The sequence below is a fragment of the Equus caballus genome, chromosome 13, assembly GCF_041296265.1.
Source record: "Equus caballus isolate H_3958 breed thoroughbred chromosome 13, TB-T2T, whole genome shotgun sequence".
NCBI lineage: Eukaryota > Metazoa > Chordata > Mammalia > Perissodactyla > Equidae > Equus > Equus caballus.
Window position 1 is genome coordinate 4,746,265 of NC_091696.1, and position 54,671 is coordinate 4,800,935.

General features: G+C 56.6%; 2 protein-coding genes and 2 long non-coding RNA genes across 6 annotated transcripts; 2 read left to right on the forward strand and 2 right to left on the reverse strand.

Moving 5' to 3' along the window:
- Positions 1-5,368: 5,368 nt before the first annotated feature.
- On the reverse strand, positions 5,369-24,258 carry ZNF316 (zinc finger protein 316). Of its 2 annotated transcripts, none has more exons than XM_023655228.2 (6): positions 24,120-24,258; positions 19,846-20,168; positions 19,506-19,624; positions 18,525-18,651; positions 17,859-17,972; positions 5,369-10,719 (listed from the first exon to the last, which is right to left on the reverse strand). In XM_023655228.2, exons 2-6 carry the CDS (start codon positions 20,138-20,140, stop codon positions 8,399-8,401), a joined length of 2,976 nt encoding a protein of 991 aa, XP_023510996.2. In that variant the 5' UTR covers positions 20,141-20,168; positions 24,120-24,258; the 3' UTR covers positions 5,369-8,398. The 2 variants fall into 2 exon arrangements, with proteins under 2 accessions (XP_023510996.2, XP_070086802.1); XM_070230701.1 differs by lacking the exon at positions 24,120-24,258 and adding an exon at positions 22,697-22,881.
- A 41-nt stretch (positions 24,259-24,299) lies between these two features.
- Positions 24,300-26,847, forward strand: LOC138916970 (uncharacterized). The gene is made up of 2 exons (XR_011424247.1): positions 24,300-26,187; positions 26,372-26,847. It is a non-coding gene; the product is annotated as an uncharacterized lncRNA (long non-coding RNA).
- A 164-nt stretch (positions 26,848-27,011) lies between these two features.
- On the forward strand, positions 27,012-30,037 carry LOC111776179 (uncharacterized). Its single transcript, XR_002812140.2, has 3 exons — positions 27,012-28,389; positions 29,008-29,058; positions 29,885-30,037. It is a non-coding gene; the product is annotated as an uncharacterized lncRNA (long non-coding RNA).
- A 15,002-nt stretch (positions 30,038-45,039) lies between these two features.
- ZNF853 (zinc finger protein 853) lies at positions 45,040-52,008 on the reverse strand. 2 transcript variants are annotated; one of them, XM_023655230.2, is made up of 3 exons: positions 51,397-52,008; positions 50,536-50,658; positions 45,040-48,115 (listed from the first exon to the last, which is right to left on the reverse strand). In XM_023655230.2, the coding sequence occupies exons 2-3, from the start codon at positions 50,618-50,620 to the stop codon at positions 46,278-46,280; spliced, it is 1,923 nt and encodes a 640-aa protein (XP_023510998.2). In that variant the 5' UTR covers positions 50,621-50,658; positions 51,397-52,008; the 3' UTR covers positions 45,040-46,277. The 2 variants fall into 2 exon arrangements, with proteins under 2 accessions (XP_023510998.2, XP_023510997.2); XM_023655229.2 differs by having other exon boundaries at positions 50,536-50,653; positions 51,397-51,559.
- Positions 52,009-54,671: the final 2,663 nt, after the last annotated feature.

The window sequence follows — 54,671 nt, forward strand, 5'->3', positions numbered from 1 at the left end:
AGAAGTCGGTCGGCGTGCCCAAAGCAAATGGCTTCCTACGTTGGAGAACTAATTCAAATCACACAAGTTGACAAGCCCCAGGGGAGCCCTCCTGGCCTGGAAAATGCTTAAACCTCTGGTCTAAACGGTGGGCTCCAGCCCTTGCTAAGGGCAAGGTCCTGCCCATTCAGAACGAGGGAGGGAAAAATCCAATCTTTATTGCCCTTTTAGTTGCAAACTTCTTAGTTTACTGGGCATTCCATCCAAAATGTGTACCGTTTTCTTCCTTGTCACACCGGAAATGAGGCAGAGGTAGGTCTTAGGTAATAATTTTCTCCTTCAGATCACTGGCATACGATTTAGTCTCACAGAGAAATGTGTTGGAAGAATCCTGGCTAAGTGGTGACCGTGTCACATTTTCCTCATCCATTCTGGTTTGTGGACATAAACTTCTTATGCCTAGGCCCTGGTTATCAGTGCTTATTAAGCATCTGCATACGCCCACCAGAATGGCTATAATATGGCTATAATTTTTTTTTTTTAAAAAAAGGAAAATAACGAGCGTTGGCAAGGACTTCTCCAATAGTGAGTAATTGGAACCCGCATACACTGCTGGTGGGAATGTAAAATGGCGCAGCTGTGTTGGAACACAGTTTGGTGGTTCGTAAACCAGTTAAACAGAATTACCATATAACCAAGCCATTCCACTCCTAGACATACACCCAAAAAGACTGGAAACAGGGACTCAAACAAATAGTTGTACATGAATGTCCATGGTAGTACTACTCACAGTAATCAATGGGCAGAAACAGTCCACATCAAAGGATGAATGGATCAACAAATGGTGATATATACACACGATGGAATATTATTCAGCCTCGAAAAGGAAGTACTGATCCATGCTGCAACAGGGATGCACTTTGAGAACATTATGCAAAGTGACATAACTAAGTGACTGTGCCAGACGTAAAGGTCACATATTGTGTGATTCCATTTATATGAAATGTCCAGACTAGGCAAGTCCAAGAGAGAAAGTAGGTTAGTGGTTCCCAGGGGTCAGGAGCAGGGGGAATCGGGAGCAACCGCTTAACAGGTACAGGGTTTCCTTTTGGGATGGTGACAATGTTTTGGAATTAGATAGAGGTGATGGTTGCACAACATTGTGAAAGTACTAAATGCCACTGAACTGTCCTCTTCAAAACAGTGTCAACAATCAGCTTCCTGTGGAGTCCCTATTGATGGCAGGGGATAAGGATATGGTGAGTGGGCACACATACCCATGCTCACTTCCGTCTAGCGTGCCTTTCTGTAGTGCTGAGGCTGGAAAGCTAAATGCTGCATTTCGCAGGCTCCCCTGCTGCTGGGGTTCTGGACTCAAGTTAGGCTCTGCCAGGTCGATGCACTTGTGTGAGTTTGGCAGACAGAGGAACGGAGAGTACATATTCCCCCTTGCTGCTTCTGGCACTGTGCTGGCAAGCACAATCAGGGACACACTGCGTCTTTTGCAGGCAGTGCAATGTCCAGCCACCAGCTCCGTGAATGAGCATGACAGGTGGAAATAAACCAAGTCCACATTTTTGTCAGCTGTCCTGCATGTTGCCATCTCTGCCTGGAAAGAAACCCTAAAGGGGACAGGGCAAGAGGATCAGCATCTTGGCATGGTGATTCAGGAAGGCATGACCGGTCCCAGGAATGATTCTCAACTGACCTGCACCGAGGGGCAGAAGTAGGTGGGTGACACCTGGCCCAGACCCTCCAAGAATGGGCTGATCGTCTGGAAAGGAAGTCTTTGAAGGAAGGCTACAGCCAACGCTGTGTGCACTGGATGTTGTAAAGGTCCAGGTTTGGGATGGGGTACTGCCAAGATGAGGTGGAGATAAAGCCCAGGGTGCCGAGAGCCAGGACCAGAGAAAGGGGCCTCCTCAGATTTGCACGAGAGAGCCTGGACGATGGAGAATGAGAGCCTAGAAAGACAGGGATGCCTGCCAAGACCCGAGCCCACCCTGTGTCTCTTCCTAATCCACCCTGGGAGTGAAAGGGCAAGAGCTACAGCTCACCGGTCAGGGAGAGGGAGTCCCAGCCAAAGAGTTCCCGGATATATCAGCTACTACAGGGGCACAGCGAATGTTACCCATAGTTTTTGACTCTCTAGGGAGGTATCCTTTGTTGTGGGAGGCAGCACCCAGGTCCCACTATAGATGCCAGAGGAGCCGGGTATTCTCCAGTCCCTAGCAGCTGGGAAACATGCTCCTGACCCAGGCTCCGCCAATCAGATGCTTCCACCTTGGACTTTGAGTCTTGAGGGAATGATGCAAAAACAGAGGGCCAGTTGAGAAATTACTTCAGCAGCAGCAGCTGGAATCCAGCAGCAGAAGTGGCCAACTGGTCATCCTAACTGGGATGTTCCTGGGGCAGGTCCTTAGCTATGTCCCTACCGCCCAGCCCACCTTGGGTCTTGCTCATGGGGTCCCCAGGCTCTTGCTATTTTTTCTGCCAGGCCATCTCAGCATGTGGCTTTCATCCTGAAGTGACTTCATTGTCCCAAGATGGCAGCTGAGCTCCAGCCATCACATCTGCATTGTAGGCATAAGAAAAAGAAGTGTCAAATGGCAAAAAGGTGTACGTGGCAGCTGAATCAGCCCCCTTTAAAGAGCCTTCCTGGAAGCCCCACATAATGATGTTGTCCTTACTGCTAATTGGACACTTCTATCTACAATGGAGGCTGGGAAATGTAGATCAGCACCTCTAACAATATAGAGGTTCTGTTAAAGAAAGAGAAGGGGAAAAATGGATAGAGAGTGGACAACTAGGGAGGGCAGAGGGAATAAAGTTACAGGGAAGTAATGAAAATGACATCGATCTGGGCGAGATAGCAAGTTTGCCTTCAGTGTATTCCCTTGCCTGGATCATACAGCAGTGAAAGTTAAAATTTGTAAATAGATCATTAAAAAGACAGAGCCAGGCTCAAAAAGCAAAGTGAACACCTCTATGGGCCAGAAATGAACAGAAACAATGTGAGTGAGGAGAAGCAAAGGCCTCATGGGCTCTGGGTCTGGAAGTGAGCAAAGGGTGCTGGGAGCTCAGTTCTGGGGGGGAAAGGACAGTTTAAGGGCTCCTGGTGAGAAAAGGACCCAAGACAGGCTTGCTGGGTGAAACAGAGCTGGGAACAAAGGTGGCCCAACTGCTGCTGGGGACGGAGGATTGCAAGGAGCTGGGGACCTAAGGAGGTGGGTGAAAGGGACTAAAGGCCACCCCAGCCATGTGCTGCCTCATTCCCCAGCTCTGCGGCACGCCTGGTATTGTCACGGAACAGAGGACTGTTAACACATCTCTTGGTTACCATGGCAGTAACCAACATCTGCTGGACTTCCTGCACAGAGGGAGAGAATGAAACCCAAACACCGGCCAAAAGACAAACAAACAAAACCCCTCCTACTCAAAATGAGCCTGCCTGCAAAGCGAGTTCCCAAAATATGAAGAAATCGAATGTGAGGAAAAGCAATCAACAAATTTACCAATCAAAGAGTGATAGAAATCAAGTTTATAGAACAATTTGGCAAGAACCTAAATAAGTATGTGCAGGATAGTCAAAGATATAAATGAAGACATAACTTCAAAAATTTTTTTTAAGAATTACAAAACAAAAACTACTCAAGTCCCCTCAGTGGCCACTTTGGCCATCAGACCTGGGAAGTGGCATCAATATTCACTCCGTGTCTCAAGGTGGGAGCAAGTCCCTGGTTCTTCCTGGACCCAATTCGTGTCTGAAGAGTTGCCTTAACGGCCCCGAGATGTCCACGTTGGCTGTTCCTAGCTGAGGTCCCTTTTTACATTCTGACCTGCCTTTCACCATGGCTCTGCCCATCCATGTCCAACTTCTCAGTCATATTTTTTTTTTCTTGAGGAAGATTAGCCCTGAGCTAATATCCGCCACCAAGCCTCCTCTTTTCACTGAGGAAGACTTGCCCTGAGCTAACATCCATGCCCATCTTCCTCTACTTTATATGTGGGACGCCTACCACAGCAGGCCGTGCCAAGCGGTGCAATGTCAAACCCGGGATCCAAACCAGCAAACCCTGGGCTGGCGAAGCGGAACATGCGCACTTAACCACTGCGCCACCAGGTCTGCCCCTCAGTCCTATTTTCTGCTCTACCAGTTACCCTCTATTCCACAGAGACCTACTTCCAGAAGCCGCCCATCCTCTTGCTCAAATCGGACTGATGTACAGCTATCATCCTGGACATCCTGGACGGGTCCCACTATTTCCTACTTCCCGCATCTCCCTCTTTCTTGGTTGATTCTTTCATTTTCTGACATCCCTCTTAAGAGTGGTTAATGGATGGTAAATTTTCTCAATTCTGACCTGTCTAAAAATATCATTATTTGTTGTCGTAACTGGAATAGCTTGGCTGGATATAGAATTCTAGATGGAAAATTATTTATTCCTTAGGGGAAAAAGAAATCAACCTAGTAGCACTGAGCACCCCCGCACTCCAATTGTAGTCCCTAAATGTCATTTTCCACTAAAGGAATCAGGGCTCCTTGGGGAATTGGCTGATTACACGTTTGGGGTAGGAAATTTTCAGGATAAGCCTAGGACTTCTTGTTATACCAGAAAGTAAGGAAGCTCTGAACTTGGATGGGGTGGGAACATTTTATAGCCACAGCCACAGAAATACCTTAGCAAAGCCATGAGTTTTCTAAATAACCTATTTACATATTAAAAAGAAATAAGAGAAATGCAAGCCATTCATCTCTCCGCAAAACGAAGAACAAAGCAGAGATTCAAACGACGGTTGATGCCCCGTGTTGGCGAGGCTGTGGACCACCAGGACTTTCCCACTGCGCCGGGAGAACGTGCTGTTGGACAGGAGTTAGCCTTTCTCAATGGCAATTCAGCTATATCCAAAATTTTAAATATGCATGCCCTTTGACCCAGCAACGTCACTTCTAGGACTTTCTCTCATATAGATACATTAAAAACCTACATAACTGCACAGATCTATGTACAAGAATCTACTTTGCAGCCCTGTTTGTAATAGTGAGAATTGGGAAACAACCCAATACCCTTTGATGGTGTAGTTGCGTAAATTATGGCACATCCACAAAATGAAATGCTATGATGGAGCAGTTAAAATGAGTGAGGTAGGTAGCTCTGTCAGGTAAGAAAGAATGTAATAGCTTGCCAAAGTTGCAAGGGAATATGTAAAGTATGTCCCTGGTTTTAAGACATTTCCACTTCCGTAGAAGAAATGTACTCCCACACCATTTGCATCAACCATGATGCCCCATATGGTCTGACTCCTCACGAGATGAAAAGTGTGTAACATATTTTTGTACTGTTGGGACTTACAACTAGCGTGTGTTTTATAATCAGGAAAAAAATAATGAACAAGGATCATAAAGCTTTATTTAATAAATATAACCCAAAACTTCAAAATATTTTATTCCATAGGTAGCCAATTAGAGAGAGAGAGTTAGAGGGAAATGTTTGAAGAGATTGAGTGAAAGGGTTGGAGGAAAGGCAGGAGCTTGGGGAAGTTTGAGCAATAGAGAAACAGGAAAATGGCAAAGGTAGGTGAAGGCGAGGGGTGCTCAGGGGCTCGTGGTCCTCGAAGTACCACCTTTCATGGGTCACATCTCACGGGCCGCTGGGGGCTTCCATTCCTCCTTGGCAATGATGGGAGATGCTAAACTGACACATGCGGAATCAGGACTCCAGAAATCCCGAAGTCCTCTCAAAACCAGGAAGGCTGTCTACGTTATTTCTGTGACCATCAGGGTTGTTTTATTTTCCCCCCTAAAACAAAGTATTTGGCTGGACAACTGTGAGCTCTATCGGGGAATCATTTAACTGTTCTGAAGAGACTTTGCGATCCTTGAGGTCACCCATTTTTAACTAGATCTTAACATCCACCTGCTACTGAAAGACTGGGTTTTGTTCTGATACCTCCGAATCACATTTGAAAAGAAAATTTACTTCATAGTTCACATTTTTCAAATCCATGGGAAAAGGACGGGAGGGTCAGGCCTCGTCACGAGGACAAAGCGGAGTGAGAAGAAAGCAGTCAACGGATCAGTCCAGAGGAAGGGGTTTGGGGCCATGGGGAGCAGGTGCCCTGGCAGAGCAGGTGGGCCTGGATAAACCCATATGGCCGTGGGGCCTCTGAGGAGGGGTCTGTGACTCAGGAGTGTCTGGACCACAAAGAAGGGGACCTGGCTCTCTCCTTTGACCATGGGGAGGCTGGCCAAAACAAACCTGAACACAGTAACGTCCCGAGATAGGTGTGTGTGTTCCAAGGAATGTGTGGCAGTCGGGGGGGCCCCTGGGGACTCCTGGAAAGACTTGGTGGACACAGACAGCAGGGGGTCAAAGCTCGTCTGCAGCTGACGCCTCATGGGCCAAGGCTAGTTTCTGTCAAGGGAAACCCCTACAAAAAAGTTTGTGGAAACCAGATGGGCCTGAGGTCTTGCAGAGCCTCCGAGGCACCGAGGAACGGCAACAACATGGAATCCACTCAGAAAGCGCATTTCTCCACTCTTTATTAAAGCTAGGCCCTCCTGCCGACAGCTTCACACAAGGCAGTAGCAGGGGGGGCCCAGAAGGGGCCCCGAGGGTATGCACTCGAGGGCCGTATCAGGAGGATGGGCACGGAGCCAGACCCTGGCCGTGCGAGGCTAGCCCACCTTGCCCTTGGCCCTTTCTGAGGCTCCTGTCCCACAGGGAGAGAAGACAAACCAGGGACAGAGGGGACATCCCCCAGCACTGCTGATGCCTCCCCCGGGCCCCTGCCCTCCTCACCACCCCACCCCACCCGCCACCTCACCCAGCCAGCCTCCTCCTTGCCACCACCATCCACGCCCTCTTCCCACCCTTGACTACTCTGCCTCCTACCCCGCCCCCAGCCCCAGCAGCCAAGGCCTCAGGCCCCAAGGCCATGTCTACGCTAAAACAGACGGAACAAGGTCTAGAAGGGAATGCAACTGCTTCTGAATCTCAGTTTTCTGGCCCCACTCACATGGCCCAAAGGGCATTAAGGGAGGGGAGTCGCGCATGAGCCGTGCCCCAGCTGCCTGCCCGCTGGCTCCCCACGGCCCAGCCCAGAGCATGTGGTGCGGCCAGGTGTAGGCCTTGCATAGTTGGGTGTTCGGTTTGTCATTGAGCCCCGGGCTCAGGTCCACACCCCCGAGGTGGACCCCACTGTGCAGACTGCCTGCTCTGTGGAACGGGAATCTTAACAGAAACACTACTTGCTTCTAGTGTAGGATAATGACAGAAGCCGAGTTAAAGGGACCTGCAGACATCATAAGGCCCTAATGGGATGTAAGAAATGATCCTGCTACCCACCTCAGTCACTTTACAATTGCTTATTCAATCTAAACAGCGCTGGGCTCAGAAGGGCACAGCCCCACGTGTCCACCTACTCCTGGAAAGGTGGCAGCCCCGGGAGTTGAAGGCTGGGGTCCCCAAGGCTGAGTATGCCACCTCCCGCTACCCAAGGTCAGGGTACCAAAGGACTCAAAAGGGAGGCTGAGACAAATTGACCGGTGTGACTAGCGCCTGGCTGACCTCGGTGCTCAAGTGGGGTGCGGGGAGTGAGCGACTCCGAGAATAAGGCTTCAAGCTCCCTCGGGACCCTTCCAACTGCAACCCATCCGCCCGGGGCCACCAATTTGGTTTCTGGGTTTTTCTCCTCCTCCCAGATTCTTCAGCCTATACACGAGATGGAAATAAACATCCACAGCCAACAGAATGCAAGCTCTCCGCCCCCTGGGTTAGGGAGGAACACGGGCCTTTGGAAACCCTCAAGGCATCCCCTCGACACGCGCACACGACTTAGAACTTTCCGGACATGCTCAAATAACCAAAAGGTCCCTGAAGTCTCCCACTGAGGAATGGAAAGAAGTCGTCTGCCAAACCCACCGGAGCAGCCAGATCCTCTGCCCTCGACCACCCCACCCTCCCCTTGACGCAAGGGCTTCCCCTCCCTCGCTGTAAAACCCAGTTCCAAACTCATAAGCCACCTTTCCCCCGGGCCACCTAAATCGAATTCCGAGTAAAATAAATAACATCGCTTGCCATCCCTACCGCTTGGCTTCACAGCACAGACCCAGGGATGTCGCAGTCTTTCCGGGGTGGCCGTCCCCTGCCCTCGCCGCCTCCGCGCGGCGCTCCTCTCCCCATGCGCCCCCCACGCGGCCTTACGAGCTCGGCGGCCCGGCTCCGTGCGCCGGGCAGGAGGGAAGCCCGAGGCCAGGGGGCGAGCACCGGGGCTGAGGGGAAGGCACCGCACCGGACTGGGACCCTCAGCCCCCGAGGCCAGAGGAGCGAGGGGCGGGCGCGCAGCGGCCGGCGCCCGAGCCGCCCCGGGGAGGGGCCGGCGGCCTAGCGGGCCGCACCTCCGTCCGCCTCGGCCTTCACAGGATGCTCTCCTCGTAGGCGCTCGAGGGCCCCGCGAACGCAGCCGCCGGCTCGGAGCCGAAGCTCGTCCCGCCCGCGAACTCCAGCAGGGTGCTGCCGCGCTCCCCCGGCCCGGAGCCCGCGCCCGCGCCCGGCGGCCCCTTGGCGGGCGCCTCGGCCTTGGGCGCCGGGGCCGCGGGCGCCGCCGAGCCGGGCGCGCCGGCGGCGCCGCGGTGCGTCTTCATGTGGGTGAGCAGGTGCGAGCTCTGCGAGAAGCGGCGGCCGCAGTTGGCGCAGGCGTAGGGCCGCTCGCCCGTGTGCGTGCGCTGGTGCGTCACGAGCACCGAGCGCTGCGAGAAGCGCTTGCCGCACTCGGGGCACGGGAAGGGCCGCTCGCCCGTGTGGCCGCGCCGGTGCTTGGCCAGGTTGGAGCGCTGCGCGAAGCCGCGGCCGCAGTCGCTGCAGCGGAAGGGCTTCTCGCCCGTGTGCGTGCGCCGATGCCGCTTGAAGTCCGAGCTGTGGCCGAAGCCCTTGCCGCAGTCGGGGCAGCGGTGCGGCTTCTCCTCGGCGTGCGCCCACTGGTGCCGCGTCAGCGCCGCGCTCTGCCCGAAGCGCCGGCCGCACTCGCCGCACGCGTAGGGCCGCTCGCCCGTGTGCGCGCGCCCGTGCGCCGTCAGGTGCGCGCGCCGGCTGAAGCCCGCGCCGCACACGCCGCACACGAAGGGCTTCTCGCCGGTGTGGCCGCGCACGTGCGCCGCCAGGTGCGAGCCGCGGGCGAAGCGCGCGCCGCACTCGGGGCACGGGAAGGGCCGCTCGCCCGTGTGCGTGCGCCGGTGGCGCGCCAGGTGCGAGCCGTACACGAAGCTCTTGCCGCAGTCGGCGCAGCGGTGCGGCCGCTCGCCCGCGTGGTAGCGCTGGTGCTTGGCCAGCGCGGCGCGGCGCCCGAACGTCTTGCCGCAGTCGGAGCAGATCCACGGGCTCTCCTCCTCGGCCAGCGCGGCGGGCGCCGGCTCGGCCAGCAGCCCCCCGACGGCGGGCCCGAACGCGCGCAGGCCGCCGCCGCCCCCGGGCCCGCCGCCGCCGCCGAAAGGGTCGCAGGCCAGCCCCGCGCCCTCCACCAGGGAGAGCCGCGCCCCCAGGGGCCCGGGCAGGGGGCGCCCGTCGGCCGGCAGCCGCTCCCCGAAGTCCGGGAGGCCCAGGATCGGGAAGCCGTCCGGGTGGAGCCAAGACTTAGGGTGCGCGGGGAAGTGGAAGCCGAGCGGGTGCGAAGAAGGGCCTTCGCCCTCCCCCAGGCCGTTGCCCAGCTCCAGGAACCGCCTGTCGGGCTCGGGGTCCTCCTTGCCCCCGGGGGTGGGCGCCTCCTCCGCCGCCGCCGAAGCCTCTCTGGCCTCGGCTTCGGCCTCTCCGTCCGCCTCGCTGGCCTCAGGCTCCTCGGGCACGGCCTCGGCCTCCTCGGGCCCCGCCGCGGGCCCCGGCTCGCAGGGCTCCCGCCGAGGGCCGTCGCCGCCGGGCTCCGCGCAGCCGCCGCCGCGCCGGTGGCGCTGGAAGTCGGCGCGGAGACGGAAGGCCTGGCCGCAGTCGGGGCAGCAGTGCGGCCGGTCGGCCGTGTGCACCGCCTGGTGCCGCGCGAGCGCCGAGCTCTGGCTGAAGCTGCGGCCGCAGTGCGGGCACGGGTAGGGCCGCTCGCCCGTGTGCGTGCGCTGGTGCGTGACCAGGTACGAGCGGCGCCCGAAGCCCGCGCCGCAGAAGGCGCAGCGGTAGGGCCGCTCGCCCGTGTGGATGCGCCGGTGCGTGACCAGGTGCGACTTGTAGACGAAGCGCTTGCCGCAGTCGGGGCACGGGAAGGGCTTCTCGCCGGTGTGCGTGCGCTGGTGGATGGCCAGGTGCGAGCGGTACACGAAGCCCTTGCCGCACTCGTCGCAGCCGAAGGGCTTGACGGCCGCGTGGTAGCGCTGGTGCTTGGCCAGCCGGGACCGGTGCGGGAACACTTTGCCGCACACGTCGCACGTGGTCTCGGGCCGCCCGTCCGGAGCGGCCAGGGCGGCTGGGAACGCCCAGGGCGCCAGCAGGTTCGCGCCCGGCTCCCGGCCAGGCAGGAACGGCTTGGCCTCGGACCCCTCCGCCAGGACCCCGAGGCCGCCGGGGTCGGGTCCCCACCCCTCAGGAGTCTGCGCTGAATCCGAGTCGTCCGGGCCCCACGTCCCAGGCACGTCTCCCACGCCGTACGCCGCGGACCACAGTCCGGGGGGTTCGTTCTCCTCCTCAGCCACCTCCGCCAGGAAGTCCTCGTCGTCTTCCTCCTCGTGGTCCTCTATGTCGTCGGTCCAGAACCAGGCCCCTGAAGGCAACAAAGGAAGGGCAGAAAGAGGTGAGAAGAAGCTGTGACAGGATCCCTGCAGGTTCCTGCCCCCAGAACCGCGGCTTCCGCGGGACCCCAAGCGCATGAGATGGGAGCGTCCATCCAGTGGCGGCCAGGACGCCTCCATTCCACGGAAGTGAGAGGCTGTGCACTGAGCACACACGGGGCAGTGAAGCCACCGCTTCCCCAGTGAGGAGGAAGTTTGCAGACGGGAGAAAGACGCACGGTGGTGTCCCTCCGAGGAAGACGGAGGTTCCTTTACCTCTTACTGTCTATCTTCCAACGGCCTTAACTAATTCCTCTTCCAGACCCCCAGCTCCCTCCAGGGCTCGCCGCACGAACAGGGACGCTCTACAAAGTGGGTGACCCTCCAGGTTCCTGTGAAACCAGGGGCTAAGCCCAGAACAGGGGTCCTGTGCCCAGAAAAACAGACAGACGCCTGGGCTGTTTTCTCCGAAGCCCCTTGTCTCCCAGAGAACTGCACCTCCCTGGCCTGCTTGGCCCGAAGCATCCAGGACTCCAGCACCAGCACCTCCTGCCGCCGGGCTGCTGACACCTGCCTTTGTAAGCAGCTCATCTTTGCTCAGCATCCCATCCCCTCTGGATTCTTCTCCACCAGCCTCAGGCTGGCTGGCGGCCAGGGGTCTCCCTCCCACCCCGGGAGCAGAACCAGGGAAGGCTGCCCTGGCCAGAAAGGTCTAGGAGACCCCTGCTCTCTGCACCCACCCTAAGAGGCTTCAGCAACTGTGCGCACACAGCCAGCCTTCCCTCCTAAGCAGCCCTAAAGCTTGGCTTTCTCTGAGTGGCTGTGCATCTGGGAAACAGTTCCAAGTCGGTTAAGGCTGGCTGAGCTGCCAGCACCTGCCCATCACAAAAGGCCAAGGACCCCCGAGCTCCTGCGGTCCTGGCCCTCCTCCACCAAGCTGCAGCCAACCTCTCCCTCCAGGGCAGAGCACGGGTCTGCAGTCGGGTCTGGAGAACTCCCCGTTTATAAAATGGCGTCCCAATATGCTGCCGTCACAATACACCCAGGGGGGACTAATATTTATGGAGCAGGCAGTAAGTCACACGGAAGAGAAGGGAGCGCGCCCGGCCCAGCTGCTCCAAAGCACTGCGCGTCTGCTTTCTCACAAACACTCTGCCCCAGGTGTGCCCACCTCAGAACCCCAGCATCTGGAAGGTTCAGCCCCAGCAACAGGGGTAGGAATCCACTCTGGCACCCCGGCCCCGTCCTCCACCAAGGCTGTGGCTGGTGTCAGTGTCACCTGGCAGGTGAGCCTGCAACACTGAGTCCTGCCCCCGTGGGAAGGCCAGGGCTCGGGGGGGCTGCCTGGCCTGGCTCAGCCCTTGTCCGGTGTTCTGCGTGGCACACCTACACCTATGGTGATGCGGTCACACGGGGAAAAGAGCACAGTGCCGAGTGAACAAGACCAGACAGAACCGCACAGGCATGATTTCAGCTTGAAAAAAACATGCATCGTACACAAAAACGGGTTATTTTATTTTTCATACTCCGCAATCTTCCTGTTTTCTCGTTAGTAATATTATAATATTATAGTAAAAATAAGCTTTAAATGAAAGACAAAATTTCCTGATACTAAGCAGAGTTTACCACCAGATGCCACCCACGACCATGAGTGAGTGACAGGAAGCGGTGGGGCGCCTGGAACAGCACAGAGAAGGCCCAGCTCCTCCTCCTGTGCAGGCTGGAGCACCCCTAAGGGCGGTGGGGATGGTGGAGGGACAGGCAGTGTTGCCCAATGGTCAGATCAGCGAGGAGTTCTCTCAGTGAGTCTCAGAAAAGATTTCACCTCTAGACTCTGGTGGGGGGCTTGAGTAGTTTTAATTAGAGACCCCCTAAGGCAGGGGAATTCAAGCTGAGGAACAAGCACAATGTCTTAATGGGGTGAGTGTGTGCCCAGGAGCTAGCCAGGGGTCAGTGAGCGCTTGCTGGATAAGAGGTGGACAGCCAGACCAAACGGGGGGGCCCGCCACAGCTACTCAGAGCTGGGGGGGGTACAGGTCCCAATGACTGCCCCACAACACCTCTTTCTTGGGGTCTGAGGGCAACGGAAAGCCCCTGGCTGGGGGCCGTGAGCCCTTGCCCTGCCCCCGCCCCCAGCCTCTGAGCAACAGTGGGCTCTGCAGAGGGGGCCGATCCTGGGAGGGGACCTGGGGCACCTCATCATTAGCTCTGGAGCTGGCACGGCCATTGTCCAAGAATGAGAAAATACTAAACGTACAGCAAGGCGGTGGAGGCCACCACTGACACCGAGCGAGGGGGAGTAAAGGCATCCAGGTCCCTGGGCACCCCGAGACAAAATCTCCGGAAGCAGCAGGGCCACCAGAGGGGACCCAGAGGGAGACCAGCCTGCCCCGAGGCCAGGCTCTGTTCTCTCGTCTTCTGCTGCACAAGTGGCCCAGGGTCTGGAGGCGTGGGCCCTGGAGCTGGGGTGTCCAGTGTAAGGGTTACTCCCAGCTGCGGTGGGGACAGGGTTCCCAGGGGGTTGGCTGGCTCTCAGATCCAAACCTGTTTCGGATCCACATGAGGATTCACAGTTTACCTGTTAAGACCAGAGCCGGGCAGGGGGGACGCTCTGACAGGACATTTCTCAAGGCGGCCCAGGGACTCACATGTGGCCGCCGCTACCAGAACCCACAGGGGGAGAGTCCAGACATGGACCCTGGGGAGTGGGAGCCGGCACCTCATCTCCCTAGACACTGGCTCCCAAGGACTCTGACCTGGGTGATGACTAGCTAGGGCCAGTGCTGAGGGCCGACCAGTGGCCTTGGAGCAGAGCCCCCAGAGACCTCCATGAAGTGGCCTATTGGGACACTAATAAAAGGTCTGAGGGGAAGGTGAGGGCCCTGAGGCCACATGCCTGGTGCACCTGTGTCCCTGAGCTGCTGAGAGGACTGAGGGCCACTCAGCATGCCCTGTGCACACCGCCCTAAGAAGCGGGGCACTTCCTACAACTCCCACCCCTGTTTGGGACCCCCAAGACCCGCCCCCAGGCCAACATGCCGGGGGCCGGGGAGTCAGCTGTGGGTCTGCCCTGACTAAACCCACCCCTGCCAGGCCGGGTCCACAAGTGCAGGGCCTGGAAGTGGGTCACATGAGGAAAGTCACCACCTGCCCCTGATCCTCCATCCAGACAGACTCAGGCAGGCTCGAGGAGAGTCCCCCCCCACCCCCGGGAACACTCACAAAGGAAAGACGCAGACAAGGGTGGGATGCCCACAGCTGCAGGCAGGCTCCTTCTTCCCCGCTGAGCAGGAATTCAGGAACCCAGGCTGTGCTCGGGGGAGACGACAGCTCTGCGCTGGGATCCAGCTTCCAGCTGCACAGTCCTCGGGGTGACACATCTGGAAGGGGGCTCTCCCAAGGACAGGCACTGGGCCCACCCCCATGGCTGGAGGGTGACCTCTCTGGCCTCGGTCCCCTCACCTGCGCCATGCAGACAGAATACCAAGGACAGGTACTAACAGGAAGCCGAGGCCAGGCCCTTCCTCACTTGAACCGCTGGCTCATCCCTCACATGCAGATCTGAAGACAAAGCCCCATCACGTCTGAAAGCGGATCAGGCCCCTCACACCGGCACTCGGGAACTCCGGCTCCCTGCTTGAGTGCTCCTTCCCCTTCTGCCACGCCAAGCCGAGGGGTCTGAGGCAAGGACCTAAGCACCTTGTCCCTGGCTCAGACTGGAAAAGGGCGATTCAGTGACACCAAGGTGCCCTCAGGGGTGTGGCAAAGGGAAGGCCCACACTAAGGCCTGGCCCCCCAAGTTCTCCTGGGCAGACAAGCCCAGCCCAGGTACTCATGGGCCATGTGAGGTGGACACACCTGCAGGCTGTGACAGCCTCCACCTGCTGGGGGAGGTGGCGGGGGGGGGGGGGGGGGGGGGGGCGCCGTGAGGGTGCCCGGCACCAGGTGCCTCCACTCCACAGCTGCTCCTGTGAGTGTTTCCTCTCCAGAACCGCTGATGCTCGCCAACCAGACTCTCTCACCAGAGTGTGTTTCTGCCTCTCACTGCTTTTTAGACTCTCTGTCCTTTCCCGTGTAATATCTAAGCCGGTTTAACCGTGTACGGTATTTCTCTTCTATCCTTCACTTTCACATGAGGGGCAGGCACAGCAGTCAAGGAGGAGGTTACCGGCTGTCCCCACTGGGGGCCAGGCCACACTGGGAGACAGCACAGGGGTACAAAACACAGTGCCTGCTCTTACAGAGTGTGCTGGAGAAGGCAGGCAGGAAGCAAGGATGCAAGAGGATGCAAATATCTAGGCAGGGTCACCTCAGAGGGCAGTGAGGGCTGCGAATGCAGGGAGCGTCCCGGAGCACTGGGGGAGGGCGTGATCCTGGAGCCAAAGTGCTCGGTGGGGACCTCAGAGCTGAGCCAGCCACATGAAGGGCACTGACGGCAGAGCAAACAGCAGGTACAAACACCCTGAGGCAGACGAGAGCTTGAGGAGAGGCTGACTGTGGAGCCTGGAGGGGCGGCAGGCCTCACAGCCATGGCACACAGCCCACTGTGTCAAGCGCACAAAGAAGCCTCCAGAGGGTAAGGCAGCCAGAAGCTCAGGGACACCTGCGACCACATGCCTGACAGCCTTGTGCCAGCTGGGGACAGGGGTGGGGCAAGGAAGGCAGAGGGACAAGGACTACTCAGGCATGCAGCCAGACCCACGCAGGTGCCAGGGACACTGCAAGAGGGGACCGGGGTAGGAAAAGTGGTGCCACTACAGGTTCGGGGTCACTGGGAGATGCCCATGAGATACCTGAGTGGAGGTGTCAAACAGACAGTCAGACAGACAAGGTCAGGGCTGGAAAGAGAAGCTGAGGATGGACAGCGTAAGTATACATGGCACTTAGAGCCCTGGCACCAGCTGGGTCACCTACAGAAAGAATGGGAGACGACGCAGTACCGTCCTGGGCTTGTAAAGAAGTGAGGGCAGGTGGAGAAGCAGCCAGGAAGGCAGCAGAGAAACGGGCGTGTGTGTGGGGTCCTGGGGGCCCATCTCAGAGAGCAGAAAAGCCAACTCCACAAGGAAACAAGGCCAGACCACCAGGCCATGGTGGCCATGGTGTCCTCAGGGGTCTGTGGTCAGCCTGCAGGCATGCTCTTCTCCAGCCGTGTGCCCTGGACCAGTGTAGATGGGGAGCGGGCAGAAAACGGAGGTTAGGCGGGGACAGGGATCTTCCAGGTGACTAGGCGGCACTGGCGAGGGAGGGAGGGACCCTGCCCTCTAAGCCGGCTGAGGAGAAAGATGGCAGAAGATGGGGTCAGAAGAGGCAGGAGAGTGCAGACCAGAGAGCTGGAGGTGGGGCCGAGTGAGGAGCTGGCCGGGTGGAGGGAGTTGAGCCAACTCAGCTGGCTCAGCTGCACAGATACGAATGCAGGGAGCAGAGCGCAGGGACCACTGAGCAAACAGGTGACAGTTACAGTTAAGAAGGAAGCCCTAGCCGGAGTTGCTCGGCCTGCGCTGACCGCAGCATCTGCTACTCTGTCCCCTCCCAGCAGACAGGAACCACATCTAAGACTATGCCTGGATCCTGCAGCCACTCGGGCTCCACAGATGGGTGGGGCCACATCCCAGGTCCACCCTCCCTGGCACAGTGACTGGCCACAGGGGAGGCAGAAGGGCACTGGCCCAACAGCCAGCCCCCTCAAGGAGATGCCAAGCTGCGGGCAGGTTCACAGGCCATGTGGTAGGGACCACTCAGGCTCGAGCCTGCAAGAGGCTCCACCTTAGGACCCTCCAAGAAGCATGGAGAACGGGGGCACATCTAACTACATGACAAGAGACTGGTCAAAGCCGGCCTGTGGTCCCTTCACCTCCAGGTGGCTTTTCCGAGATGTGCCCATAAACAGTGCACACCTCCCACTAAGACCATCTGAGAGGTGTCACCTGCATCCCAGGCTCATCCTGGACGAGCCTCGACAGCCAGAGCCCTCCCGAGGCTGAAGCCCAGGAGAGATTCCAAGAGGCTCCCAGAGAAGGGGGAGCCCCACGCAGCAAGGCCGTCCTGCAACAGCATGCAAGTGAGGCCTGCAGCCTGAGCCCGCCGCAGGCAAGTCATTCAACCTCCACTTCAAAAGTCAACTTCCTCATCTGCAAGGTGAGACCAACAATCCCTCTCCCGCTATCTCATAGGGTTGTTACGAGAACAAAAAGCGTATGAGAAAGTACTTTGAGGCGTACACGCACAGGCACAGCGCTGTGTTTTTCCATATTTTTATTTTAAAACACATCTGTGAACTGTTCCCAACCTATCCAGACATGTGACTGGCATAAGACGTCCAGTGCCCCTCACTGGGTTGGCATCACTCCAGCCCAAAGCCAAATACACCTACTGTGCGCGGGCCTCCACTGAACCTTCTGGAACACTGAGAATAGCTCACAGACCTCCAGGAAGCACCTCCACAGAATCAACAGTCTGTCCTCAGGTTGGAAATGACGGATTACTTCAAATTCTTTATTCTCCAGATGAATAATGTGAGGCTCACAGTTGGAGGAACAGAGCCAGGTCTGAGGTCTCCAGAGAAATGTGCCACCCTGAACACTCCTGTATGCATCTCTCCAAAATCGCCTCTCCGAAAGATCCAGAGCTGCCCGCCCAGGCCAGAGGCCTGCCCCTGGGCTTTCCAGCGACAGGAGAGAAGGCCGAGGGGAACCCTTTGTTCAGAGGTGGCCAAATGGGTGGAGAAGCCAGAGGACTGGCTCAAGTCTGGGAGCCGGAAAGGCCGGGTCGAGCCCTCCCAGGACCGACAGCCTGCTCGGCTCCTGCAGCTTGCCCTCTGAGCCAACAACGGGCCCTCACTTAGAAAAAGCAATCAGAGGCCCTAAGACTGGAACAAGGGATCATTTCTAAGGGCTCCTAAGAGGAACCTCTAGGTTCTCCAAGGACTTCTAGCCCTTGGGACTCCATGGACTGGAACCAAGAGGAGCCAACCCGCAAAGGCAGAGGTTAGCCCATGGTGGCCGCCCTGTCCCCACAGAGCCCACCCCACAACGCAGACCACCAGCCAAGCCCGCATCAGAAAGTGAGGCTGAAGGCCAGAGTCTCTGAGGAGCTGTGCTGGCAGAAACCCCATGGGATTCTGTCTCATGCTCACCTGTGTAGACGCCAGTGACAATGTCTCCCTCCTCAGGACGGGGACTATCTGGGACCCAAGGTTCTTCTCCTTGTTCCAGCCGGAAGATCAGATCTGGCTTGGGGATTGGGTATCCTGCCCAGGAGAAAAGCAGCCGCCAGCTACAGGGCTGCTCCTGGCAGGCCCTGCCCTCGCCCCACACAGCGCTAGCCCCACGCACTCCTCGGTCCCCTCCTCTTCTCCATCCTTCCCAGGACCAGCCCTCCGCCCCTCCCTGCCTCCGTTCTGGGGATGCCACATTCTCTTCTCTCCAGAGCCTTGCCCTGTTGCCCCCAGCTCTCCTGCCAAGCCCCGCCACACGCCTTCCTCAGCAGGGTGCCCACCCCTCTCCTCTGTCACCTGACTCCTCACCCCCCGAGGCCCCTGGGGAGTGTGCAGCACAGCTGGACTGGCAGCTCCCCAGAACATGTCCACCTAGCTGATGGCACTGCTGGGCCACAGTGGGTCCCCAGGACACGCCCCTGCCCAGAAGCCAGGGTGGTCCCGAGGGCTTCCCTGGGTGGTGGGCTGGCTCCAGCACCCACTTCTCCAAGACCCTGAGGTTCCCAAAGCCACCCTCTCAGACAGCTAAGCCCCTGGCAGCCATCACACCAGGACACCTCTTGGGGGCAAAAGGCCCCTGCCTACCCAAGGACACCAGGATCCCATAGTTCTCCTGCATCACTTCCTTGTAGAGGTCCCGCTGAGCTGCATCCAGCCTCTCCCACTCCTCCAGGGAGAAGTACACAGCCACATCTTCAAAAGTCACCAGCCCCTGGAAAACAATGAGCCCTGGCCACTACCCCAAGCTGCCCCAGGCGAGAGGCGGGGGAGCGCCTATGAAGAGAGCAACAGGAGAGACTTCAACAGGGAATGACCGCGGCCCTGCAAGCTGGAGCTCATGGGGACGCAGCCCAACACCCCTCTGCCGGCAGGCCTACCAAGGCCCCACAGTACTGGGGGCGTCCGGGCCTCGCCACAGCCCTGGGAGGCAGGGACTCCATTCCCATCCAGAGACTGGGAGCCCAGGCTCGGAGAGGGCGGGTGCCCAGCTCACACGAGGCAGAGCCAGGACTCACACAGGGGTCAGGAGACAAGGAAGCCCCAGCGCCCACGGCCATGCTGCGTGGCCACCTAACACACTCCTACATCACTGTCTGGCTCAAGCCAGTGGTCACATCAGCAGCGTGAGGATCCATGCGTGGGTGGACAAGTGGCACCAAGTGAACTGAGTGTGGGCACTGGCGCCCAATCTGACTGGGCTCATCACGAAGCCAGAGCCTGGACAGGGGACAGGCCCTCCAGGGAACGGGCACGGCCTGACTGCGGGGAGCCAGGCCTCTGAAGGAACCGTGCACAGTACAGGTCAGTGGGTGCCGGTCAACACGATCGGGACATTCCAGTGGCTCAGGAAGGGTCAGGCCCCCAGAGAGTGGAACCACATAGCCTGGGCTTGGGGCTAGAGATGCCCAGACACTTCCTGCAGCCCCGTTCCGGCTCACAGCCTGGGCCCAGCCTGAGGACCAAGTGCCACTGCCCCGCCTACAGGGGTCTCTAGGACAGCAGGTGCCAAGCTCCCCGGGAAAACCCTGCCTAGTTAACTGAACTCCAACCGAGAGGGCAGCTCACCTGAGACCCTGCTGTCAGGGAATCATCATCGTCGTCATCCTCCTCCTCCTCATCCTCCTCTTCGTCCTCCTCCAGGTCCTCGTCCCCGGGTGTGGCTGGCACCTGAGAGGCCTGCAGGGCTGAGGAGAAAGCTCTCTCAGGGGCCAGCTGCCTTTAGGATCGGGCCTCACGCCCTGGCCAACTTCTGCCCCTCCAGCAAGCCAGGTCAAGACTCCTGGCTACTCCCTCATTTCACAACCCGGCCTCCATGTCCCAGCTCCAGCCCCAACCTATCGGGCCAAAGAGTGCTCCCAGCCTGCCCTCTTCCGACCTCCCCCAAGGGCCAGCTCCTTTCTCTTACCCTTTTCCTGAAGACCTGGGGACTTGGTGTGACCACCACAGCCAAGGTGCTCCTGGGTCCCCAGCGCCTCACTCTGCTCCTCTGCCACCACCTCTGCTACACCCTCGGCCGCCTCCACCTCCGCCTGCCCCTCTGCCGCCTCCGCTTCCAGCTCCTCCACAGCCTCGTCCTCCGCTTCTTCCACCGCTATCTCCTCCTCCTCCTCTTCCTCCTGATCAGGATCACATTCCGACCCATGCTCGGCCCTCTCCAGCAGGGCAGCTGGGGAGTCTGGAGCCGTGTGAAGGGCTGCCATCTTCTCTGGAAGCAAGCCTCAGCTCGGCCTGGAACACAGACGGGCGACGGAGATGAGCCGCGCCAGCATGCGCACACGGGGTCCTCCGTGGGCCTCGCACCAGCCCCCTGGGAGGCAGGGTTTAGTACCCCCATCACATAGCAACAGCACCAGAGCGGAGGCAGGACCGGAGCTCTGTCTGTGATCTCATGTGGCAGATCTCATATGAGCCACTCTGTACCCAGAAAAGCTGCCCAAAGAGGCCCTCTCTGTGACCTTTATGCTCAAGGACCATGAGAAGCATCGAGTCCAGGCAATGAGCTGAAAGGGGTGAGCACAGCCTGCAAGGAAGAGGCCCCTTGATATAAAGGAGGAGATGCTCACCTAGTTCTCAGCACACATGAGCTCGTCCAGCAGGGAGCGTAGGAGAGAGCTAAGCACGCGCAGGCCGCGGGCACGTGCGCAGTGCAATGGGGTGGGGCAAGGTGAAAGGTAAAGACCAGGGCTGTTCACCCCTGCGCAGGGGGCCTGCTCTGGGCAGCCAGCAGATCAGGCTCCTTCCTGTGAGAGGCGGCAGGGAAGAGGCCTGACGAAACACTACCCTCCACATCTCCTCTACCCTCGCTCAGTCCGGGACATCTGGAAAAAGTGTGGCAGATGATGGAGATGCGACTTATCGCTAGACCAGGGAAATGCTCTATGGTGTAAAGCGCCCTGTGACATCTCTTCCAGTTTGGGGACCAGAGAATCCTAAGAGCTGAACTGTCAAAGCTCCGGCAGTTCACAGGCTCCTACTCTCACATGAGCGTCCCAGACAGCTCAGTGCAGGAGCTCAGGGGAGACCCGGCCGTGCTGCTGCACCGCCCAGAGCCCGGGGCTATGGGTCCGAGAGGGCCGGATGCTGCGGGCCCTGGGACCACACCTCCCTCCCAGCTGTGCATCCTTCACCAGCCCCAGTGGAGTCCCAAAGGCAGGAGAGAGTCACGGTTTTGACGAGCCAGTTTCAGTGGCTCCTTTTTTAAGTGTAAACCTAAGAACAGGTCCATCACCCAACACGGGCCCCATCAGTATCTCAGGCGTGAATGGGGTCATTTCGGACGTAAGACAAGCCTGCTACACATACAGCAACCCCAGAATCTGAGATGAGGGCATGAACCCCAGAAGGATCCTGAAACATCAGGCCACACAGCACAGTTGGGCCCAGCCCAGCTCATCCAGCTCTACTGGCGGACAGTGTCTGCCACAGAACCTCTACAGCAGGACACGGACACCCACACAAAGACGCCAGGGTCGTGAGAACAGCTGAGACTACTGGACACCTGTGAGAACTGCCCCGGGCTGAGCTTACTCCATAACTCATTGCTTTTTGACTAATTAGGCAGTGCACACTCATTTTCTGAACTGCTATGAGCTGCAGCTTTAAAATCTGCTTTAATAGAGTGAACTTGGAGCATTCATGTAGCTCCTCCCAGAGAACAAGGCCCGAGTCGAGGGGCTAGGAAACATCGGTGCCCAGAAGCCGCCTCTGTCCCAACCCTCACGCCCCCCCTGGCTGCCTCCAGCCCCATTCTAGATTCAGAATCACTTAGCCCAATGGTGCAGGTTGCAACACTATGCCTGGGGGGGCCACAGAGCCTCTCCCAGAGCCCACTCCTTGGTCTCCACGGCTCTGGGCATGTGAAGGTGCCTGAGATGTAGAAACGTGTGCCATGTGTCACCCTACCCACCTCCAGGAGGACAGAGCCCTGCCCAGCACGCAGGGCACCGAGAACACTCAGCAGAGGTTTCCCAACCACCATCCACCTCAGGCCCAGAAGAGAGCTTTTCTCACCCAGGCCTCAGGCTGCACATTCAGGCTGAGCCCAGATGCCAAACCAAGCCCAGTACTGCTGCCTCCTGCCTGGCCACCACCCAGAGCAGACTCCCACAGGCCAGGAGGCCATCTCCAAGGACCCACACACAAAAGAAGAAATTCCATGGCTTTGGAACAAAGTGGCCCCATGCTCGTCCCACCTCAGGACCTTTGCAATGTGCCATTCCTTCTCCCTGGAACTCTCCTGCCTTCTTCACTGACCCTCCAGAGGCAGGTCCTTGGGTTCTTGTTACACATAGTTCCTGGACCTTGCCCTTACAGCACCCACACATTTCATATACTTATCAAATTGTCTGCTTACTGCCTGTCTCCCCGAGTACACTGTCAACTCCAGGACGGCAGAAGTTCCTTTTGCTCATCTCTGAATCTCCCCATGCCAGACATATAGTTAGCAATCAAATATTTACTGAAAGAATGATTTTAAAGTCTGCAGTCAATGTCACAGACATAAGAGTTTTAAAACAGCATTTTGGCCCCACTGTCACATTCCAGAACAGACTGACTGCTGTTAAGGGTCCTTCAACCTGGAACCCATCCAAGAAGCACTGGCCAGTCTCTGCCTCCAAAGAGGCTGCAGCCTGAAGTCTCTCTCCCAAGAAATGCACCTGCCAGTGACCAGGGGAGGGAAGGGCCCAGCAGAGGTGGAGGTCGGAGTCACTCTGTAGATGGGATCCGGGCCCAGCACAGTCAGACAACTCACATACCTGGACCTAGAATCCAGAACAGAACAGCTCTGAATAACGGACTGCAGTAACTTGGGCGCCAGGTTCCTTCTGCCTCCCCAGGCCGGGTGTGTGCCGGGCACGCTCCCCCAGACTCACACACTCTCCTTTCTTCTCTTTCCAGCCTGTCAGCCCACCGGAATCTCATTTTGCTCACTTCCTGGCATCTGATTTCAGATCAAAAGCCACAGAGGGTCAAGTAAGCAGCCTCACCAACATAAACCTCCCAGGTCATCCCAGACCCTGATTTCCGCTGAGACCCTGCATCCTAGTGCTACAGATACTTAGAACTGGGAGTGACAAAACGCCCTCCGCGGGGAGGAGGACCACAAGGACAGAAAGAAGTGGCAAAGTTTGAAAACTGTTAGAAACTCTCCCCGAAGTCCCAAATCTAGGGAACCTACAGAGAAAAGTAGGAGAAATGGTGGGTGCACATGTATCTAGACCCCTCCTCCCCTCTGCGAAGCCTTACTGACCACACTCCTGCTACTCAAAGCCTTCCACGTTTTCATCTTTTCCAGGAAGCTTTCCTTCCCTAACTGCCAGGATCCTCACTGTGTGTCCGTGGATCTGGGCTGTGCTACTCTCCTGGGCTTTCGCCTGGTGCCATCCCAGCTCCCCAAGGGCAGCCCCTCACTACGCTGGCCAGCTAACCAGGCCTGCCAACACTTGTTGAACCTAACCGACTACCAAGGGCTCCCCACGCAGGGAGGGCCCCATCCTCCTGCACACCTCCCCTTCTCTCTGCCCACCGGGTCCTGCACCAAAGGCCAGCCCCTCTCCCACCTCTGCGGCTACATGGGGCAGACCAGACCCCATCCAACCCCAGGGATGGGTTCCTCTACCCGCCTACCAGCAGTAGAAGACAGCACAGCACCCACTGGGGCCTCCATTTGCAGACAGGGGAGGACCCAGCCAAGGCCCCCGAGGTCACTAAGCAAGCTCGCTGGGGGCGCCATCTCTCCAGGGGGCTTACCGGACCTCCACCTCCCACGGAGGCCGTGGCGGTGACAGCCCCTCCTGGATGGGCGTGTCCCCGGGGGCAGCCGCGGCCCAACCCCCGCCCCTGGGGCCTAGACGACGGCGGGCACCTCCCGCGAATCGCGCGTGTCCTCCCCAGCCCGCCTACGGCGCGCTGCCGCCCGGCCCGGCCCTGGGTCGGAGCCCGCCCCCCACGCGCAGCCCGGGGTGGGGGTCGCGGGCCGGCCGTGCCGGGCGTGGGCGTGGCAGCCGAAGGCCCGGCCACAGCGCCGCTCCGGCCCCGCCGGGCGGCCGAGGCCCAGGCCCCGCCGACCCCGCCGCCTCCCGCGCGGCGTCGAGGGGCGGCCCGCCCCGGCCCCACGCCCGCGCCCGCGCCCGCACCTGCCGCCCGCCCGCGCGCCGCGCGCCCGCCGCCGCCACTCACCGCGCGCCGGCCGAGCCGAGCCGCCGCCGCCACCACCGGGCCGGGCCGGGTCGGGCCTGCGCGCCCCGCGCTACACAAAGTGACGGCCCCAGAGCTGCGCGGCGGCGGCGCGTGGGCACCGGAAGTGCCGCCGCCGGCCCCGCCCCGCCCGCGCACACGGGGGGGCACTTCCGGTCACGCGGGGTCGAGCGCGGCTCCCGCAGGGGGCGTGCGTGGGGGCAAAGGAAGCTCCGCGCGTGCAGGGGAGCTTTCGGCCCCGGCCCGCCCCGGGGGACTTCAGTGCCCCATGCCTGGGGACCGCAGCGCCCTCTGACCCGAGACCCCAACCCCGGGGACCCCGGTGCCCCCTGCCCCGAGACCCCGGTCCCACCCCTGGGGGCCGCAGCGCCCCCTGCCCCGAGACCCCGGCCCCACCCTGAGGGACCCTGCTGCTCCACCCCTGGGGACCGCAGCTCCCCCTGCCCTGGAGACGCCGGCCCCACCCCTGGGGACCCCCGGCGCACTCTGCCCCTTGAGACGTGCGCGAGGTCCCGCGGCCCTGAGCGCGCGCGCCCCGTCCCGAAACCCGGCTCCCCTTTCTCATCCGACCATGATTCAGGGAGCGGCTGCTGGCTGCCAGACCTGCCCTCGGCACCCTCCCCAGGCCCCACGACGATGGAGGGAGGCGATGACCCCCTACGGGGTCTCGTGGAGGCGTCCCTCTGGCCAGCGTGCTGTGAGACTCAGACGAGGTGGGGCGATCCCTGGCCGCTGATGGATCGCCCAGACTGGAACCAGTGGGCCCGGGGTCCACAGCTCACCGGCCCTGCTTCCTGGGCCACTAGTGCGGGCAGGGCCAACGCTGGGTAAGCGTCGGGGAGGGTACCCCGGAATGGGGGAGGACGAGGACTGAAGGAGCCAGTGGGCCGGGTACCTGAGTGAGTACAATAAGGAGCGCGGATCCCCGGGAGGGACGGGATCAGGACGTGGGGAGGGCCCGCCTCTGGGAAGGGAAGGCAGAAGCCATAGGTGGTCGCTGTCGGAGCTGTGAGAAGGTGAGGTCAGTGGGCTCAGGGGCCACCTGCGGCCCTCCCCCAAATCTGTGTGCATCCACCCCCAGAGAACGCAGCAGAGTCTGATGGTGAGCTCTTGCTGCCACCGAGGTCGCGCCCTTTTTCAGCCTGGGTGCAGCCCCACTCAGGAATGGTGTGCCCCCGCTCCTCCCCCAGCTCCCACCCTACGGATACCATTGCTCTTCTATTTTCTGGAGTGTCCCCAGCCTTGGACCCTCAAGACAGGCAGCACCCTGGCTGGGCCCGGGGCAGGTTCACAGCTTCTCCCCTGCGGAACCTCAGCCCCGACCTGGTGGACTTCTCAGGCCCACGGAGGACTCACGCCTCTGACCCGCAGAGGGCTGCAGCTCCCGCCCAAGCCAGTCTTGCCCAGCCCAAAGCGCCAGCCACCTGCCAACTCCAACATCTCGATGATTGTGTTTGGTTCCTGGTGTTTTAAAAACGGTTTAAAATTAATGACTAACACTTACAAATTGAGAGTCTCTTGTAAAAAGATTTGAAAAATCAGAAGATCTGGCAACACGGAGCCCGTGGTGTGCAGGGCGCCGGTCACAGGGGCTGCGAAGTGACCAGCCCCTGTGGATGAGGCTGGACTGTGCCTCTCCCTTTAATGCCCACTTCTGAATGGCGCCTCCTGTCTGGTCCTTTGAGTCTCTACGATTTGGAGCCTCAGACGGTATCTTAGACAGTTCTCTACTCTTTCCCCCAAAGTGGTTCCAGTAAGAGGATCTGAATGTAGGGTAACTAACAAGAGGAGGCCAGGTGAAGGCCAGTACCAGGAGTGGGGGCACCAGAGACTAGCCCCTGGGCCTGAAGGGGTGGGGCAGGGATGGAGAGGGCTGGAGGAGTGGAGATGGGGTCACCCGGTGGGAGCTGTGATTGTGGGGGAGGAGTGTGACTACCCCGCCACTCTCCCCCACCCCATCCTGTCAGCACTGTCCACTGGCCAATCCTCCTCCTAATCTGGAGGCCAAGGGAGCCCAGGGGATGTGGTCACAGCCGGAGCCTAGAGCCAGGTAGACAACAATTGGGGGAGCCAGGTGGGGACAGGGAACCACCAACTCCATCCCTGCCTTAGAACCTTCCACCTTGTCAGACAGGGACCCCACGTCACCCCAGCATCTCCTCAGATCTCCTCTTGGCCTGTCCCCACCTGATACCTAACCCAGGACCCGGTTTCTTCCCCTCTCTTCTCTGCAGAGGTTTTCGAAGGCACCAGGCTCGCTGCTCAACAGGCCCTGCCCTCCATGAGGTTGTCTCTGCCCAAATCTCCCCCTCAGCTGACCGCAGTCCTCCAGAGGCCAAGCAGAGAGCTGCTGCCCGTTGGCCCCTTGGTTTCCTCCCCTCTCGAAGGGTCTCCTTCCCACGGCCCCTGGGAGCCTGTCTTTCCTCTGACCCTGTGACAGGAAGAGTCCCCAAACCTCATCCCGCCCAGGTCACTGAGTGATACAGGCATGCAGAGGCCCCACGGTCTACCCAGTTCAGTGTCTCCCAGGTCAGTGTGAGGCTTGACCTCACCACACAAGGTGTCCCCTCCCCTGTCCCACAACTGTGACTTCAGGAGCAAGATGCACTCAGGTAGACCACACACTGTTCTGTGAGAATGAAACCCAAGCCGCTTGCTAGGAGCCCCATATCTGTGTTTATTTTACATCAAATACATATGATTCCCCGCTTTTGTGACCCCACCTGACCCCGTTCCTTCCGGGTCTGCTCTCCATCGGACCCGGGTTGCATGCTTGAGTGTGGGCCTTGCCAACGGCCTCAGACTGGCTGAGCCTCTGCAGATGACCCTCCCCTGGGCCCGACGTTGCCTTTGTGCCTACTCGGGGTAGTGCTAGGTGGTCCCAAATGGGCCACGCCTGGGGCTCTCAAGTCCTAAAGTCAGCTGGCATTGACCCTTCCAGCCACCTAAGTGCAGAGCTCCCAGGGTCAGGGCTGGCTGCCCCAGGCACCTGTGGGCGTGGCCCCTGACGGGTGGGCCTCCCTTCACGCGGTGCTGGAGAGCAGGGGAGCCTGGTTCAGCCTTGACTCTCCCTCTATCCCTCCCCTTTACTCCATCCTGCAGCCATGTTCCAGAAAGTGCCGTGTGCTTGACTGCTTGGGTCTCGTGAATCTCACAGTCCTGCCAAGGCCTGGCCGCTGGCCCTCCCTGGCTGCCCTTTCCCGGGGGTTCTCAGGTCCTCAGCAACATCCCTCACTCCCTCCGTGGCCAGCAGCCTGATCCCTGCTTTTCCTCTGTTCTCATCGGGGATTCTTGATCGGGGTGTGTGCTCACTCGTTCCCACGCAGCATGTGCCTCTCACACCCATCGAGTGCTGGGCCCCGTGCTCACTCCAGGGGTTCCTGCGGAGCTCAGGCCCTGCTGTCTAATCAGCAGGGAGGGCCAGGGAGATGGAGGCCTTCCCATGGGGTCCCGCGGCCCACCAGGCCCTAAGACTCGTGTGTAGAGGGGTGTGAGAACCCGATAGGGGGCAGAAGGGCTGCGGATCGAGGCATGAAAGCTGATGGGCGATCCCAGGGCTCTGGTGGGGGAGAGGTTAGCAGGGGTGGGGACAGGCAAGAGCAAAATGGAGCAGGCCGCCAGGGCTCCCTGCATTCCCAGGACTGCCTGTGTGCCTGTGACAGGGCAGGCTCAGCTGAGGCACCAGCCCCACCCACAGGGAGATGCCATTCAGGGCCGCGTACCACGCGGGCTCTCAGAACTCAAAATTACCGTCGTGCCTGTCAGTGGCAGAGAGCCCTTTGATAACAAGGGTAAACGCAAAGGTGCCGGTGTTCCATGCTATGGATGATCGGGAGTCGGCGGGATTTGATGCCATTTTTTGATGTTCTGGGCTGGGATCTATCTGTGATCAAGTCCTGCCTCTGCGAGGGACAGCCGATGGGCCAGAAACACGAGGAACGTCAGAGGAAGGGACCCAGTCCCACTCGAGGCCTCTGCCAACATGAGGCAGCCCTGGGAGAGAGAGAAGGCGAGTGAGCCTGTGTCAGCAGCTGGTCCACCCTCCACCCAGCTGCTTATGAGCCAAGAGGAGAGAGGTGACTGGTAGTGTGTCCCGGAGCAAGGCCTGCCCAGGCCTGTGCACGCTGAGAGAGCAGGAGGCAACAAGAACAAGAAAAACACCCAAACTGGACATCGCCACTCAGCCCAGCCAGCGACTGACCTGTTAGTCAGCAGCTTTTTCCCTCGAGGGCGCTCGGAAGGGGCTCCCAAGGTGGGCTGGGCAGAGGGGAGCAGCAGCCCCTCCCAGACACAAGGGCTCGCCTGGGTTTGAGCTCCTCCCGCCCCATGCTGCCTGGGGGGGGGACAGCAGTGAGGGACTCGGGGCCTCCGGGGCTGGAGGAGGGCAGGTCCCAAAGTCCCAACTGTGAGGTGCACCCTGAGAGCCAGGAACTGAGGGAAGCAGAAGTGGGACAGGTGGCATTTCCTCCACGCCTGAAGGACAGCTAGAGCCTGGGACACAGTGGGGCAGGGGAGACCTGGCCGGAGCAGGGGCCTGGAAGTGGGGAGCTTGGGGCAAGACTAGGGGTCTGGAGTCATCTTGGGGCTGGAGCCTCACATCTCAGTGGAGGGCCCGTGGCAGCAAGCAGCCACCAAAGGCATCAAGCACGTGGGTCATGATTTGCCAAGATGGATGGATGGAGGTGGAGGTGGGGGTAGGGGGGTGCATGGCAGGGGTTCAGGTGGGCAGCAAGAAGCTGTCCAAAGGCTGTTGAGGTAACCCAGATGGAAACTGACAAGGCTTGAAGGTGACAGTGTCTTAGTCCATTTGGGCTGCTGTCACAAAGACACCAAATGCTTCGCTTAAACAACAAGCATTTCTTTCTCACAGTTCTAGAGGTTGGGAAGTCCAAGATTGAGGCGTTGGCAGATCCATTGTCTGGTGAGTTCGTACCTGGTGCCTTCTTGGTGTGTCCTTATACAGTAGAAAGGGCGAGGAGATCTCTGGGGTCCCTCTCATAAGGGCGCTAATCCCATTCATGAGGGCTCCATTCTCATGACCGAACCACCTCCCAAAGGCCCCACCTCCTAATGCCATCACACTGGGGCTAGGTTTCAACAGAGGAGTTTGAGGGGACACAGACATTCAGTTCATAGCACAAAGTGACAGAGTTAAGCTGCAGAGATGGGAATTTCTGTCTGAGGAAAATCTGATCACTTTGGGGACATCCCCCGGTTCTGTGATCCTTGACACCGTTATGAAGGACTGTCTGTCATTCTTCCAGAGAGAGCCTCTCCCTGCCCCAGTCTCTCCCTCGGATTTCTGCGTCTGCCCAGGCCCTGAGTCCATCCTTGCCTCCTGCCTGGCAGTGCAGGGCAGCCTAGGGGAAAGGGCGGACAGGAGGAGCAGAGATGACAAGCAGAAAGAAACAGGCAGGAGTGGGGTCTGGCCTGCAGACAGATGAGGCACGAGGGATGAGAAAGACTCCCTCCTTGACCCAACTTGTTATCTGAACCTCATCTCAATTAGGCCTTGATTTTTTGGCTTCCATGTCTGCCTTTGCATCACCCAGTTTTAGCAAAAATCCCATCAAGTCGGTTTAGCCAGAATCTCCACCCTCGATATTTGATCACCCTCCATATCTGATCGAAGTCTCCCCACGCCACCCCCAGGAGAGTTCTGGTCACCCTGGCCTGCCTTCAGCAAGAATCCAGTCGGGTCTGTTTAACCAGAGTCCCCCAAACCCTACCCCTGATGTTTCTCTTAGTGATTTTCCATCCGCTGACTTCCTCCCACCTGCTCCTTGGCTGTGAATCCGCACTCGTCCTTGCCGTATGTGGAATTGAGTCCAGTTCTATTCTGAGGTCTCTTTTCCCCTATTGCATTAGATCTTAAATAAAATCTGCTTTAGCCACTTTAATAATCGTCTGGCTCTGGTTCTCTTTAACGGTGGCCCTGTGCTGTCTCCCCACGCTGGGCATGTGAGATCTGGGCGGAGACATCAGTCAGCACCCCGCTGTGCCGGGCTCCTTGCCAGTTCTGGCCTGAGAGCCCAGGAGAAGCCCAGGAGGGCTTCCTTCAGGAGGTGACAGCTGAGCAAGTCCCCAGAGCCGATTGGGAGTGAAGGCAGTGCATGCCAACAGTGGGTCTGTGCGGAGGCGGGGCCTGCCCGAAGACCCTACGCTCCAGCTCCAGCGACGACATCCTGGACCTCACAGAATTCCAAATGCAGCCAGATGCCTCGTACTTCCCACATCCCCGTGTCCCTGCTGGTGAGCCAAAGGACAGCTGACACACAGAATGAGCCTCATGACAACCAGTGGGCGGACTGACAGCCTCCTCACCACCAGCGTCCCCCGTGGAGGGCACAGGAGGAACGGGGCAGATGATACACCTGGTGAACTCGATTTCATGAATACACTTCTTTTTTTTTTTTTTGAGGAAGATTAGCCCTCAGCTAACTACTGCCAGTCCTCCTCTTTTTGCCGAGGAAGCCTGGCCCTGAGCTAACATCCGTGCCCATCTTCCTCCACTTTACATGTGGGATGCCTACCACAGCATGGCTTGCCAAGCAGTGCCATGTCCGCACCCGGGATCCGAACCAGCGAACCCCGGGCCGCCGAGAATCGGAACGTGCGAACTTAACCGCTGCTCCACCGGGCCGGCCCCCATGAATACATTTTTATGTACCCCCACCAAACTGTTTATAGATATCCGAGTGACATGGAAATTGTATTAATGCAAAAGCATATGGTTTATTTTTTTGGAGACCATTCGATTTCTTATATCTTATTTTGATGTGAGTGTTTAAAACTGCTGACTACTTCTCCAGATGAATGAGAGAAGTCAGTTGAGATTGAGTTCAGCAGTGAGCAACAGGAAAGTCCACCTAGACAGCAGACTGTGCAAACCAAGGTGTGGCCGTCCTCAGGTCAGAGGCATCCTGAGGGCGGTGGTCGAAGGCTGCTCGAGCAGCTCCCCCAGGCCATGGACAACCTAGCCCTCTCCGTTTCTCCCCTCCCCTCCCCTGAGTCAGTCACTCAGCAGCCTCCTAAGCCATCCTGTGAGAGAAAGCATCAAAGAGAAAGTCTCTATGTGAGGTTACCTGGTCTCTAGCATCTCTCTGACACTTGCTCATCTCCCATCTAAACAAAGATAATTTAACAGCATCATTTTCTTTCCATTGTATTCACTTTTTTTTTTTTTGCTTGGGGAAGATTGCCCCTGAGCCAATGTGTGTGCCAATCTTCCTCTATTTTATGTGAGATGCTGCCACAGCATGGCTTGACAAGTGATGTTAGGTCCACACCCAAGATCTGAACCTGCGAACCCCGGGCCGCCAAAGCAGAGTGCGCAAACTTAACCACTACACCACCAGGCCGGCCCCTTCATTGTATTCATTTTGACAGCTACCTTCTGTTTGTGTCAGGTGACACTGATTTTCCATTTGCAGTATAGTCATTTGCCGCATCACAATGTTTCGCTGGACAATGGACCGCATGTATGATGGTGGCCCCATAAGATTAGTACCATATAGCCTAGCTGTGTAGTAGGCTGTACCATCTGGGTTTGTATAAGTACTGTGGGAGAGGAAGAAATTTTCCTGTATCCTTTTAGGTTTTTCTGGCTAGTCTAAGAATTAAGTTGACAAGAGACAGATTAACAGGGGAAAAACAAATAATAGTTCAATGACACATATGCATGGGAGAAACCCAGGAAAAATGAGTAACTTGCCAAAATAGCCAAAGCCCTCCCCTCAAATAACATCCTCAGCTAAAGACAAAAGAAGATGTTGGGGGTGGGGAGAGTCAGGGACTGCAAAGGGAAGGAAGGCGGGTCCACAGGTAGGAGAAAAGGAGCAAATGTTTGGAAAACAAGTGTTTGGCCACACAGAAACAGAACAGAGAGGGGAGCCCAACAAACAGATTTTCTAGGTTCCTCCCTATCCACCACATAGTGTATGTTATGCTAAGGTGATAGCTCACTCCTCGAGACAGGTTTTTTTATCTGAATTCTTTTAGGCAGTTATGGGGAAGTAACCAGAAAAATTTTCTGAGCCTTTTATTTCTTAAAAATAATCAACCTAAATAATCCTCACATTAAACAGGCATGTTTTGGGGTGGCAAATTTTGTTCACCTTCAGTACAATCTATGATGTTTGCACAATGACAAAATTGCCATTGATGCATTTCTCAGAACGTATCCCCTTCTTTAAGCAATGTGTGACTGTATTTAAATCGTCTTTTAAAATAAAGTTAGCTGGATTTCCAGTTTCTGGTCCAACATTGGAAGTCACCACTCCATCATCACAATAAGAAACAAGTGAAAATCAACAATTGGCTTTAGATTCATCAGAGAATTGAGGTCTTAGGGCAAACCGCTGCGCCCAAAGTTGGAGAGACAGACGGCAGGTACAGGGAATCCCAGCTTACTGGAGCAGAAGCCCCCTGGAGCCAGTGCCAGGCAGGAAGGCAAACCAGAACTGATGAATGGTTAGAGGCTCAGTGAGAACAAGTCTGAGATTTCAAAACTCCAGTGGGGCACGGGCTTCAGAAGTCCCTGCACTTTTGTGAGTTTTAACTCCAGGAGCCCTACCAGGTTCTAACAGTGAAAAGCAAAGAAAAAAAAACCCTCATGCTTCTGGCAGGAGAAGGGGGAAAGCAACCACTTTTAAATACATCCAGAGTGCTCTGTTGTTCTTAATAGAGTCTGCTCTCAGAAGAAACTATTTGGGACTGGCCCTGTGGCCCAGTGGTTAAGTTTGTGCACTCTGCTTTGGCGGCCCAGGGTTTCACAGTTTGGATCCTGGGTGCAGACATGGCACCGCTCGACAGACCCTGCTGAGGCGGCATCCCACATGCCACAACTAGAAGGACCTACAACTACAATACACAACGATGTAGTGGGGGGCTTTGGGATGAAGAAGAAAAAAAACAAAGATTGGCAACAGATGTTAGCTCAGGTGCCAATCTTGAAAAAAAGAAAAGAAAAGAATTTCTTTTATGAGAGCCTAACCAAGCCAGAGGAAGGGAAATACCTGACTCCAGCACGTGCTGGTCTTCCATGTGGGGGAGGGGAAACACCCAACTCCTGCCCCCTCTAACCTTCCTGTCTCCCCTATGTGGGGAAACACTGAGAAACATTTCTGAAGGCCATGGCCCACAGGCACAGGCTTGCTAAAAGACTGAGACCTAATAGTAAGATTATAGAAAGCTCCCCCCCCATCCCCTACCATCACATCAAGAAGGCTCCCCTATACAACAAGGGAATACAACTAAAAGAATGGTGTGTCTCAGACCTTGTTTTGAAAGAAGTCTCTAGGAAAATCCAAAGACAATAGGGGAGAAAAAAACAAGGAGACCAGAGGAAATTTTAGCCTCTAACACTTACAGCTGCGGCAAACAGTAAACGAAGCCTAACTCCTAGTCAGATAAATATAAAACCTCATGCTAAAGGCCTATTGGACTCAGTTCTTTTTACCCAGTGCATCATGTCCCGCTTTCAACAAAAAAAATTAAAAAGCGGCCTACAAGACAAAAAACACAATTGGAAGAGACAGATTCAGTACAGAAGTTGGAATAATCAGACCAGGAATTTAAAACAACTGTGATGAATATGTTAAGGATCGTAATGGAAAAAGTAGACAACATGAACGAACACATAGGTAACATAAGCAGAGAAATGGAAACTCTAACAAAGAATCAAAGAGAAATGCTAGAAATCAAAAACACGGTGACGGAAATGAAGAATACCTTCAATGGACCCCTCAAGAGACTGGACACAGCCAAGAAAAAAATCAATGAGCTTGTGAAACATGGATAGAAATTTGCAAAACCGCAATGCAAAGAGAAAACAGAATTTTTAAAAATGCAATAGACCATCCAAGGACTATAGGGCAATCACAAAAGTTGTAGCATAGGCATAATGGGAATACCAGAAGGAGAAGAAAGAGAGAAAGGAGCAGAAGAGATATTTGAAGTAACAGTAGCTGAGAATTTTCCAAGATTAATGGGAGACACCAAAACATAGATCCGGGAAGCTCAGAGAACACCAAGGAGGATAAATACCACCGAATCTACACCTGGGCACATCATACGCAAACCGCGGAAATTCAAAGACAAAGACAAAATCTTGAAAGAAGCCAGAGAAAGAAAAACTTTCCCTATAGAAGAGCAAGGGTAAGAATTACATCAGACTTCTCTTCAGAAATCACGCAAGCAAAAAGAGAGCAGAATAAAATAGTTAAAGCACTGAAAAAAAAAAAAAAAATGCCCACCAACGTAGAATTCTGCATCCATTGAAAGTGAAGGAGAAATAAATATTTTTCTCAGACAAACAAAAATTGAGGAAATTTGTCCCTGGTAGGCCCGCTTTGCAAGATGTGTTCAAAGAAATTCTTCTTCAGAAAGAAAATGATATAGATCAGAAACTCAGATCTACATAAAGAAAGAAAAAGCATTAGAGAAGGAATAAATGAAGGTAAAAAAAAAATCTTTTTCTTTTACTTAACTGTTCAACACATAGCAATTTATATAAAATAATAATAACAACAATGTATATGGTGCTATAAGCACCGAATGGATAAGTGAAATGAATGACAGCAATGTTAAAAGGGACAGGAAGTAGGAATTGGGAATATTCTGTTATGAAGATCTTGCACTTGGGGCCGGCTTGGTGGCACAGCAGTTAAGTGCGCACGTTCCGCTTCGGCGGCCCGGGTGTGGACGTGGCACCGCTTGGCAAGCCATGCTGTGGTAGGTGTCCCACATATAAAGTACAGGAATATGGGCTTGGATGTTAGCTCAGGGCCAGTCTTCCTCAGCAAAAAGAGGAGGATTGGCAGCAGATGTTAGCTCAGGGTTGATCTTTCCCCCCTAAAAAAAAGAAAGAAAGAACTTGCACTCCCCATGAAATAGTATAGTGTTATTTGAATGCAGACTTGAATTAGGTGTGAATGTATACTGCAAACTCAGGGCAACCACTGGAAAAAAAATCTTTAAGTAGAATTGATATACTTAAGAGAAACAATGAAATCATATAAAGTGCTCAGTTAACCTAAGAGGATGCAGAAAAAGTGTTGAAGACAAAAAAAAAAGATTCAAAGAACAAGGGCAAAAAATATAAAATGGTAATAAATATGGTAGCTATTAATCCAACTATATCAATAATCACCTTAAAGTAAATTTACTTCAGCTAAAAAGTGACTGGATTTAAAGAAAATTGTTAAGCAAATGATAGTACAGGTGGTAGGTCCATGTGGCAAATTTGATGGAAGTCGTGAAGCATCGGTCCAGGAAAGAAGGGGACTCCCCACCAGAGGAGGGGACAAGGGACTGGCACCTTAGAACCATCATCATGACGATGTTGGGGAGGACGGATTAGAAGGGGCCAGAAACCCAAGGCAGATATTTCTGATTGAACATAGGGAACTGACCTCATGCATTTATTTCCCTCCACAAAGGACACTGAAAGTACAGTGAAGGTGGAGAAAGGGGTATGTGTCCACAAGGACAAGGAGAATAGGAAGGAATCATCAGTGGACGAGAAATCCCAACACATGCTTGGAGGGCAGAGGTGAGGAGAATGGCCTGACCCAAGAGAACAGCAGTGGGATGGGGACCAGACACTGGCAGGAGCGGCTGAGTCCTGTGGTTACTGCTTTTAGAGAGACTATCAGAGTGATAATTGAATACTGAAGTAGTGGCAATCCATAAAGGGGTTAGGGTGAACAATTTGGGCTTAATTTTAAGGCAAAACTTGGTGCGCAGTTAAATAGGATTTATGGTAGATAGAAGAGGCTGAAAATTGTGTGCAGCTCCTCCCCCCAAGCAGTAGAAACTATTTCCCTCTATTTGATCAGGGCTGGGCCAGTGACTTACCTTGATAAATAGGATGTGGCATAAGTGACACTGTACAACTTCTAAGACGAGATTATAAGAAGCCTTGCAGATTCCAAGCCCAGGTTTCTTGGGACCCAGCCACTCTGCTGAGAGATGCCCAGGCCACATGGAGAAGTTATGCGTGGGTGCTCCAGTGGACAGCCCCACCAAGCTCCCAGCTGACCGCCAGTATCAACCACCAGCCTCGTGACGAACCCTTTTGGATGTCTCAGCCCCAGGGAGCCCTCAGGTGATACAGCCCCAGCTAACATCACAGGGAGCAGAAGAACCATCCAGCTGAGCCCAAGCAGCCTGCAGAACCATGAGAAATAATACAGTGTCTGTTGTTTTAAGCCATAGTTTTCCGGTGGATTATTGCACACCAATAGTTAACTGAAACAGAGGGCATTGAGAGAAGCAGAGAACATCCAGGACTCTCAGGAAAGTGTCTCAATGTCTCCAGGTGGACAGTGCTGCCAGCCATTGAAGGGAGAAGTCAGGAGGAGCAGCTTTGGCCAGGAATTGAGAGCTCCATGGACACATCCGAGGCGGGGAGACCGGGGAGTCCTCAGGTCCAGGGCTTAGGGGAGAGGCCTGGGTGGTGGCTGTTGTCACAGGCTTGCAAAGAGTCACCTGGGGACCCTGCCAGACCCTACCTGCAAGGGAGGATCCTAAGGGGATCACTGTGCCCTTCTACCATCCGGGGCCTCACAAAGTCTTCATTTCTACCACCTATAAACTTTTTAACATTGGAATAACAGAAAGCCGTATCTCATAGAAGATCCAACCAGGGGAAAGAGTGTTTTAGACTCTTCCTTGTTTTAGATGCAACAAACATATTCCACGCACCCACCATGTGCCAGGCCTCTTTGCAGTATTATTTCACCTGTTTGATACACAATGACCCAGAGCAATCAACCCTCTTGCGCCCATTTTTCAGGCAAAGAAAGTTGTCACATAGTAACTGGGGGCCAGAATTCCAGTCCCCAAGTCCTCGCTGGAGGACCGTTGCTATTTCTTTTCTTTCTTTTTTTTTTTTTTTTTTACTGAGTTATTGATAGGTTACAATCTTGTGAAATTTCAATTGTACATTAATGTTTGTCAGTCATGTTGTAGGTGCACCACTTCACCCTTTGTGCCCACCCCCCACCCCACCTTTCCCCTGGTATCCACTAAACTGTTCTTGGTCCATAGTTTTAAATTCCTCATATGAGTGGAGTCATACACAGACTATCTTTTTCTCGCTGGCTTATTTCACTTAACATAATTCTCTCAAGGTCCATCAATGTTATTGCAAATGGAATGATTTTGTTCTGTTTTGCAGCTGAGTAGTATTCCATTGTATATATGTACCACGTCTACTTTATCCATTCATCTGTCGATGGGCACCTAGGTTGCTTCCACGTCTTGGCTATTGTAAACAGTGCTGCAATAAACATTGGGGTGCACAGGACTTTTGGGATTGCTGACTTCAGGCTCTTTGGATAAATACCCAGTAGTGGGATGGCTGGATCGTATGGTAGTTCTATTTTTAGTTTTTTGAGGAATCTCCATACTGTTTTCCATAGTGGCTGCACCAGTTTGCATTCCCACCAGCAGTGTATGAGGGTTCCTTTTTCTCCGCAACCTCTCCAACATTTGTTGCTATTAGTTTTAGATATTTTTGTCATTCTAACAGGTGTAAGGTGACATCTTAGTGTAGTTTTGATTTGCATTTCCCTGATGATCACCGCTGCTGTTTCTTAAAAGATCCCCAGCTGACCCAAAGGAAGCAAAGACCTGTAAGTGTCAAGCTCTTTTCTGTTTCATGGCTTTGACTTCGTCTTTCTGCCCGGGGATTCTCCGTCTTACCAAGGAATTCTGGGCTTGGCGCCTGGTAGGGCACGAATACAGCCCAAAGAGATATTTATCTATTTGCTAAGGAAGTAAAAGGACACCCTGTTCCCTGCCATTATCATGACTAACATGTCACAAAGGGGCAGGAAGGATGTCACGCCTGGTGCCTCTGTCCATCACTAGGCCCCAAAATAGAGAAAACCTTGAGCCCTTTCCTGATCCCCCCTCCCCAAAAACCACCTTATCCTTGCCTTTTGCAAACCCTTGCAGATATGATCATTATGTGAAATATTTAGATTAACTATACTCTTGGTAATTTTGTGAGTTTAAAAAAAACTCCCATTGCATTTTTCACTTGAGGTCTGGACCCCTTTCCCAAACTTCCTTTTCTTAAACTCTTGTCTCTACATTTTCCTTTTACGTCTCCCAACACACATGAACTAGTTGGGCCTGACTGGCTGCCAGCTCAGAGACAGAATTGTGATCTAAACACAGAAAAGCAAAGTCCCCACAATGAGTGAGGGCACAGGGTAAAGGTGGCAAAGGTTGACTCAAGTCAAAGAACCGCCAGATGTGGCTGAAACTGCAGGTGGGAGGTGGGAGTGATGAGGGTGCCAACGGGCCTGCTCAGCCGCCCCTACAAAGCCCTGGGCCCTGGAGTGGGCTGTGTCCACTGGGAAAAAGGAAAATTATTAAATTTGTGCAAAGCCTCCACATGGATGTTGTTGGTCCTGGATGCACCCTTTTGCGCCCCTCAAAGAATTTATCAGCGAGTCACGGGGAGGTCAGGACCACAAGGAAAATTCTCTTGTGGCTTCTGCTTCGGCCCAAGCAGACCATGGAGATGGGGCTCCTGTCCAGGTGCACATGTCTGGGTCAGAAAGATGCCCAGACAGTTTGGACCTGTTTCCACAGGTGGAGAACTTCCGGGGGTCAGAGGATGCTGCAAGATCCCAGGACTCACGTGACAGTAAAACTTGGAAATACTAGGGGAAAACCGAAAAAACCCAAAAGATGAAAGCATAATTCAAATGGCGATAACTTTATGTGACCCACAGAACGATGGCAATAATACCATGAGACCCAGCGTTACTCGATCTTGTGTCTGTGTTCCACCTAAAACTGCCTGGTGTCCACGGGCCATGTGTGTCACACCCTGAAGAGCTGCTGCTGCCTTGGTGGGGAGGTGGAAGGATCTGGAAGTGGGAGTGTCTCCTGGCCCTGGCCCCCGCCCCCCAGCCTTCAGGCCCTGGGGTTTTGGCGTCACAATCCAGGTCTCCCCTGGGGTCTTGGTCATTCGCTGCTGTCCTTGCCTCTGCTTCCTTCAGTCCTGTGTCCCTCTGACTCCTCTTCCAGGGTTCAGGGTGGGGGGTGTCACGTGTCTCTGCAGCTGTGTCCCTGACGTCTGTCACAGGAATCCAAGTCTGGGACTCACTGGCCCTGGGAGCTCTGAATGGGGGTTGAGCTGAGGGTGGCTTCCCGGCTGCACAGACAGGGGTTCAGGACGCAGGGAACCGGGGGTGGGGGCAGCAGGCAGGGGCCCTAGGGACTCTGGTTAGGCAAGGTGGGTGAGCAGCCCAGCTGCTGGACCATACCACCCCATGGCCCCCATGAAGGATCCGCCCATGACATCTGTTCTAGCCAAAAGTGCAGCGGTGAGAGACAGCTCAGGGGACGTGGTTCCTGTCCCTCTGCAGGGTGGAGGAGGGTGCCTGTTCCTGCCCCTGCTGCCAGACTGCTGATGGGGGCGGGGGCGGGGCTTGACAAGGACTGGGGACTGGGCTGGCAAGAGCAAAGTAGGGGAGGGTCGGGGTAAGGAGGGCGGGGATCAAGGTTGGGCAGGCCCCCCCAGAGGCAGGGTCTGACTCATGGGATCTTCTAGGGGCCACACGTGGCTGGGCTTCCGGGCCCAGGCGTTATCTTGGAGACAGTGGGCACAGAGGGCAGGCTTAGTCAGTCTAAGATGCCTATCGGAATGGAGAAGTCAAATAGGGGTGAGGGAGATGCTGAGAAGTTCTGGGGAGAAGTCAGGGCTGTAGACAGGAGGAGTTTGGGAGTCTGGGGTGAATGGCTGGTAATGAAGGCCAGGGGCTGGGTGAGGCCACCTGGGTAAGGCTGTGGACAGACCCTGGGACCCACCTACACTCAGCAGTTGAGCAGAGGAGAACCCAGCAGGGGAGACGCAAAGGGAGGGCCCAAGATTGTTCACGGCTGGGCTTCCTGGTGGAATTTTGTCCAGATGAGTAAGGAGACTCTATCTCAACCCTGCAGTCACCTCCACGGATGCTGCTGGAAACCCACGGGTCCGCTGGGTCAAGGTACCCCTCTGGTAGCGAAGACGGGGAGAGGATACCTGTACAAACTTCCAGGACTAGAAGAGGAGCCTCTGCAAGTGAAGACCCAGGGTGGCAACGCGCTTGGGTGGCGCTCTCTGCAGGTGGCCATCCGCAGGAACTGGGGTGCACGCAGAACCTTTGTGAATTTCCACGCTCAGCATGGCACGTTTCTTACCGGTGAAGAATGGAAAAACCAGCTCCCGAAGACAACGGCTGAGATGTGAGGTGTATCTGTATCGCTGGGAATTAAAGTCGGACTCGCACTCTCAATTTTCAAGTGTGACTGGTTGGTTCTTTTTCCTGTGAAGCCCACCGTGGGTCAGCGGTTCCACGGGGAATTTGTTAGTGTAAGGGAGAGGACTGTGAGGGAAATGCATCACAATGCGACCTCTAATACGGTCTCAGACGTGTGTGAAACCAAAGCAACGAATCATGCTTAACCTCCAAACCAAGACGACAGTCCTCTCCCATATGACCCAAACACACCAGCTCCTTCCCCCGGAGGATGCAAAGCCCCTTTATCCATCCTTGGCTGATGTCATTGCTCTTCGACCTTAATTCCTCGTAACTTAAATACTGAGATATAAAGTTAACTACTGTTAGTGCATTTTATGTGAGATGGCAGGGAAACGGGAGAAGGAGAGGGGAAAGATGGTTAATATATAAACGAACAGATTCACATGGAAATACGAGTGAAACACTCCGAGCTCTCCAGCCCTCGTTTCTGTACCGGATCCCGCAGTCATGGCTGGTATTTAGAACTCCCTTCTCGCACAGCAGTCTGTATTCCCTTTGCTCCCAGAAAGCCTCCGAGTGTGGCCAGCCTTAGCCAGAGACAGAAAAGGGGACATTCTTGCAAACGTAGTTGGCTCAGCCCAGTGACACACAAAGATACCCCACCCCTTCCATTTGTAGTGGTGAAACAAATTTCCCATTTTGCACACATCTGTTTAAGAACACTGTCAGTGGGGCCAGCCGGGTGGCAGAGTGGTTAAGTTCACGCACTCCCTTCGGTGGCCAGGGGCTCACAGGTTCAGATCCTGGGCACAGATCTAGCACCGCACGTCAAGCCACTCTGTGGCAGCAACCCACGTGAAATAGAGGAAAGATTGGCACAGATGTTAGCTCAACGACAATCTTCCTCACACACACACAAAAAGAACACTATTAGTCATTTAAGAAAAATATTGTCATATTAGTGTAGGTGGATATAATATGCAAATAACCAAAGAATGGGAAACACTGACCCATAGGATTAAATACAAACTCCTTGGCTTGAAAACTATGTGATTCCACAGAATCTAGCCCCTGCCCAGCTCTCCCCCTGAGTCCACCACATGTGTCCCATAGCTCCTACCTTCCAACCATCCAGACACTCACCGCTCCTAACCACATCAGACCCTTTGCATGTAGTGTGACTTCGGTCTGGAATGCCTCCCCTCCAGTCCTCTCCTTGCAAACGACTTCTGACCCAGCAAGACTTCTCCTTTGAGGCCACTTGGCTCCCGTGGTAGAGTCAGTTGCTCTGTCCCCCACAGCCCATTCCGCGGTAGGATCGTTTTTCCACGTCTCCTTCTCCCACTGGGCTGTGAGCGTGTCAGCAATGCCCGTCAACACCTGGGGCCTGCCCGCTCTGCACCTGGAACAAGCCCCTCCCAAGACATGGCCCTCCCCTCCCCTCAGGCTTTGCTATCCAGCCCATGTTGGCGCCTGTCTTAGGTTCTCCAGAAGCAGATGGCAGAAGACCATTTGTGTGTAAGTGTTTGGCCAAGGAAATGCAGCCGGGGGAGGCTAGTGAGAGAGGGGGGGCGCAGCCCGGGAAGGGAGGAAGGGGGAGGTCCCGGGCAAAGTCCCACAGCGGGGAAGAAGCTTCTGCTTCATCCCAGGCTCCTCGGGAGCAGCAGTGGTGTCTCAGACTTGTCCCGACCTGAGACCTGAGGCAGGGAGCTGAGCTTTCACATTCCCACACTCTTCAGAGTTCGGTCAGGGGCCATTTCCCCTTCTCTGGGAGTGTGTGAGTGGCAGATGCTGCTGTGGGGAGCCTGGCAGGGCAGGGGGAGCCCACCCATCTGAAAGAGGATCCATCCAAGGAGATGTGGGCTGAGAGTCAACGTTTGCCCAAGCCGCTCCTTGCTCCACACAGACCCACTCCCGTCCCACATGGATCCCGCTCCAGGTGGAGAACACCGGCCAACTAAGGGCTGCTGGGATTCCTGCAGCCCCCGCCACTGCGGTGGGCCCTGAGGGCCTCGCTGATGCTCCTCATCTCCCCCCTCCTCCTGGAATCCCCTCGCCTTCAGCATCCCTGCTGATCCAGGGGGCTTGTCTGATGGGATAACTTCGCCCCTGAGGGGTCAGAGCCCCTGGTTGAAAGACTGGATATGCCAGTCCCCTCAGGGAATGGTTACTCAGGGAAATGGCTGTTGCCTACTTGGGGAAGGACTGAGGAAATCACCACTGTATACCATACTGTAAAGAGTGGCACTGTAAAGTCCGTCCCCAGGGGACAGCTTCTCACAGGGAGGGACGCTCCCCACAGGCAGCTTCTCCTGTGGTGGGTGGGCTCTGCCTCAGATCTAGGAACTGGGAACAAGACGGTGACTTTCCATTAGAGAAGCTGACGTTGGTCTTTCTGTTTTTGGATAAGTGTCAAGCAATACCTTAGTTGGCCGCCCATCCATCTTGGCCCTGGGAACACCGTGTTCGTTACCCATTGCCTAGACCTCCTTGGGCATGGGCCTCCTGGTTCCCAGCCCAACCCGACTGCCCATTTCAGGGACTACGTCTACTTTGCCCTGTTGGTTAAGCGCTGCTTATAGCCACTGCTACTCCGGGATCCTGCCACCCCGTTGACATGAGGGAGTCCAGTTCCATGACTGCACCTCCAACATCAGCCCTGGTCTACAGAAAACAGCCCCTGCTGAGCAACCCGCTGAGGTCAGCGCCCTCTCGCCAGCACATTCCTTATCTCCGTAGGGCAAGGAGCACCCTCTGGGCTCTCCCGAGAGCATAGTCAACAACGGGTTCTCAGGAATAAAACAGATCTATTTTCTCTGGACCTCGGACATCTTCCTTGACACTCTGCCAAGGCAGTCCTGGCAACTCCAGCTTATTTAATGTGGGCCATGGTCATGTCTGAGCTTCCAGAGCCATCTCAGGAGAGCCTGGCTCTGGCTCCAGGTGCCCTTGCCAGGGCATTACACTTAGGTGGGCCACAGAGGAGTGCTCCCAATCAATAAAGCCTCCCTGGCCAGCCTCATAGCCCCCGACTCCCGGCCCCTCGCCCTCCAGGCCCACTCCTGGGCATGCTCCCTGCTTCCTGCCTGTACACATTAGCCAGCTGGTGAATAATTCCTCCTCTCCCTGAGCAGAGCCAACACTTCCCAGCCGGGCTGTGCTGGGCCCCGAACCTTGTTACAGGTCTAGTGACCAGGAAGGGAGGCGGTGGCAGATCTGAAGGAGGGCAAAGGTTGTCTTGAAAGACATCTGCCGCATTGACACCTCAGCATGGTCTCCGGACAAAGTGGGGGCACAGCTGATATTTTTTGCAAGGCAAAATGGGCCACTTCTGCACGCCCAGAGGGTTGGGGGCAATGTGGGGGCTCGGTGTTCTCAAGCACGTCGCCCAGACATCCTCAGTCCAAGCCGGAGGGTCCCACTCCCTCCACATCAGGGCCCCGACGTGGGAGGAGTGCAGCCTCCTCTGAAGTCCCACTGCCCTTGCGTGAGGCCCCCCGCCTGGTCTCCTGCAGTCGGCCCTGGGCGAAGGAAATGAGGGTCTCCTTAGACACTGCACGGAGGCCTCGGACTGTCCCTCTGTGCCTTAAGTTAATTAACTGTGGACCCAAACCTCTCATTTTCCCTCATCATGGCATTAGCTATGCTCAGCAAAACCAACCACGTCCCCACTCCTGTCACAACCCTTGCTCCCACGTCTCTCAAGTGCATGACGCGGGGTGTCCTCTCCCACCTGGTACCCCGTCCTGTCCATCAGCACAGCAGCCAGGGGTCACCACTCACCACCCACAAGGCGGATCCTGTTGCTACGATGGGCCGATGATCCAAGCCCAGAATCCCACCCTTAGACTTCACTCCCAAGGGCCACTGTTACCACCACCAGTCTGGGGCTCCTGAGAAGCAGGCCTTGAAACAAGGATTCGTGTGCAAGCGATTTATTAAGGCCGTGCTCCCAGGGGGTGTCAGAGTAAGGGCAGTGGGACAGGAAGGGAGAGGAAGCAAAGTCAGGGTGCCTTCTCAAGCAAATCCCACAAAGGAGCTCCGATGAGAGCCCACAGGCCCACTCTGGAGGGTGCTTCCCGCCTCCGAGCTGTCCCCACGGGAAGCACAGAGCTTGGCTTGTGGCCTCCTCCCATACCTGTCTCTCCTGGGCTCAGGGCCATCATGGGGGAAGCAATTCTGAGGTATGTCCAGCCCTCTGCACAAGGGGTCAAGGGGCACCCGCAGCCCCAGGGTCCTCCAGCAAAGATGGGTTGAGGTGGGGATTCTCGGAAGCAGAGGCTGGACGACAGAGGGACACAGAATGGGAAAAGGAGCTGAGAGACTGGTTGGGTGTCCGGGCTGGGAGGGGCCTCAGGACACCCCTCCAACAACAGCACGTATGCTCACTACTATCACAACACTCCTCAAGTGTCTACCCTCTGGTCCTTGTCCCTCCCGTGAGGGTTTGCTGAATAAGCTCATCCCTGGCCAAGGGCCTCAGGCTAGAAGGAAGGTCTGGGGTGAGGAGCACCAGCCATAGGCGTGGACCAGAAGTCCCTTGCTCTAGTACAGCCCGGGAAAAAGTTCCATGGAAACAAAGCGCAGCGGCGAAACACAAAATCCAGGGGTGAAAACACAGACAGGACAGTGTATCTCTTCATTTAAATTTATTTTTCATCTTTTGTTTCTCACTTACCAACACACTTGTAAAACATAGCAGGCTGTGTTAGTAAAAGAGAAGCAGGGAGGAAAAGAGGGGGCAGGATGGAAGCAGCCACACATGGGAAGTCAGGGGCAGGAAGCGTGGGGGGCAGAGTGGTGGGCAGCCTCCCCTACCGTCCTGCTCTTACGGACCCCCAACACTTTTGTAAACGTCGTAAACAGCATTTCTCTTGCTTCCAACTCTTCTTTCCAACATTCTCCCTCTGACCCCCAGCCTGGCCCAGGAGAACTGCGCCCCTGGTGCTCAAGGCCCCAACCCCATAGTCTCAGTCCCTGGGCAAGCGTCTGAGAAGCCTAGAGCTGGCAGATCCCGGGGACGCCAGGGCTACCCCAGAGCTCTTTCCTGGGGGCCACTCCTTTGGACCTTGGAGAGCACTCCCAGAATGCCCTCTGCTTCAGCCACAGGCTTCTATTCAAGAGGACCCCGGGCATGGGAACAAGGCAGCAAAGAGGCCGAGAGCCAGCTTTGCACGCTTGCTGGGACCCTGGGTTACCCTGGAGCGAAGGTTCTGCCTCCGCCCAGGGCAGGACTTCTGGCATTTGCACACTGACCCAGTGGACACTCTGACCCTGTGTTCATGAACACAAACATTTTAATCAGGATTACATCCACCCTGATGAATTTTCATTCTAGAAAGGATTTTCAAGGCAAATGCCACTGAGGACAATTAAACGCCTTGATCAGTTTCCGACATAGTGCAGATCAGTCTCCTTTTTTCCCCATCTTTTTTTTTTTCCCCTTGGAATAATTTTCGCCAGGATCAAATCCTTTTCATGTGCGTTTTACCACATATATTTGATTCCCTGGTTAGTGGCCCATCTGTGTCAAACGTCATCAATTGTCACATCTGCCTCTGCCAAGTTTTCTCCTGTAGCTGTCGCGTCTAGGAAGTCCAATTTTCCCGGGGAAAACCTTTGGCGGACCTCTCACCCAAGGGCGCCCCCTAACCAATCGGGACCGCTGGGCAATACCCGGGCTGTGTCAGCCGCATGGGTTTTCCTCCTGCGGAGCGTTTCTGAGGGTGAACCTGTGATCTGCACTCCCCGCCTCGGGTCATCGGGGAAAGGATGGAAGCCTTTTCCCAGCGACATTCCAGGATGTCCCGAGAGAGACCGCGGAAGGGGTGGCGACGTCCCAGCATGGGCTTGCCGGCCTCGATCGCCCGGGTCACGGGGCCTTGTCCGCCGCCCCCGCCGCCGGCTCGGAACGCTGGGGCCCGGAGGCAGGGGTGCGCGCTCCCCGCAGCAGGCCGAGGCCCCGGGAGCGGCCGGCGCCGTGCAGCTGGCGCTCGTGGCGGCGGATCTGCACCTTGTGGCGGAAGCGCTCGCCGCAGTCCTCGCACACGTAGGGCCGCTCGCCCGAGTGCGTGCGCCGGTGGCGCAGCAGGTTGGAGGAGACGCTGAAGCGCTTGCCGCAGTCGCCGCAGGCGTAGGGCCGCTCGCCGGTGTGCGTGCGCTGGTGCTGCACGAGCGCCGAGCTCTCGCTGAAGCGCTTGGCGCAGTAGGAGCAGGCGTAGGGCTTCTCGCCCGTGTGGATGCGCTGGTGCGTCACCAGGTTCGAGTGCTGCGAGAAGCCCTTGCCGCACTCGCCGCAGCGGTGCGGCCGCTCGCCCGTGTGCGTGGCCTGGTGCCGCACCAGGTCCGTGCTGCGGCTGAAGCCCTTGCCGCACTCGCCGCAGATGGTCGGCCGGTCCCGCGCGCGCCGCCGCCGCCGCTGCCGGGCGGGCGTGAGCGCCGCGCTGCCCGCCGGGCCCGGGATAGCCACGACCGCGGGCGCCGCCACGGCCGGCAGCACCATGAGCTCCTGCAGCACCACGTAGCCCGGCGGGGCCACCACGACTGCGGCGGGAGCCCCCGGGACCGACGCCCCGCCGTCCCCGGCGGCGGGCACCAGCTCCAGCTGCAGCTCCGGCTGCACGGGCGTCAGCTCCAGCTGCACCTCCTGCTGCGGGGCCCCCAGCTCCACCGGGGTCAGCTCCAGCTGCACCTCCTGCTGCCCCTCCAGCTGCTGCTGCTCCAGCTGCTGCTGCTGCTCCAGCTGCTGCTCCAGCTGCTGCAGCTGCTCCTGCAGTTTGAGCTGCAGCTGCCGTTGTTCCTGTTGTCTCTCCAGCTCCTGCTGCCGCTGCTGCTCCAGCTCCTGCTCAGCCGCCAGGTCCACAGGCATGAGCTCCAGCTCCACCTCCTCCTCCTCTTCCGGCTCCAGGGGACGGGGCTGCAGCTGCTGCTGTTGCAACGGCTCCTGCTGCTGCTGCAACAGCTGCTGTTGCTGTAACTGCTGCTGCTGCAACAGCTCCTGTTGCTGTAACTGCTGCTGCTGCAACAGCTGCTGTTGCTGTAACTGTTGCTGCTGTTGTAGCTGCTGCAACTGTTCCTGCTGTGGCTGTAACAGTTCCTCCTGTTGCTGCTGCTGTAACCGTGCCTGCTTTAACAGCTGCTGCTGTTGCAACGGCTGCTGTGGTTGTAGCTGTGCCTGCTGTTGCTGCAACAGTTGTTGCCCTGGCACTGGTTGCTCTTGTGACTGTCCCTGCTGCTGCAGCGGCTGCAGTTGTGGTTTCGGTCGCTGATGCTGCACGGGTTGGGGTTTTTCCTGTCGCTCCTGCTGTTGTTGAGACGGCTGCTGCGGCCCGTCTTGCTGCTGCGGCTGTAACTGTTCCTGCTGCTGCACCGGCTGTAGTTGTGGTTTCAGTTGCACAGCTGGGGGTTTTTCCTGTAGCTCCTGCTGTTGCTGAGACAGCTGTTCTTGTCCATCTTGCTGCTGCCGCAATTCTGGCTGATGTCCTAACAGCTGGCTTTGTGGTTGCTGCTGCGGCAGCTGCTCCCGCTGTGGCTGTTGTCGCGGCTCTGGTTGCGGTTCTGACTGTTGCAGCTGCACCTCCTGCCGTTCTGGCTGGGCTTTCTCGGTGATTCCACTGGCCCCCATCGGGGCTGAGGCTGCTGGCCGTGGTGGGCTGCTGCTCCTCTCCTGAGCCTCTTCTTCCTCCTGACTCTCACTCCCACCACTGCCACCTGTAGTGGAAACGGCAGGAAGCCAGGAGAGGAGCATCTACAGGCAGCTCTCTGGCACAGACCCCAGGACCTTCCCACCTACCCTGCCCCACGTACAGTGACTCTAGGACACCCTATTGAGCTCACATCAGAGACCCAGAAGCACTGGACCAAGTGACAATGGCAGCATGGCAGAAACTAAAATGCCCAGAGGTGTGAGGTTGGCTTAGAAATGTGCCCAAGGGACTGCTGGTCACATCATGCTGGACCCCAGCTCCCTGACCTCTCCTCTGGGCCTTCCTCCACACAAGTTCCATGCTTAGATCCCGGCAGTGGCACCAGCATGGGTGCCGGGGCACCCAACACCATTCCCTGACAAGTCCCTTGTGCTTACCCGCCATCCAGTAGGAATCCATGAACCAGCCATTCCCACAGCCAAGCCACATGTCTATGCTGAACTCTGACCTCAGTTAGAGTCACACCTTAAATAAATGAAACTTGCCTTTTCTGTAAAGAATAGAGAATTCCTCTAAAGCTGCCTGGAAGTGTTTCCACAAGTGGTTTCGAAAAGTCACCGAAGTGTCAGAGAGAATGTGAGGTTTCCAGCAGGAAGTTCTCAGTTCAGACCCTAACTCTACCAGTTAGCAGCTGTCTAACCTCCTGCAGGCTCAGAGCCCTCCTCGTCTGTAAAAGAGCTCACTGATACCCACACCGCCAGCTCAGAGAGTGCAACAGGAAGGGCCCTGTCATATCCCCTAGAACCTGGTAGGTGCTTGAAAAATCCCCCTTCCCGTGGGTTGGGAATTAGTTTGTAAACTAAAACACAGTTTAGAAATCCCAAAGGTACAACTAGCTCCCTTTGAAACAGCCTAAGGACTGGAAATGCTTCGTTATTCTGGAATAGAAAGGACTAGCTCATAGCACCAAGGCAACGTGGTGACTGGCCAATTTCTTAACCTCTGGGAACCTGAGTCTCCCGATCTGCAAAAGGAGGTAAATCCTCTTCAGGGACGTTGTGAGAATTAGAGGGTATAAATGTACAGGCCCAGGGTCGCGCAGGAAGAGAGTAAGTCCTGCTAAACGGGAGGCGCTCTGTTGCTGCGTTTCACTTTCTGCACAGCATCCACCTGCGGTTTCTCACTCTACGCATTACTCCTGTGTTACCAGGAAGTCCTAATTCCTCTTTACATGTGGGATCCTAAGAGGCTTTCTCTGTCCCCCGGTTTGTTCCTCTTGCAGCATCAAATTTTCTATTTTGCAATGGAAAGCAGTGTTTTGATTTATAAAAGTTTGCTTTCTGGCCACTTTTCCAGGAATATATTGCCTTAGTAAAACCAAGAGATACCTACATGTAAATAACTTCGTTTTAGAAAACTATTCCTAATAATCTTTGCTGAGGCTAAGGGATCAGTGAGCACATTTCTTCCTATACACTCACACCAGTTGGGAGTACGCGGGTGGTGGGTGAGAACAGCCATGAAAACCTGTGCCCCAGAAAGTCCAAGGTCTCAGACTCTCCCTTCTCCCACCACTTTGGGGAGCGGGGGACACATCACACCTCTGTAGGAGTCCTCCCATGTGTAGCAGGGCTCGGCCATGTGACCACTCCCGACTTCCTGCGGCAGCATTTTTAACGATGACGTTTTAGTTAATGGATAGTAAGGTGTCGCCTGATGTGTGTATTCTCGCAAGATTTCTGTCAGTTAAATTTACAAGGCAGAAGAGTCCTCGTTCCGTCCACTGTGTCCCACCTGACCCTCCCATCCATTCCCTTGGTCCTTTTCATGCTCTGTCCAACCCTGCCCCAGCCCCTCGCTCTGCACCCAAAGCACAGAGCAGAAAATCGGCTCCCAGGGGCCTGGCCATCATAGGTTTGTCTAGAGTGGGTTCCAGAGGGAGAGGCAGCCTTGGGAGGTTCTGCAGGGCCACATTTGCCTCTGGGCAAAGGGGGAGAAAGATGGATGGAAGCAGAGGTCAAGGAAAAGCGGCCCAGATCAGAGGCCACAGGGAAAAGAGAAGCCATGGGGCTAATGCCTGAGGCACAAGGGGCAGAGAGAGAGAATTCGATCTGGGAACTTGAGTCTGGAGCTGGGGACAGGTGGGAGGACAGTGGGGGCCACCTGACCGCTGGGGAAACAGCAGCACACATCCGGGGTCGGGGGCATGAGCTGAGACTGTCTGCACCGCCAGGGAACCCGTCAGCAGCATGACCGCAGCCCGACAGAGCATGTTACTCCAAGCAGCTGAAGTCGGCTGGGGTGAGCAGGTGCGGCCCGCGCTCCATGCCTGAAACTGCCAGGTGGGCACCCTCCCAGACGGCAAGCTGCCCTCCTCAGGGCCCCTCTCTCGGCCGGGCAGGCCTGGCTTGTCCAAGGATTCTCACGGGGGACCTGAGGACTATCCCCTGGTCTAGGAGGTCAGAGGTCCCCCCAGACCCTCACCTGAGAGGGTGTCAGGAGCTGGGCCCCCATCTTCAAGACACCGAAGTTCCAGCACGAAGGTCTCGGTTGCTGGCCCCAGCTCCATCCTGGCAGTCAGACCGAGATGCCGGGGAGCCGGCTGTGCTGAGAGGAAGGAAGGGAGCTGCTTAGAGGGACAGGAGTCCCCAGCTCAGTGGCACTCACTGCCAGAGAGCCCTCCACCTGTGCCTCGCAGACCCCCACCCCAGAGCGGGCAGCTCCACCCCTGCTGAAAAGGGAGGCCCAGCTGCCAGGGCCCACTCCCCTGCACAGGGGCAGGCCCCACATTCAGGCCCCCGCCTAGGGGCCCTCGAGACAGCTGCTCCTCACTCCGAGACCACTGAGGGCATCAGGCCCTCCCCAAGATGGAGGGCCGGAGTCCCAGAAGGGACATCTGGGGAAGTTTGCAGAAAAAAGAGAGACTTGTCCATCTCGCACCCCCTGCCCCCTTCAAAGCACTGACAAGTCTGTTCACCTCCGTGGTCTCTTGCCTCCCAGACAACTCCCGGGGGCGAGCCCAGCTGTCCCCGGCCGCGGGCTCCAGGCCATGTCTGTCCAGGTGCCACCTCAGCCCCTGGGCCAGGCAGGTTTCCAGAGCACCACAGCCCATGGGACCGGCGGCTGCCGGCCTGGCCCTGTGCCCAAGGGCTCCTGAGGTCTGGAGGGTTCCCCGCCTCTCTCCTGCGCCCACCCCGGGGCCCTGCGGAGGTGTCCCCACAACCAGTCCTCTCTCTCCTCCTAACAGGATGACTCCGAGTCCCTCTGGCGTTTCATGATCCGGCCCAAAACCTCTTAAGAGAAGCGTCCCCGGGCCGCCCAGCTCTCCCGCCCGCTGGGCCTCACCTGGTACAGCATTTCCTGCTCCGCACGCAGCCTCTGCACCGGGGGAGGTGTGGTCAGCAGGGGCTGGAAGGCGCAGGCCGGAGCGTTCAGCCAGCTCCTTCCTGAGGCGCCTCCATCCAGAAAGAGCCGGGGAGGCGCTGGGCCCCCCGGGGGCCTTTCTGGGCGCTCGGGAGGGGCTGCCGCCCTCAGGGGGCCGAGGTCGCCCCGGACCGGAGAGGGGGCCGAGCGGAGTTCCAGGGACAAGTTGGCGTCGGCTACCTGGCCGAGGGGTGGGGAGGAGGCAGCGCCCGAACCCGCGCGGGCTCAGGGCCGCCCGGGCGCGAGCATCGCGGGCGCCGCGGGCTCCGGGGGGCCCCGGGCGGGGGGGCCCGGGCTGAGGGCGGCGGGGGCCGGGGCCGCCCGGGGCCGGCCGGGAGCCGCGGCGGCCACAGGTGCCCGAGCCGGCGGGCGGGCGGCCTGGGCCGGGGTCCCCGTTCGCTCGCCCGCCCGCCCAAGCGCGCGTCCGGCCGGCCGTGCGTCCTCGCGGGCAGCGGCCGGGCCGGGGGCGGGGGCGGCGGGGGCCGGCACAGGAAGTCCCCCCGGCATCCGCATCCTGTCCCCCGCCCGCGCCCGCGCGCCCCCGCGCCCCGGCCCCCGCCGCCGCCGCCGCCGCTCTAGGCCGCGAGCTCGGTGGGCTTAACCCTTGCCGGCCCGGCCGCTGCCCCCGGCGCGCGCGAGGCGGGGGCCCTGCGGGGACCGGCCCTGCATCCCGGGGTGCGCGCGGCCGCGCCGGGCTGGGCGACGGTCGCTGCGCGGGTGCGGGGGGACGCTGCCTGCCACCCTCTGGAGGGCAGGCAGAGCCTCAGGGCGCCCCTGGCCCGGGTACAAATTGTGGTTAATTAGCACTCAATTAGATGGAGCTCAGTTAATGAGGATGCCCCATCCCGGGCTGAGCGGGTCCTGAAGAGGCCTCCTCCCTCCACGCCTGGGACCCCTCCTCCTGGACCCGGGGGTGGCGAGGACAGGCCTGCGGGGGGCGGGGGTTTGTGCCAGCCGGGGAGTGGGCTGGGACGCGAGAGGGCCACGTGGGGCCGTCGGGCCACCCACGTTAACTGGAGAACTAAGCACGTCCGTCTCGGTCCGGACTCCCTGCTCACCTTCTCTGTACGCAAGGCTGCGTGGTCTGGCCCCATCCCCGGCCCTGCCCAGGCCCCAATCCCTAGCAGCGCCCACCACTCCGGATGTGCTAAGCTGCTTCCTGCCTGCGTCAGGGGTCTGCTTCTCGTGGAGGCCTCAGGACCATCTCAAGACCCCATCACTTTGCCGTAGTATCCTCAATAGGCCTCTCCTATCCAGAGAGTTCCCATTAAACTCAGAATACTCAAATTCTCTCGAAAAAGCCAAAGGTCTGGTGGTGGAGAGCTGCTCCTGGAGTGGAGTGTGGGACTGCCCCATGGAAGGGGACACAGCCCTCATGTGGTCACAGCCCCTCCCTCCTTACTGCTTCCATGCTCACATCACTGCCGCGCATGCTGCCCCTTGTCCCAGTTTGTGATTCCTCCTGGCCCGCAGGTGCTGGGGTTTGGGGCTTCCCCTCTGGCCCTTGCTTGAAAAGCCTGTGCTCTGTGTGGGGGCTTCACCCCCAGACTAGGAGCTCCGGAGGGCAGGGGATCACATCTGCCTCATGGGGGAACAGTGCGGCAAGAACCTAGCTCTGGAGGCAGAAAAATCTGGGTTTGTGGGGCCCTCTTCCAGCCAGGTAACTTGAGGCAAAGTATTACCTTCCATCGGCGGAATGGGGACGGCACCCTGCTAGCCAGGAATTTAAGGACAAGTGAGTGTCTCCCTCCTGCCCAGAGCAGGCAGGCATCTTCCTCTCCCTGGGGAGACCTGGAGCAGAGCTGTCTCTGCCCTCTCCTGCCTCCTGGGAGCCTCCTCCCCAGAGGATCCAGTCCCTCCCTGAATCTTCAGCCTCTCCCTCTGCTGGCTTCTTTCCAACTGCGTTTGCTCATCCTCAGGGCTCTCCCATCTTAGAAACATGCAACTCCTCTCTCTCCGTCCTTGGTGGCCAAACTTCCCATAAAGAGGCCGACCGGTAGTTTTGTCCGTATCCCCATCCGCCTCTCCCTCTTTCCCCCTCTCCAACTTGGCCTCCACCCCATCACTCCACCCCGACAGCTCCCTCTAATGTCACCAGTGACCTCCATGTCACTAAATCCCTCATCCTATTCCACCTCTCGGCAGCTTTGGACACTTTTCCAGTGGCTGCGGAGAGAGAGCACCCTCGGTTCCCCCTCCCTCTTGGCTTACCATCTCTCTGCCTCCTCTGCAGGCTCTGCCTCTGTCACCAGGCTCATTACTCACCTTTACATAATGAAAACCTGCAGTAAAGCGTCTTCCCAGATCCACAGTTTTCTCCCCAAGGGTGTTCCTCCTGTCCACACCTGAGCCCTGGATTCAAACAACAGCCACCCTTTTCCTTCCTCTTTTTCTCTTTAATTTTTCTCAAGGCAATACACATACTGAGTTGAATACGTCAACTAGTTGTACGAGGCTTTAGCAACCACAAAAATCTCTCTTTACCTCCCATTTCTTCTGACGTTTCTTGCCATATTTCTAAATAACATGCCTATAACGCTATTACTTGTTTTTTTCCGTCTTAGATACTATCTGTTGACATCCCACTTTGCAAGATGCAGATTTAACTGTTTAAACCACGCATACACATGCATCCTCTCCCTCTCAGCCTCCTCTTTACAATAATTTGTCTAGTCTTTATCCAGTTTTCAGAAATAGAACTTCTGAACCCTTGGAATTTCCCCAATTACAGGAATGTCTCTGTTATTCACGGTGGGCCTGCAAAAAGCTTCAGGATGGCATCACACCAGAAAGACCAACTATATGATTACAAGGTTGGGGCTTTGAGCCAGTGATAGCAACCTGACCTCTGGGGAGGGGAGGAGGCTGGAGATTGAGGTCAATCGCATGGCCAATGATTCAATCAATCATGCCCATGCAATGAAACCACAATAAAAACTCTGGACACCAAGGTTCAGGTGAGCTTCCTGGTTGGTGATAAACACTCCAGGAGGGTGATGTATTCTGATTCCACAGAGAGAGGACATAGAAGCTCCATGTTCCGGACTCTCCCAGACCTTGGATCTCTTCATGGGCCATGGCTTGTCCTGCTTTGTGTCCTTCGTAATTAAAATATAATCATAAGTATAGCACTGTCCTGAATTCTTTGAGTTGATCTTGGGAATTATTGAACCTGAGTGGCTCGCAGGAACCCTTGG

Excerpts from the sequence above, each read along its gene's own strand:
- ZNF853 (XM_023655229.2), bottom strand. Across the intron at positions 48,116-50,535 it reads AGCTCCTGACACCCTCTCAG|GTGGCAGTGGTGGGAGTGAG; the intron begins GTGAGGGTCTGG and ends TTTCCACTACAG.
- ZNF316 (XM_023655228.2), bottom strand. The coding sequence starts at position 20,140 with ATGGCAGCCCTTCACACGGCTCCAGACTCCCCAGCTGCCCTGCTGGAG. Across the intron at positions 18,652-19,505 it reads CCCTGACAGCAGGGTCTCAG|GGGCTGGTGACTTTTGAAGA; the intron begins GTGAGCTGCCCT and ends ATTGTTTTCCAG. Across the intron at positions 17,973-18,524 it reads TGGGATCCTGGTGTCCTTGG|GATACCCAATCCCCAAGCCA; the intron begins GTAGGCAGGGGC and ends TCTCCTGGGCAG.